General features: G+C 42.4%; 1 protein-coding gene across 4 annotated transcripts; it reads left to right on the top strand.

Annotated features, from left to right (window-relative positions):
- Positions 1-842: 842 nt before the first annotated feature.
- DSN1 (DSN1 component of MIS12 kinetochore complex) lies at positions 843-46,377 on the top strand. 4 transcript variants are annotated; one of them, XM_077470160.1, is made up of 10 exons: positions 843-910; positions 3,526-3,723; positions 5,781-5,854; positions 7,109-7,181; positions 10,074-10,161; positions 22,980-23,039; positions 30,565-30,636; positions 34,223-34,370; positions 40,214-40,301; positions 45,439-46,377. In XM_077470160.1, exons 2-10 carry the CDS (start codon positions 3,570-3,572, stop codon positions 45,504-45,506), a joined length of 825 nt encoding a protein of 274 aa, XP_077326286.1. In that variant the 5' UTR covers positions 843-910; positions 3,526-3,569; the 3' UTR covers positions 45,507-46,377. The 4 variants fall into 4 exon arrangements, with proteins under 4 accessions (XP_077326286.1, XP_077326284.1, XP_077326285.1 ...); XM_077470158.1 differs by having other exon boundaries at positions 859-978; XM_077470159.1 differs by lacking the exon at positions 843-910 and adding an exon at positions 1,000-1,124.
- The last annotated feature ends 25,712 nt before the right edge of the window (positions 46,378-72,089 follow it).

Raw genomic sequence — 72,089 nt, forward strand, 5'->3', positions numbered from 1 at the left:
GGCATGTTAGGGTCTCAAGAATTGAAATAGGCTGTCAGAACTTCAGGTGTGATCAATTTTCAGATATTGGCACCATAGCTTGTGGACTCTATAACTTTCACAAAGACCAAATAATATCCACCAATTTGTACTTATTTTTACCAAAGATATGTAGTGGTATAAATTTTGGCCAAAATTTATGAAGAAAAAATTACTGATCTGCTAAATTTTATAACAGAAATGAAGAAAAATTCATTTTTTTACAGAATTTTCTGTATTTTTTCTTTTATAGCACAAAAAATAAAAAACCCAGCAGTGATTAAATACCACCAAAAGAAAGCTCCATTTGTGTGAAAAAAAGGACAAAAATTTCATATAGGTCCAGTGTTGCATGACTGAGTAATTGTCATTCAAAATGTGAGAGCACCGAAAGCTGAAAATTGGTCTGGTTATTAAGGGTGTTTAAGTGCCCAGTGGTCAAGTGGTTAAACTTATTTATAACAGTAAAGTGAGTTTATATAGTGAAATTCAGTACTTAGAACTCCGTCTGACTGTTTAGATGTTGAATTTTAAAAGCAGCGGCAAGCCTGCTCATCTCATCGGTTTGCTAAGCTGACAGAAGTTTGCTGCTTTTACATTTCAACATCTAAACAACCATAGGGAGTTGTAAGTATTGTATTTCACTAGATAAATTCACTTTACTGTTAAAAATAAGTGTAACATGCAAAACCACGTTGGGTGTAATAAGATGTCCGCTTTTCCCCTTCTCAGTCTAAGGGGAGAGCAAGATGGCGGCGACGAAACGTCACTTCCGTTACACATTCCGGTCGCCTAATCTGACGAAACACCAGGCTTTTCCCAGCACACGCCCAGTCACGGCACAGTGCACCAATCACACTGCTTGTCTCTCCGGTTGTGGGCTGTAAAACAGGTACGCTGCTATTGGCTAATACTATTCAGCGAGCGGGTTGTCTGTATTGTGCTGGGCGCCTGGAGAGGGTAAGTGCTCAGCTGTGCATTGAGGAGGGAGTTCACTGTACTTGTATATGGTGTCTTCACTTGTGTTATAGAATGCAAAGCTCCCAGCTGTATACAGTCCACAGGGGCTGTTGTCCCTCTGGAATTGTCTGTCCTTCTAATATCAGGTATAGACCTTTTATAACAATTATGCGCTATTAGGCGTGGTTCATACCTGTGCACCTCGCTTGCACATGCATGGGGTTCCCTTGAATGGGGCAGTGCTGCAACCGCTTGTAATACACATAGTTGTGGTACAGGGTTTTTAGGCGTTTTAAACGGAGGTGGAGGGGGCGACATGACACCTCAGTCGCCTGTCAAATGCCCTTTGAAAAGCAATCTACCCTGAATTGCTTTTCACATGGTAATGCTCCTGCTTACACCAGCAAGCTGCACTGAGCACAAAGCCGTTGGTGTGCACTGTGTTCATGTACCAATCTTCGTGCCTAACGCCCCATACACAGGCGTCATCAAGCCGGTTCAATAGAAACGTTCGGCCCGTGTTTATGGCAGCCGGTCCAACAGAAGCCAACGTCCTTTTTCCTTTTATTTTTTTTTATTTATTTTTTTCGGTCTTGCCCCTTTTGACAAAAATAAAAATAAAAAATCCCAATTAGCTTATATTGATTTGCGCAAAAGTTGTAGTGTCTTCAAAATAGGGGATAGATTTGTCATTTTTATTTCTTTACTACTAATGGCGGCGATCTGTGATTTTTGACATTGCGGTGTATAGATTGGACACTTTTGCCACTATTTTGGGACCATTCACATTTATAAAGCGATCGGTGCTATATAAAAAAAAAAATGCAACGATTACTGTATAAATGTGACTGGCAGGGAAGGGGTTAACACTAGGGGGCGCTGCAGGGGTTAAATGTGTGTCCTAGGGAGTGATTCTAACTGTGGGGGGAGGGGACTGATGAGGGGAGGAGACCGATCGGTGTTCCTCTGTACAAGGAACACACGATCAGTTCTCCTCTCCCCTGACAGGACGTGGATCTGTGTGTTTACACACGCAGATCCATGTCCCGGCTCTGTTACCGCGCAGTCGTGGGTGCCCGGGGCGTGTCGCGGCCACTGGGCACGTGCATCAGGTTCCCAGCGATGTGGCGGGCGTGCGCTTTCCACATGGCCGGGAAGCGGAGGACGTCATATGACGCCCACCCGGAGGGAGGAATAGTTCCTGCCGCCCTCATCTTACAATACGGCGGTAGTGAACTGGTTGAAGGGGTTGTAAACCCTCTTGGTTTTTCCCCTCAATGGATATCATGCATTAAGGTGAAAAACCTCTTATAGTACACCAGAGCCGCCCTTTTACTTACCTGAACCCGGTCTTTCCAGCGTCTGGGATGAGCACGCCAGCTCCAGACGGTGTCTCAGGTCCTGATTGGATAGATTGATAGCAGCGCAGCCATTGGCTCCTGCTGCTGTCAATCAAATCCAATGATGTGGGAGTCGGAGGGGTGGAGCCAAGTCCTGCTGTCTGTCAATGGACGCAGCAGGACACAGAAACGTGCCTGCACGGGTGTCCCGAGGGAGAGGGCTTCTCCAACGGGGCACTCAAGAAGAGAAGCCAGGAGCACCGCTGAATGACCCCAGAAGAGAAGGATCAGGGCCAGTCTGTGCAAAACAACTGCACAGAGGATGTAAGTATGACATGGGTGTTTTTTTTTTTTTTTTTTTTTTAACAAACGTTTTACATATCCTTTTAAGGAGGGGCAGATGATTCAGGTAGCATTTACTTCCTGAAATCCATCTGCCCTTGACTCAAGCATGCAGGCAGGAGATTGTGCTTAGCGGAGAGAACCCCCTCTTGAAGACTTCTGGGATGTATGACCTCATTTGCCTAGGCATGGGAACCAGGAAATAATTTAAAGAGAGATTCCACCTACAAAAAAATATTAAAAGCCTACAGCTGCTGACTTTTAATAAATGGACACTCGCCTCACCCAGGGTCCAGCGATGTCGGCGACCAATCGATCTCTCAGAGAGGAATGAATCAAGAAGTGAAGCGTTGCGGCTTCACTTCCTGGTTCCCTACTGTGCATGCATGATTCGCACAGCACAATGGGAATGGTCCACACTGTCCCATGAGAGTTTATGCCTGGAAGTGGGTGCAAATACCTGTCTTAGACGGGTATCTGCACCTCCCTCCTCCGGAGGGGGGGGGGGGGGGGGGGGTTCTGATGAGCGGAAGTTCCACTTTAGGGTAGGGGTATAAGCTATATTATTATTTTAGTGCTTTCATCCCACCCAAATTTGCTTTTCCAGCTTTATCTCTAATTGTTTCCCTTCAAACATTATTGCAAGTGCCTTTTAATGTTCCCATAGCAAAAGCCACATTTTATAGTTTGGTAGCATTTATACACAAAAAGGTGGGACTTGGCATATAACCTTTTTAACATCCAATAAATACTTTGTAACTAAAAAGGAGGCGGCTGTTCAATATTACTTGCTACCTTTATTATATCATGGCTTTCGGTTGTACATTGCTTTATTATTATTTATTTATTTATTTTTTTTCTTTAGGTGCATTTCCACTTTCTTGGGTCCAAAAATCACAATTTCCCAAAATGACTTCTCCTGAAAAGAAACAAAAGAGCAGCCCAAACAACTTGTCTTTTCAAGACTCTTCCCCAAGTCCTCGTGCCAGAAGAAAATCATTACGAAGATCTGTTGGAAATAAACGCCGGAGGACACTACCACCTATTTATCATAATGCTACCAGTAAGTGATGGGTTGGAGATGAACATATCTCCCCAAACTCATTCCCTTAGGCCCTTTTCACACTGGGGCGGTGCGGGCGTCGGCGGTAAAGCGCCGCTATTTTTAGCGGCAGTCTGCGGGCGCTAGCGGGGTGGTTTTAACCCCCGCTAGCGGCCGAAAAAGGGTTAAAACCGTCCGCAAAGCGCCGCTGCAGCGGCGGTATTGCCGCGCTGTCCCATTGATTTCAATGGGTAGGAGCGGTGAATTCACCGCTCCAAAGATGCGGCTAGCAGGACTTTTTTCACTGTCCTGCCAGCGCACCGCTCCAGTGTGAAAGCCCTCCGGCTTTCACACTGGAGTGAAAGGGGCCGTTTTTTTTCAGGCGCTATTTTTAGCACTGTAACGCCTGAAAACTGCCCCAGTGTGAAAGGGGCCTTAGGGCTAGTTTACACCAGCTTCTGCATTACAGCGCATTAGCTGGTGTGCGGTCAGGTCGGGATCAGTGCAGTGGTGTGGTGTGGGGTTTTTATTTGTTTGTTTTTATTTTTTCTTCCCCCACCACACACCATCAGAGCCAGGCAGATAAGGGAGATGCGTAATTTTACCTTGTTATGCAGTGGGACTGTACAGGAATAGTCCCCCAACGCAATTCCACCGCATGTGGTGTGAATGGACCCTTAATGTTTTGTCCCACAATCAGAAAACGCTGACAGTGATTTGGAAGAAAAATAGGTTTATATGGGGTTGTAACAAATTCATCAGGGTGGATTTGATTTTAAATCAACTCTAATTAAATCATAATTTTTTAAAGAGCAACTATCGTCTGTCCCGCAGCCGCTCATCCTGACTCACTGTCGGTCCCGTTCACTTTAATGGGACGGCTGGTGATGCGGCAGTGACGCAACAAAGTGAGGGATATGGCGGCAGCACGGGAGCGGTTGGCCACTAGCTGCCGCTGCCATGATGGATCTGAAATTACAGGTGCTCTTTAAATGTAAAGACTCATTCTTGCTGGTAATTAGAATCTTTTAATATTTGCAAACAAAATGAAGGTTTTGATATTTAGAATAAGCTGTCAGGCTAGTAAAACAGCAATATCGGAACCGATTCAATCATACAGTTTGTAGTGTACATAGATTTGCAAAACAATGGGATAAAGGAATATTCCTGAACTTTGGTTTATCTTATGGATACTGTGAAATTGTGTAAATGCATCAATGCAGTGCATGTTATCTCAGCTTGAGGAGCTTGGCTTCATTGAATGAGTTTAACAAAAAATGTAAATATTGCAGAATACAGCATCATGCTACATAACTGAGCTAAATTTCATGCCTGATCACAGGCCCATTTTTGTACGGGGGGGGAGACATCTAGTGGATGGTGGGAGATGAGCAGTGAAAAGTGGACATATATGCTTGAGATATCAAGGCTCTTTATTAGTTGTGGTCTGGTGAGTGTACCCCCAAAGGGGAGTTTTTGCCGCAAGTGGTGAATTTTGGGTGGAAGCTTTGTACAAATCACAGTAAGAGACTCTTCTGATACTTGCCTCATCGTATTGCTTATGAGAAAGGATATCTGCATTTGAATGTGGATGAAAGCGCTCCTGCAATATTGTAAAAAGGACTCTAATTAGATTTTTGTAATGTTGCCTTTTTTTTTTTTTTTTTTTTTTTTTTTTTTTTTTAATGTATCTTAAGTAGAAAACGAACTTTTAGATAGGGGTGTTTTTTTTTTTTTTTTTTTATTAACCCTTTAATGTTCTGCTCCACCATTTTAAGTCACACTAACTCAGTGAAAAATGGGACTTTAAAGGGTTAAAATTTGCTAAAAATAGATTTTGAAATCCTAATAAAAAAAAATATATATAATTTTTTTTTTTTATCATCATATTTGTCTCCACCCTGGCTGTGATCCACTGAGGACAACAAATTTTCTGGACCCAATTTTTTTTTTTTTATTTAAAATTTTCCCCTTAACATAGAAGCAGGATCAGCGTATTCTAGCAAGTGTAAACCCAGCCTTGGACTCCTGCAGATGATTGGTTTGACTTATTTATTTGTCTGTATTGACTATTACAGGTCTTAGTGATGCCATCAGCTTGTCATTGCCAGAAAATGATCGCCTTATGGAGCTCATACATGCTTGCTTCCAGGTGCAGTAATAGAGTATGTGTGTGTGTGTGTGTGTGTGTGTGTGTGTGTGTGTGTGTGGTGTTTTTTTTTTTTTTTTTTTTTTTTTTTTTTTTTTAATGTTGGAAATGTATTATCAAAAACGAATGGGGGGGGGGGTTCCACCTTCATGCATTTAATGTAAAAAAAACTTGCACGGCCCAGCGCTGTACCCAGCTGTAGGTTATTTCTCCCCTCTTCTTGGACTTTCTTCTCGTAGCTCCCACTGCGATCAAATCTTTAAGGCGGGGCACTAAGCCCGGCTCAGAAATGAGCCCACACCACTGCCCCCATGGGCAGTGTATTGCTGTAGAGCAGGGATATGCAATTAGCGGACCTCCAGCTGTTGCAGAACTACAAGTCCCATGAGGCATAGCAAGACTCTGACAGCCACAAGCATGACACCCAGAGGGAGAGGCATGATGGAACTTGTAGTTTTGCAACAGCTGGAGGTCTGTTAATTGCATGTCCCTGCTGTAGAGGAACAAAGGGTGCTGGTGAAGGAGACCAGAAGAAGAGGTTCAAGGCCGCTCTGTGCAATTGCACAGAGCATGTAATGCATGCATGCATGCAATTTTGAACAGGACAGGAATCTTGCTGCATTCCTGTTCACATTGCATGCGATTTGATCCAATCTGTATGGCTTAAATCTTGTGTGTGTGTGTGTGTGTGTGTGTGTGTGTGTGTGTGTGGTTTTTTTTCTCCATAGAATTTTTTATTTTATTTTATTTTTTCTTAAAAAAATAAATAAAAAAAAAAATATATATATATATATATATATATATATATATATATATATATATATATATATATATATATATATATATATATATATATATATATATATATATATATATATATATATATATATATATATAATAAATAATATTGAACATTTATGACCAAAATCATCGGTTACCTTGATAGTGCTAAGATATTGCTGGTTTTGAGTCTACGTTAGGGGTCTTAGACTGGCAGCCCTCCAACTGTTGCAAAACTACAATTCCCATGAGGCATTACAAGGCTGACATTTACAAGCATAACTCCCACAGGCAGAGCCATGATGGGATTTGTAGTTTTGTGACAGCTGGAGGGCCACCAGTCTGAGACCCCTAGTCTATATAGAGATTGACTACGCCCAGGCATTGTTGATGGGCAGGCATTTTACCTTAATTTTGTTCTTGGTTACCATGTCCTTATTATTAATAATAATAATAATATTTTTTTTTTTCCATCAGTATTCAGTACGTAAGCTGGAGAACCCCTTGTCGCATACTGATGGCTTCGACTCAAGTTCTTTTAGTGCAACCGGTAAGTTTATTTATTATTATTATTATTTTTATTTTTTTTATAACCTTTTTTGGGGGGCACAAATTGGAGGGAAGAAATTCAAGGCGTGTGTGTGTGTGTGGCCTGGCCACCCATGGTATGTAAAAATCAACTGAGCCAGGTGGTATAATATTTGGTCCTGTAGCTGCCTGAATAGGAAATCTGGTGGTGGCAATTCTCTCATATATGTCAAAAATAAAGTGTGAGCGCCCAACTTATATATATGTGACTCTTAAAGTAATACAAACGTGTGTGTACACCTGTGTGAAAAAATATGTGTGAAGTGACCCCAAAAGAGATGGGGGGGGGGGGCAATACTGATATATGTATTGAAACAATTAATAAGAAAAAAAGTGATGACCTGTAAATATGTGCATGAAATCAATTGGGGATTGTATGAATACTTATCCCAGTGAAGAGGGAAACAAAGCAAAAACCAATCAATATAAACACATAAAAATATGATTAATGACAGTGGTAAAGTCCATAATAAGACATGCAAAATATAAAGTCCATATAAAGACGTGCAGAATGTCAGTCTCAACGTGTTACGATATCAACCGAGATCCTGTAGTGTTGTGACCAAGAAAGGTATTTCACCCTGTGACGATCCCACCACCTTATAGGGTGCAGGCTTACCGAATCAATATGACCCTAGCAGACGTACGCCTCAGGGGTCAACCAGAGCTTGTAATCTCGGCCAAAGTAGTCCCAAAATTGGATGTTCCAATCGTGCCACATACGGTTCACACAGACGACTAGGTGTGATCACTGTTTTTCATATACATGAACAACTCCGACAACAACTCAGGCATGGAAGATGAAGAAACAAAGCCAACATGGCATAATAACGTTTAAAAAAAGCCTTTTAATAAAAAAATGGTTCAAACTCACATTTCCAGAATGATCAATAAAGCATATCAGAGGAAAATAGGCAGTAGCGGAGTCCTCCCGACGCGTTTCGACCTACAGGTCATCATCTGGGGTGGGCTCCAACTACTGACATACTGCCTTATATAGGTACTTACACAATAAAGTGATGCCATTCCCTCATGTGTTGCAATCATGCCCACTTCCGGTGTATCCAAGATGGCAGGCGGGCGTGCGTTCCACGCCTCCATTTTTTGTGCGTTCCACCTATATGTCCAATGTATTTGGACATAAGAGGCATGATTGGGGATAATAGCGGCCCCACTTCCGGTTATAGTAAGATGGCGGCCTGGCGTGCGTTCCACGCCTCAATAACAATGCGTTCCACCCATTCCTACCAATGTAAAGAGGAAAGGGCAAAGGACTGCTGATGTAATAATACAATTACTGTAGAGGGGCCATCCGCCCTATATAAACTTTCGTTCGATAGACTTACCAGATGCATGTAAAAGCACGCCCGTCTCTCCATCAGGTCGCAACCCGAGACCGGAAGTGCGCATCTGCGATGGTACTGGAAGTGAACGAACGTCACTTCCAGTACGGAACAGGAATGAGAACGAGGCCTGGGCATAGGATAAACATATTGCCTCCTCTCCAGTACTACCAGAAAGGGTGCTGCAATGACACCTAGTGGCCACAAATAAGATAGTCTTAATAATAAGAGACAATGCATAAAATATATCATGTTATGGGTAATGTATATCACATAATTTAAAATTATTATTATTATATAATATAGATAAACTATCTTATTAAATAAAATAAAATAAAATTAGTATCAAAATGGTCATTAAGAACAAGCGTCTACCAGTGAAATAGACCTCATATATGCTGTTAGTCTGTGGACTGTACTAGAGAAAATCCATGGCGTGCATGTGCGTGTGGTGTAAAGGTTCTCTCTTCTTCCCCCCCCCCCCCTTTCCCTGCCTGCTCACCCACAGAATTGAACGCATACTTAAGTCTCGTTCATATTACAATTCTTGCCCAAGACCTCCTCTAACTCTAAACGTGTGACCTGCAAAAAAAAAAAAAACTTAACGTCACCTTTGTGAACTTCTGGTGCTGCAGGGGTTAAGAGCAGTGACCTGTGATTGAGGCATTGGCTTTGCTCTCATCTTCTTCTATTTCTTATCCATTAACATAAACTCTTATGTTTTCCCAGAATGCAAGGCACTTTGTGATTAAAAGAGGTATATCCTGTCATCCATCTGCTCTCCTCCATAAACAGACAAGGAAGGTGAGGGAGAGCAGCTGATGCTTTGTAGCTGCAGATCTTAAAGCTGAACTACACTGTATCTGAGCTGAACAAACCAAAAACCTTGTTTAGTTCCTCTCCTAATAATAATTATTATAAAATATATAATAGTATTAATAATACTATTTTTTTTTTTAATTTTTTTTTTTTACAAAGCAAAACTTGCCCATCCATGTCTCCGTGCTTTGTTTTTGCCACCCCCTCCTAGCGTTTCTGGCCATGGTCAGGGCAGATGATTCATGCAGCATTTACTTCCTGGTGTCCATTTGCCCTTGGCTTATACATGCACGCAGGAGGGTGTGCTTAGGCGAGAGCCCCTCTTCCCACTCCTCCTGGAATATGACCTCATTTGCCTAGGCCAACCAGGAGTTAATGGAAGAAATGTAAAAAAAAAAAAAAAAACAAATACTAAAGTAAATATGATAGGAAGGTATATCTATTTACTAATGCTAGCAGCATATGGTTTAAAAATAGTCAACATTAACTGAGAGTGAAGTTCTGCTTTTTAATTTAACATCTGTGTGGGAGTATCCTGGGGTTGGCGGAGTAAAGACTCCTACACTAAGCAGCAGCCAGCAGGACTTGAGACACTTTGTTAGAGGAAAATGACGTCCCTGGTGCTGTACCCACAACAAGATGAACTATGCTTCAACTTTAATAATATTTCTGATTTATAATCTTTTCCACAGTATCTGCTGTTAAGGAGAAAATATTGCGCTTTACAGAACGGTTATCTCGTGATGGAACGCTCAAAAGATGCACTGAAGGCTCCAAAAGGTGAACCGCTTTCTTTTAAGGGGGGCTTGAGACGTTAGAAACAAGAGGGATGCTATCGGGGTGTTGGTGAAGGTACAGGCTCTGGGGCTGTCCTGGCTTCTTTGCCGATTGCGTGACTGATGTGTGGAACAAGACAAACATTTTCTTGTGGTGGGGGTTTCTTCTTCTTTTTTTTTTTTTTTTTTAACCTTGCCTATCTTGCCTGTACCCCCTCTATCTCGCGCCAGGGATGAGCACACCTACAAAAGCCGGTGTCTGGGGTCCTGATTGGATGAATTGATAGCAGCACAGCAATTGGCCCCCGCTGCTGTCAATCAAATCCAATGACTTGGGGAGCTGGGCTTAGTCCTGATTTCTGTGTGAATGGACGCAGGAGCAGGACATTTGAGCGTGGGTGGCCTTGAAGGAGATCGCTTCTCCGACAGGTCACTTGAGAAGAGGAGGAGCCCGCAGAGGGACCCCAGAAGAGGAGGATTGGAGCCACTCTGTGCAAAACCAACTGCACAGCGAAGGTAAGTATGACATTTTTTGTTTAAAAAAAAAAAAAAATCAATAAAAACTTTACAACCCCTTTTTAAAGAAGAACTAAACCCATTGATTTTTAGTAACTTCAAAGAACCGTTTAAATTCCCAGCATGTGACCAGAATATAACTGTCACATTGGTTGGTTGACCTCTCAACCAAACTATCAAATGGCTGGTGACATAACTGATCACCTGTGCAGCACCATGGTAGTTAAAGACCAAACACAGGCCAAGATGGTAGCTTTGGCTTAAATAAATGATGAGCAGAATGTGAATGCCCTTTTATCTGTAGGGTTGTATTCTAGAAGTACCTGGGACCATTCAATTTCTCCTAACAGTCCACTGTCATAATGCAGGTATAGATTTCAGAATGCTCAAACATGGAGCAGAACTGAGTGCATTTCAGTAACCATTTTCAGGTACTCTTGCCTGTTTTAAGTGTGATTAATGCCATTTTCTTTTGCTGTCTCGTTTAACCATTCCTATACCTATAGTAAGTTATTTTATTATTATTTTTATTATCTCACACATGTGGCATCGCCGTACTCGGGAGTAATAGCAGAATGTGTTTTGAGGTGTAATTTGTGGTATGCATATGCTGTGTGTGTGTGTGTGTGTGTGTGTGTGTGTGTGTGTGTGTGTGTGTGTGTGTGTGTGTGAGAAATAAGCTGATAATATGACAATTTTGTGGGAAGAAAAAAAAAGGAAAAAAAATCTTGATATTGCAAAGAATTGTGGGAAAAAATTACAACTTCAAAAAACTCATCATGCCTCTTACTAAATACCTTTTGGAATGTCTTCTTTCCAAAAAGGGGTCATTTGGGGGGTATTTGTACTTTTATGGCATGTTAGGGTCTCAAGAATTGAAATAGGCCGTCAGTACTTCAGGTGTGATCAATTTTCAGATATTGGCACCATAGCTTGTGGACTCTAACTTTCACAAAGACCAAATAATCCACCAATTTGTACTTATTTTTACCAAAAATATGTAGTAGTATAAATTTTGGCCAAAATTTATGAAGAAAAATTACTAATCTGCAAAATTTTATCACAGAAACGAAGAAAAAAATATATATATATATATTTTTTTTTTTTTTTTTTTTTTTTTTTTTTTTTACAGAATTTTCGGTCTTTTCTTTTAATGGCCCAAAAAAAAAAAAAAAAAAAAAGAGAGGTGATTAAATACCACCAAAAGAAAGCTCTATTTGTGTGAAAAAAAAAAAGGACAAAAATTTCATATGGGTACAGTGTTGCATGACTGAGTAATTGTCATTCAAAATGTGAGAGCACCAAAAGCTGAAAATTTGTTTGGTTATTAAGGGTGTTTAAGTGCCCAGTGGTTAAACAAACGTTTCCGTGGATTTCTGTACAAAGGGCATTGGCCGTGAACTTGTTTAAACATACACACGATCAGACTTTTTCAGCCAACTTTCACCAAATCGCGTGGGTTTTCCTGCTCTTTACTGTCGCCTTTGGTCAACTTCTGTATTGTTGTCTGATCTTTTGCATTGGTTCTGAGCATGCGTGTCTGTAACGTCCGATGTTTTTCTGTGCACGTGATCGGACTAGGGTTGCAACTAACGATTATTTTCATAATCGATTAGTTGGCCGATTATTGTTTCGGTTAATAACCTTAAAAAAAAAAAAAGTGGGTCAAATTTGAAGTTCACTTTTAACCACAGTGCCAGGAAAATTTGGAAATGGAGAACTTCTCGGTCAAAGGAATTCAGACAGTGTGTATGTGTGGTGGGGTGTTTTTTTTTTTTTTTTTTTTTTTGTTCAGAAATGAAGTGAAAATTTCAAACAACATTCTTTCATGTTTCATCTGAATATTCACACCTGAAAATTGATCCGCGTGTCCAGCCTAAGGCTTGGTACACACCTATGCAGTTTTTGCTTTTGATCTGTTTCTGCAGTGCTTTTTGCTGTGCGTTTTGATTTTTGTGTGAGTGATTTTACTGTAATTTGCGTTTTTTTTAATCTGCCAAACAAAAAAAAAAAACAAATTGCTGCAAAAACGCATTACATTCTTTTCTGCAGCTTCTCCATTGAAGTATATTGAACCAAAAAAACGCAGTTTTGCATTAAAAGTCCCTGATCCTTTCCAAATATGCAGCGGCTGAAAAGCGCACAGATATGAACATATCCCATAGGAAACCATGTAAATGAGCTGTAGTGCGTTTCTGCAAAAAGCGCCAATATACATATAGATGTGAACCAGGCCTAAGACGTTTAATAACATAATGGGGTTAAAAAGACTAAAATTAGCCCTTTTATAGTACAAAAAAACAGATAATCGCACTGGAAGGGGTTTGTTTATCGTTAGTTGTTTCAGCCCTAGCCCGCGCTATAGCCCAAAGACGGCTACAGCGGGTGCGCATCGGGGAAGTTCTGTGTTGGCTGTGTCCCTTGGACACAGCCAATCACAGATCGTGCTAAATGGCCAATCACAGCTGCCATTTAGCACTCGATCGGCGTGTCAAATGAGAGGTGATATCGTATGTAAACCTATGAGATCGGCTCTCCCTCTTTACACAGAGACAGGGTGTGAGGAGGGAGAGATGAACGGCTGCAACGTCACCGAAAAGTACGTTTTCACACACACGCCCACCTGTCCCCAGTGCCACCTGTCAGTGCCATGTGTCCCCAGTGCCACGTATTAGTGCCATCTGTCATCAGTGCCACGTGTCATTGTCCTGGTACTCCAGGGCCTTCAAAAGTGTAATAGGTAGTCAACAAGTTAGATGTGTAATTTATGCTCCTAGAACGCGTGATGGCGCTCCCTGCATGTTGGGCCTCTCTAAGTGGCCAGGCTGTGAAAGTCCCACACATGTGGTATCGTAATACTCAGGAGTAGCAGAATGTATTTTGGGGCGTTATTTGTGGTATACACATGCCATGTCAGAGAAAAATAACCTATTACAATGACAATTTTGTGGGGGGGAAAAAAATCTTAATTTTGCAAAGAATTGTGGGAAAAAATGACAACGCCAAAAACCTCACCATGCCGCTTGCTAAATATTTTGGAATGTCTACTTTCCCAAAAAGGGGGACTTTGGGGGGTATTTGTACTTTCCTGGCTTGTTCGGGTCACAAGAAATGAGATGGGCCACCAGTATATCAGATGTGATCAATTTTTTAATAATAATAATAATATTATTATTATTATTATTATTATTATTATTATTATTATTTTTATTTTTTTTGAATTGCACCACAGCTTGTAGAATCTCTAACTTTCACAAAGACCAAATATCCACTAATTTGGGTTATTTGTACCAAAGATGTGTAGCAGTATAAACTGTGGCCAAAATTCATGAAAACAAATACAATTTTGCAAATTATTAATCACAGAAACAAAGGTGGTGTGTGGAATTTTTTTTTTTTTTTCTCCCATTTTCTAGCACAAATAAAAAATAAAAAAAAAACACCCCAAGGTGACCAAATACCACCAAGTGAAAGCTCTATTTGTATGAAAAAAGGACAAAACATTTATTTGGATAGTGTTACATAACTGAGTAATTGTCATTCAAAGTGTGAGGGCACCGAAAGCTGAAAATTGGTCTGGGCAGGAGGGGGTTTACCTGCCCAGTAGGGAAGGGGTTAAAACAGCTAATTTGCATGTTTGTTGTCAAAAAGTCAGATCGTGTGTACATGCCTTTACTCTTAACAACTCTTTAGCAATCTTTACTTTTTGCAGTTTTAAAAACTGGAAAAATTTACTTTTGAAGGTTTAGTTGGTTCTTGCTGTCTGTATAAGGGTATTGTGACACCCTTTCCTGACTGGCTGGTCAGTCGATAAGGGGGAAATAATTTGAAAAGCAAACTAAAGGGAATGTAAGTTGGAGTTTTACATGGAGATAGCTGTTGTGCAATCTAGTGATTTGCTATTGAGCAATGACATTAAAGCGGGGTGCCCATTAAAAATAAAAATTAAGTCAGCAGCTACAAATACTGCAGCGGCTGACTTTTAATAATTAGACCCTTACCTGACCCAGGGTCCATCAATGCAGGAGATGGAAGCCTTGCGCGTGTCCCAGATGATTGACAGGAGGGAGGGGGCAGAGCTGAGCCCTTCTTGGGCCAAGGGGCAGTGATGTCACCAGCCCAGGCACTGAAGGAGGCAGACTATGAGGGACCCCCTAGCAACAGCCATTTAGAGGCAAGTTTAAAAAAAAAAAAAAAAAATTTGTGTGCAACTCCGCTTGAGCTCCGTGGCCGTGGGACCAGCGGACCCGATCGGCGCTGGTATCCCGCGATTGGGTCACAGAGCTGAAGAACGAGGAGAGGTCTGTGTAAACAAACCTCTCCCTGTGCTTTCCTGTGTGGCTGTCACCGATCGTCTCTTCCCTTTTTTATAGGGAAGGACGATCGGCGACGCCATGTCCCCTACAATAAAAAAAAAACACATAACCACTAGGGGGCAGTTTAGGTGTTATGACGTTACCTCCTTCACTGCCAGTGTCATTTACACAGGAATCAGTGCATTTAAATAGCACTGATTGCTGTATAAATGACAATGGTTCCAAAAAATTTGTGAAAAATGTCCACCATAGTGTTGCAGTCACAATAAAAATCTCTGATCGCTGCCATTACTTATTGGGTTGGGTTTTTTTTTTTTTTTTTTTTTTTTTTTAAATGCTATCAAACTATCCTCTAGTTTGTAAACGCTATAACTTTTGCGCAAATCAATCTCTAATTGCGAATTTTATTTTTGGTAAAAAAATGTAGAATACAGATCGGCCTAAACTGAGGAAAAAAAATGTTTTATATTTTTTTGGGGGATATTTATTGTAGAAAATATTGTATAACATTTTTTATTTATTTTTTTTCTAAAAATTGTCACTCTATTTTGTGTATAGCTCAAAAAATAAAAACCGCGGAGGTGATCAAATACCACCAAAAAGCGCTATTTGTCAGTTAAAGCGAGGCAGTGCCGAATCGCAAAAAGGGCTTGGTCCTTTTTTGGCTGCAAATTGGTCTGGGGCTTAAGTGGTTAAAGAGGGAGCAACAAAGCATTTACAACTATGTTATGTATGTTGGGTTAGTAGAAGGAATAGTAATTATCTAATAAATTTTAATTGCCAAACAAGAAACGCATAAACTAGTCTAAACATTGACTTCTATACACTATCACCTTGCCCAATAAGGGTGAAGTGACACGATTTGTGTGGTGGGCCCTGCAAACCGTTGCTATCATCTTTCGAGCTCTCCCATACCCCTCCTAGCTCCCTTTTTAGCGGCTTCTAATACTTGTTGCTTCTACATATTGAGGAGCATGTGATCTGCTCTGTGAAAATGCTTTGGTCTAGCAGCCAATTGCCAGGCCCATTTACTGTTAGGCTGGCCATAAACAGTGGTTTTTCTTTCCTGCAACTAAGAGTGTTAATATGGGGGGGGGGAATCCCACCCGCAGAGCCATTGTAATGTCCCGGCAGGGGAAGACACTAACAATAATTGCAAATAAAATTCTAGCAGACTGGTTGTACTCATTAATCAACTTGAGTACTTTCAACCTTCCCATACATGGTTTGAATCTCAGCTGGTTCCTTCTGAACAGGCCAAAATTTGAAATGGCTATGGCTGGCTTTCCATGGCTGAAGGAGTAATGCCAGCACTGTAGTTAACCAGTTCCTGACAGCTCTATATTAATTTTACTGCTACAGGGTGGCCGCGCTACGCCAGATCGCGTCTGTGTATATCTATACATATCCTGCGCTTCTGGGTATCGGGCGTGAGTGTGCGCCACTGGCGGCCCGTTCCCACTGATTTTACACAGCGGGAGTCAATCAGCAAATCCCATGGATTCGCTGTCTGCCAGCACCCGCTGATAGTTCTGTACACAGGCAGACTGTTAACAAGGCAGATTTCCGTTCTGTTATTACAGAAGGCATGGATCCTGTGTATCTGCAAAGCAGGGACACCGATCCATGCCTTCCACTAGTAAAAGCACCTCATGCCCTAAAACTCTAGCTAGGCATGCAGTTGATCCTTTTATCGCCTCTGTTAACCCCTTCCCGGTTTCAATTAGTACAGTCACAGTGCATATTTTAGCAGTGATCACTGTATTAATGTCACTGGTTCCCAAAAAAGTGCCAGTGTTCGCTTCTTTATTTTTTTTTTTATTTCCTTGCTGGGAGCACTTATCAGGAGCCAATCGGCAGACCTTTTCTGGTCATGCTCCTTCAGAAGCTGGCCCGGCTGCTGTTCACATGGGCCAAAAGTTGGCCAGATTCTGTTGAACTGGCTGATGCTGCCCGACATTTGGCCCATGTGTACTAGGCTTAAGTGTCTGACGTCAGTCAACATTTGGGCTTTTATTTCTAGCTACATTGGAGATAAGATCAGTGGGGGAGCACGCTCAAGGTGAGTTTAGGGGCCAGGGTGGAATTTTCGCATGGTCACTTTGGCATGGGCAAGGTGACTTTAAATGGAAACGTCAAATGAGTTCACGTCCTCGCCCATTTGCAAAAAGAGAACATTGAGAACCTCTGCTGTGTTGTGGATGGGTGTGTGGTTTTTTTTTTTTTTTTTTTTTTCCCTCTCCTTCCAGGCTTATTCTTGCAATGAAATGATTCAAGTGAGAACAAAAGCTGTTACACCTTTGTAATCTGAAGTAAAGATCATTATCCCTGGTTTGGCTGAAGGGATTCTTTGTGCCTTACCTTTTTTTTATCCAGCACATCTGTTGTCTTTATAACTGACAAATGATGATCTCCTCTTCCAAGAATACAATCCAAAACTGAATATCAGAAGTAGGTTTTTCACAAAAGGACCATTTGCTGCAGCAGTTTACCTGTGTCTTTCATAATCTCGCAATACCTTTCTCATATGTTTTTAGTGTTTGGCAGAAACTACATAATGTTGTACAGAGGCCTACTTACACAGTCCATTAATACCATTGGGCCCTCACAGTGCAGTTGTTGGTCAGTTGTAAGATTATAATTTTAGTGAAACCCGGTACAATTGTACAGCCATTAGCCTGAAATGAAATTTTAACTTTTTTTTTTTTTTTTTTTATTTTTTTTTTTTATATTTTTTGTGTGGTGGGGTTTTTTTTTTATTTTTTTGCGTTCAAAGCTTTCTTTGCTGTGCTTGATTTTAATCCACCTGTTAGGACTGCTGTATCTTGGTTAGCAACATTGAATCCTTGCCAGTGTTTCCTGTTTATATTTGGCAGTTCTGTTTGCTACTTAATGACTTGCCGACACCCCCCCCCCCCCCCCCCCCCCACTGCAGATATACTGCGACAAGGAGGCTCGGTTGCACGAATTGACGTACCCGTATGTCGGTCCGTGCATGCGATCGCTGGTGGCGCACCCCACGGTGGACTCTGTGCATCGGCCACCTGAGATCACTCCTCAGAGGCAAAAGGAGAGGGAGATCTGCTGTTCTTAATGATCCGGAACAGATCTTCTCCCTCCACAGTAAGAAAGCACCTCTCTAGGGAACACTTAACCTCTTTATTGCCCCCTAGTGTTAAATCCTTCCCTACCAGTGTATTTATACAGTGATCAGTGCTTATTTTTGGTAATATAAATGTAGCAGAATATGTATTGACCTAACTGATACTTTTTGTTTGGGTACAGCTTTGCACGTCTGCAATTGTCAGTTAAGGCAACACGGTGCCCCTTTGACAAAAATGACCTGGTCATTAAGGGGGGTAAAGTATCCTGGCGCTGAAATGGTTAAAAATTTGTTTTAAAATAACACATTCTCCTAACAAAGTAAATTGAACAGTCTTCTGGGAGGTTATATGGAGTCCTTACTCTACTGCCTCCAGTGGCAATGGGTGATCCTCAATACTACAGAGCCCAGTGCTAACCTTATGACATCATCAGTGCCGTTTTCTGCAGTTTTGTACTTCGCATTGATAACATGGTGTTGCATATCCAGAGGGAGTGTTCAAGAAATCCCCAGGGTCAGAGGAAGCTAGTATCATTCAACCCAGAAGAGGATTGATGCTGGACTTTGGTGAGCAAGGGATAACTCTAAAAAGGTCAATATTGTAGCAAAAGCTGCTTGTCTTTCTCTCGCCTGAGGGACACAGGAAATGTAGTTGTAAACCCTTTACAACCACTTTAAACTACAGACAAGCCTATAACTAGGCTTTCCTGTAGCTGCACTGGATATCTCCTAAACCTGCATGGTTCAGGAGCTATCCCTGTATTTGCATGCGGCACATGCGCACTTAAGCAATATCCGTACGTGCCATTGCTTCAGTTGAACTGTGCCGTTCATGTGCAGGAGTGATGTCATTGCGGCGCCGGGCAATCACAGTGCCAGAGCCATGATACGCGGAAGCAAGCCCCGGGCGACATGTCGGCGGTCTGAGGGGGAGAAGAGGATGGCTGCGTGGGATTTGTTCTCGGGTAATTCATAATGAGCTAGTATGCTATGCATACTAGCTCATTATGCCTTTATCTTGCAGGGTGTGTTTTTATTTATTTGTGCAGGAGGGTTTACTTCCTCTTTAAACTTTCAGATTATACTGTTGCATATAGAGAAGCTGCCTTCTACCAATGTACTAAAATTTTCAAGAGTGTTCTACAGAGAATGAATTTTTTTTTTTTTTTTTTTTGCCCTGCTGACTTGGTACTTAACCTTTTTTAAGTACTTAATTCTTCCCCCCCCCCCCCCAGATCCATATCTACATAGTTGTAGGAAGTCTATTTGCTTCCTTTCAGCAACTCAATGGAGTTGTCCTCCGTTTTTGATGTTTGGTCTTATTCTTACAGCAGCAGCCATTATAGATAATGTGTTACACTTCTGGGTAGAAGGCAGAGCGTGGAACACAGTGTCTGTAAGGAACAGCGGATGGCTGGAGATGGTGATGGCACCCTCTATTGTATTTCTTTATCCTTGTTGATTGCATTTTAAATGTAAGCAGCTAGGATTAAGGGGGGTTTCTGCTGTATGAGTATGTTGCATTATAATAAACAGGATTACACTATGTACATCTATCCTTGTGTTTTATGATACAATCGGAGTACCTGTACCAGTGGACCTTCTGGATAAGTGGGGTGTCAGCACAGAGCAGTGTTTGTATACTGATGCTCTTTCTAGCGGTCTGGTGAGTTTGTACCCCAGAGGGGTGTGTGTGCTTCACGAGGTGTATAATTGCACTCTTACTCTGGTGGAAGGTGCACACTAAGAGAAAAGTGACTGAATTATCTGAACTGTCCACATATCCATCTGCTACATAAAGACTGTTGGCCGTGGTGTTTGCCATTGCCCTATGGTTTCATTACCATCAATTATTTTTTTATTTTTTTATCTTTTAATTTTTTTTTTTTTTTTTTTTTTTTGAGAAATGGGGGGAAGATTTAGTGAGACCTTTTTTATTATAAATATTTTCTTTTTTTCAGGGTTGCGGCAGTCACATGTGACAATTTATGGGACAAGTGCAGTGGGACATGTTGATCAGTGCTATAAAAATGCACTGATCAATGTAAAAATTACACTGGCAGTAAAGAAGTTAATACTAGAAGTGAGCAAGGGGCTAACTGTGTTCCCTGGGTGTGTTCTAACTGTAGGGGGGGGATGGGCCATGGGCGACATGACAGATCACTGGGAATAGTAGATCTGTCATGTCCTCTGTCAGAATGGGTATCCGCCTTGTTTACAAAGGCAGATCCCCATTCTGCCTCTGTACTAGGCGATCACGGGTCACCGGTGGACATTGTGGCGCTGACGTACAGCTTCAGCAATTCACACAGGAGAGCCAACCTGTGGCTGGTCGGCAAGCAGTTAATGAAATAAATTTTTATATTAATGAGATCTGTCTCCAGATTTGGGACAGGCTCACTTTGCAGTCACCCATGACATCCCCTTCCTGAGAAACCTCTAGAAGGTAAGAAAAAATAAACAAAAAAAAATCTTTAGAAATCTCTGAATTTCAACACATAACAAACGTATAGTAGAAGTTTTCTGAGATCGGTGACACTGTCACTAGGCAGAACGGGTAGATGCTTGTTTACATTACATCTTCCCCGTTCTTCCTCCCCATGAGGCAATCAAGGGTATCACCGTGGCAATTGAGTCCGCGGGACCTGAGATCGGACGTTCCGACCAGCGCGCACACAATGAGACGGCGGGAAATTTAAAGGGACGTACCTGTATGCCCATTTGCCTGTCCGTGCCATTCTGCCAACGTACATTTGCGTGCCCCGGTCGGCAAGCGGTTAAACCAAGTACAGCGTTATCGTATAACTGGTGTGGCAATGATCGGGACACTGAGTGGTAACAGTAATGTATAAAAATTTTTTTTTTTTTTTTTTTTTTTTTTTTTTTTTTTCTCTTCTTAACACGCTGACCAGAGCAATACAGTGTTTATCATAGTAACACTACTACTGTGGAAAAGTGATCAGGATTTTTTTATTTTTCACACAATGATTAGTATAAGCAACCATTTTTACTGAATGAAACTGGTTCATTCAGTGTCTTTTGTGATTGGCCAAAACAAATCAGATGGGCTGTGATTGGCCCTGGCTGTACCATGTGATCACTATGACAAATCACAGCTAGCAACACAACTGTATACAACAGATTGGAATTAAAGGAAGCCATCCATTGTTTACACTGATCACATTGTACTGGCAGCAGGCCAGTATAATGATCAGTCATTGGCTGTATCCAGTGGACACAGCTGGTGACAGATGGGGGAAGATGTGTGGGCTTGATCCCAAGCCAGACTGTGTGTGTCTATTGAGACAGTGCCAGTTAGCCCCGTCCTGTGGTCTCTGTTCACAGGATTTGACAGCAGCCAAAGGCTGTCTTATGTGAGGTAAGAACTGCTGCAGACGGGCACAGTACTGGATGGAGAAGGGACTTTTTATTTTTATTTTATTTTTCCCTCTCCTTAATGCACGGAAGGCATTAAAGTGGATGTAAACCCAACTCTTGACCTTTCTAAACTGCAATATTGGGTTATCTAGAAGGACATGCATGTATATTTCTCTGTCAAATGTCTCCCCTCTGTCTGCTATGAGACCCAAAAAACTGCAGATTTTGTGGGTGGGTCACGGCACAGTGGGTCTAGTCGTGATATCAGTGGACTCCCTGCCCACCTCTACACTTATCGGCATGCATTTTCTCCTATGTGTTTCTCACATTGAACTTCTGCTATGATCACTAACATCCAGTCAAAACCCGGAAAAGTCCCCACATGACTTCAGCATGCCAAATCATGCTGAGGTGTGGATCAGCCACTCCTTGCAGAGCTGCTGAAGAAAGGAGTGGGGGTGGGAATAAAAAAAAATAAAAATTAATAATAATGCTTGTCTTAGGCTAGTGCATGAGATGTAAATCACCTGTCACTCACAGCAAGGGGGAAGAACAGACAAAGATTTCAGTTTGTCCGTTCTCTTCTTTTTTTATTTTTTTTTTTTTCAGTAAAAAAAAAAAAAAAAAATTGCTCAGACCTGGAATAACTCTTCATGGCAAGACTGGGCACAGCTGATCTGAAATCCCATGCTCTATATATTGTGCCGGGCAAGAAAAAAAAACTTTGGGTTCACATCCACTTTAAGGTAAATTTCGAGCGTTTAGAACCACTTTAAAGCGCAATCCAGGAACATGCTCACTTTCCCCATGGATGTTTTAAAAGCTTTTTTTTATTATTTTTTTTTTTTTTTTTTTTTTTTAGGTTTCACAAATGGATTATTTAATTATTTTCTTTCGTGTGAAGTCATGCAGTTTATTGTATGGAGGTTTGGTGGGAAGATCAATGCGGGCGGCACATAACACTACTGACCTATTCATGAGCTACGTTTCCCATGATTCCACATGACTCCAGTTAACATCATAATTAGAAGTATAGGAATGTAATTCAAGGTTTACCTCTCTCTCACAGACTGCTACTATCTGTAGCTTTTAGGGACAGTGCTGTGATGATGGCAGTTCTAGGCATAGCTGCTAATCACAAGCTGTTGGTGGCTGGTGTTTCGTCTCTCCTTCTGGAAATTACACATGGGTGATGTGACCGGAAGCCATTTATTAAAGGTATGTATTTTCCATATAGAGAAAACGGGGATGCTTGGTTGCACACACTTGGAAGGTTGATAAATCTCGGGTAGAGGGGACCTGTTTTGAGAGGCACAGAAATGGGGTAAATCTGAAGAAAAGATGGAGTGTTTTGATTCAAGACAAGGACATGCCTTGCTGAAAAGATTGTGTTGTGTTTTTTTTTTTTTTTTTTTTTTTAAATCCAAATATTCTCTTGTGGTCTGTTTTCTATAGGTTGTTTTATTTAAAAAAAATATATATCAATGCTTTCTTTCTTGATCCAAACAGTTTATCGAATAATGAAGACGTGGAAACTCTTCAGGAAAAAGTTAGAAGTGACATTGCTGTGTAAGTCCTGTTTCATGTCTGGTATATAGTAATACAGAAACGAATTCTCCTTGCATTTTTACTTTAACCACTTCCCACCCGGCCAATGCACATATACGGCCGGGTGGGAGCCGTCTACTCCTGATAGGACGTTCAGGAACGTCCATCAGGAGGAGCGGGATCGCGCGTGCCCGCGCAGCGGCGCGATCCCGATGCGCCCGTGTCACCGGGACACGGCGCATCTCAGATCGGCAGGATGGCTCTGTGATTGACCCTCCTGATCACATGACGGCCGTGTCCAATCACGGCCGTCATGTGATGTAAACAAACAGCCGGTTGCTAGGCAATCGGCTCCTCCTCTCCTCACACAGAAGTCATCGCTGAGGAGAGCAGATTGCTGCAGCCGGCTGATGATCAGTGAGTATGAGCTGTTTTTACAGCTTTTTACTCACTGATCTTCAGTATAGTGTAAACACAAATCACCACACAGTGTAAACACAGTCCCCACATATGTCCCCAAAACATACATGTCCCTAATAATAAAAACATGTCCCACTAAAATCACTTGTCCCAATGATTATCTGCACACATATGTACGTGATCACCTGCACACATATGTACATGATCATTTGCGTACATATGTCCGTGATCACACAAACCAATTATTATACACTTAATGGAATTTTACCAAAAACATGTAGCAGAATACATTTTGGCTTAAATTAATGACAAAATTTGATTTTATTGGATTTCTTTTAAAATAGAAAAAAGAAAATATTGTTTTTTTTCCAAATTTCCGCTTTTTTGCGCTTATATCGCAAAAAATAAAAAACGGAGTCGTGAATAAATACCACCAAAATAAAGCTCTATTTGTGCGAACAAAATGATAAAAATTTCATTTGGGTACAGTGTAGCATGACCGCGCAATTGTCACTGAAAGCGCTAGAGCGATGAAAGCTGAAAATTGGGCTGGGAAGGAAGGGGGCGAAAGTGCCCTGTATTGTAGTGGTTAAGTGGATGTAAAGAACTGCACTGTTACATTTTTAGATTTGTTTTTAAGTAAGGACTTGACTTGATTTTAGATGTGATGCATTTTGAGCTGCAGGCAGAACAATTCTAAGGTATATATCCGGGTTTAGTTTCACTTTAAATAGTCTGGCCCAAACTAGGGCTGAAACAACAAATGGTTTATGAAATGAATCCAATTACTATTTTCATAATCTATTAATCGGCCAATAACCTAATGGGGGTAAAAAAAAACTAAAATGAGCCCTTTTGTAGTACAAAAAGAGCAAATCTCTACTGTAAATATTACTTTCACAGTTCTACAGCAAAAATTAACCCCTTACAGTAGTGATTATCTAATTAATTATTATTTTTTTTTGGTTCAATATACTTCAGTGGAGAAGCTGCAGAAAAGCATGTAATGTGTTTTGGCAGCTTTCCTTTCCTTCCCCCCCCCCCCCCCCCTTTTTTTTTTTTTTTTTTTTATTTATTTATTTTTTTCCCCCTTCCAAACCTTATGCTGCCAACACAGATCAGTTTTCAGATGAGAATATTCAGAAGAAAAATCTTTGTACAAAAAAATCTTTTGAATGAAAGAATGTTTTTGACATTTTCATTTGTGTTCAAAATGAATGTAATTTCTGAACGAAAAACCACATACTGTCGGAAAATTCCTTTTGACCAAGAAGTTTTCTATTTCCAAATTTTCCTGTCACTATAGTTGAAAATGAACGTTGATTTGACCCCACTAATGATTAGAAAATCGAACATTATTAAAATTGAAAAATAATTTGATCTGAGTCGATATTTACCAGATTCACCCTCTACGTGTGTGTGTGTATGTGTATGTACGTACATACATACATACATACATACATACATACATACATACATACATACATACATACATACATACATACATACATACACGCACAGTGTGTATTCACAGTGCCTTGCGAAAGTATTCGGCCCCCTTGAACTTTTCAACCTTTTGCCACATTTCAGGCTTCAAACATAAAGAAAGATATAAAATTTTTATTTTTTGTGAAGAATCACCAACAAGTGGGACACAATTGTGAAGTGGAACGAAATCTATTGGATTTTTGAAACTTTTTTTAACTAATTAAAAAAAATGAAAAGTGGGGCGTGCAAAATTATTCGGCCCCCTTGCGTTAATACTTTGTAGAGCCACCTTTTGCTGCGATTACAGCTGCAAGTTGCTTGGGGTATGTCTCTATCAGTTTTGCACATCGAGAAACTGAAATTCTTGCCCATTCTTCCTTGCAAAACAGCTCGAGCTCAGTGAGGTTGGATGGAGAGCGTTTGTGAACAGCAGTTTTCAGCTCTTTCCACAGATTCTCGATTGGATTCAGGTCTGGACTTTGACTTGGCCATTCTAACACCTGGATACGTTTATTTGTGAACCATTCCTTTGTAGATTTTGCTATATGTTTGGGATCATTGTCTTGTTGGAAGATAAATCTCCATCCCAGTTTCAGGTCTTTTGCAGACTCCAACAGGTTTTCATCCAGAATGGTCCTGTATTTGGCTGCATCCATCTTCCCCTCAATTTTAACCATCTTCCCTGTCCCTGCTGAAGAAAAGCAGGCCCAAACCATGATGCTGCCACCACCATGTTTGACAGTGGGGATGGTGTGTTGAGGGTGATGAGCTGTGTTGCTTTTACGCCAAACATATCGTTTTGCATTGTGGGCAAAAAGTTGGATTTTGGTTTCATCTGACCAGAGCACCTTCTTCCACATGTTTGGTGTGTCTCTCAGGTGGCTTGTGGCAAACTTTAGACGAGACTTTTTATGGATATCTTTGAGAAATGGCTTTCTTCTTGCCACTCTTCCATAAAGGCCAGATTTGTGCAGTGTACGACTGATTGTTGTCCTATGGACAGACTCTCCCACCTCAGCTGTAGTTCTCTGCAGTTCATCCAGAGTGATCATGGGCCTCTTGGCTGCATCTCTGATCAGTCTTCTCCTTGTCTGAGCTGAAAGTTTAGAGGGACGGCCAGGTCTTGGTAGATTTGCAGTGGTCTGATACTCCTTCCATTTCAAAATGATCGCTTGCACAGTGCTCCTTGGGATGTTTAAAGCTTGGGAAATCTTTTTGTATCCAAATCTGGCTTTAAACTTCTCCACAACAGTATTACAGACCTGCCTGGTGTGTTCCTTGGTCTTCATGATGCTCTCTGCGCTTTCAACAGAACCCTGAGACTATCACAGAGCAGGTGCATTTATACAGAGACTTGATTACACACAGGTGGATTCTATTTATCACCATCAGTCATTTAGGACAACATTGGATCATTCAGAGATCCTCGCTGAACTTCTGGAGTGAGTTTGCTGCACTGAAAGTAAAGGGGCCGAATAATTTTGCACGCACCACTTTTCAGTTTTTTATTTGCTAAAAAAGTTTAAAATATCCAATAGATTTCGTTCCACTTCACAATTGTGTCCCACTTGTTGGTGATTCTTCACAAAAAATAAATTTTTTATATCTTTGTTTTGAAGCCTGAAATGTGGCAAAAGGTTGAAAAGTTCAAGGGGGCCGAATACTTTCGCAAGGCACTATGTGTGTGTGTGTGTGTGTGTGTGTGTGTGTGTGTATATATGTATATTCTCCTCCTAATAGTATATACAGTATATCTCTTCTGTCTGTTCTCAGAATGGATTAGATATTTTGCTCCCAAACCATATAGTTGGTTATTTATATTTTACCACTGCATAGAGATTATTTAAGAATAAATTGCCTTTTTTAAAACGTTATATATTAACCAAATTATACACCACACTTTGTTTCGATTAATCACTTTAAAAAAAAAAAAAAAAATCGGCCAACTAATCGATTATGAAAATAATCGTTGGTTGCAGCCCTAGCCCAAACCAACTATTTCTAAAAGATGTGACCGCGCTGTGTGCAATTTACATGGTAGCATTATCTATTACAGTAAGCGGTGCTATGTTCTGCAGCAGTATGGAAGGTTTTTGTTGCAACACTAAAAAGGTTACTTTCTCAGAGCATCATTGCACTCATTCTGCAAATGTGGAACAGTTTGATGGCTTTTACTCCAACTTCTTTACGGTTCCAAAGGCTGTAATTCAGCCTATACTGGATCTCAATGGTTTCTTGCAAATGCAAAAAGTTTTATGTTTAAGTCCACCCAATTGGTGATTGCTTCGCTTTAGTTTGGAGCCTTCCTGGTATCTGTGAATGTCAAAGATATCTACCTGCACATCCTGTTTTTTAACCTTAAATGGTTTCTAAGGTTTGTTGTGGAGGATCACAACTACCAGTTTGTTGCACTGGAGTTTGGCTTGCCCACTGCTTCCAGAATGTTTACCAAGGTATTCCCCATGTGCAATACAACGACAACTTGCTTCTTCAAGAGCAATCGGCTTAGACCTTGATGTTCTTTCAGACCGTTTGTTATAGTGCCTCCATGTCCACTAGAACTTCTGCCAGGCTTTCGAGAACACCACCTGCTTTCAGAATCCCTGCCAGGACTTTGAGCACTCGTACTTGTAGAATCCCTGGCAGTTCTTCTAATAGCACATGCAGAATTCTTGTCAGCAAGATCCTATCCAGGGTAGAGCGGCATCTTCAAAGTGATTGTAAAACTCTCAGAGTGTGTGTGTGTGTGTGTGTGTGTGTGTGTGTGTGGTGTTTATTATTATTTCTTTTTTTTTCCCCTTAAATAACGAGTTGCACTTAGAGTGGATATAAAAAGTCTAAGCACCCCTGTTAAAATATCAGGTTTCTGTGATGTAAAGAAATGGGACAACCATAAATAATTTTTCAGAACTTTACACCTTTTAAATGTGATGTTTTAAACTGTACAGCTCAATAAAAAAAAAAAAAAAATATTTTTGGGGGGTGGTAAAAAAAAAATATTGCTTAAAGCGGAGGTCCACCCTAAAGTAGCCCTTCCACTCATTGGAACCCTCCCTCCTTCCTGCGCCACAATTGGCACCTTTCAGGGGGCAGGGGGGTGTAGGTACCTGTACAGTACAGGTATCTGCACCCACTTCCTGCGTAGATTCTGCAGAAGGTACGCCCCTTTCCGAAGGTCCCCCTGCTGCCTGCTGGGAAACACACGGATCCCAGAGACAGCGGGGACCATCCTTATTGCGCAGCGCGACTCGCGCATGCGCAGTAGGGAACCGGGAAATGAAGCCGAAAGGCTCCACTTCCTGATTCCCATACCCAAGATGGGGGCGGCAGCACCCCGAGAGACGATCGAGAGATCGACTTTGGGTGCCGACATCGCGGGCGCGCTGGGCGGGTAAGTCATTATTTTAAAAGTCAGCGGCTGCAGGATTTGTAGCTGCTGGCTTTTAACCACTACAATACAGGGCACTTTCACCCCCTTCCTTCCCAGCCCAATTTTCAGCTTTCATCGCTCTAGCGCTTTCAATAACAATTGCGCGGTCATGTTACACTGTACCCAAATGAAATGGTTATCATTTTGTTCGCATAAATAGAGCTTTTATTTTGGTGTTATTTATTCACGACTCCGTTTTTTTATTTTTTGCGATATAAGCGGAAATTTGGAAAAAAAACAATATTTTCTTTTTTCTATTTGAAAATAAATCCAATAAAATCAAATTTTGTCATAAATTTAAGCCAAAATGTATTCTGCTACATGTTTTTGGTAAAAAAAATTCCGTTAAGTGTATAATAATTGGTTTGTGTGATCACGGACATATGTACGCAAATGATCATGTACATATGTGTGCAGGTGATCACGTACATATGTGTGCAGATAATCATTGGGACATGTGATTTTAGTGGGACATATGTGGGGGACATGTTTTTATTATTTGGGGACATATGTGGGGACTGTGTTTGTACTGTGTGGTGTGTTGTGTGTTGACACTACACTGGTGATCAGTGAGTAAAAAGCTGTAAAAACAGCTCATACTCACTGATCATCAGCCGGCTGCAGCGTTCTGCTCTCCTCTCCTCAGCGATGACTTCCGTGTGAGGAGAGGAGAGCCGATTGCCTAGCAACCGGCTGTTTGTTTACATCACATGACGGCCGTGATTGGACACGGCCGTCATGTGATCAGGAGGGCCAATCACAGAGCCCTCCTGCCGATCTGAGATGTGCCGTGCACGCGATCCCACTACTTCTGAAGGACGTTCCTGAACGGCCTATCAGGAGTAGACGGCTCCCACCCGGCCGTATATATGCATTGGCCGGGTGGGAAGTGGTTAAAAAAAAAAAAAAAAAAAAAAAAACGGCGGACTCCCGCTTTAAGTGTGCACACCCTTAACCTAATTGTTAAAGCACCTTTTTTTTTTTTTTTTTTTTTTTTTTTTTTTTTGCGCCAAACATTTCTTTTGGAATTATGGCCAAAAAGTTCAACCTTGGTTTCATTGGACCACAACACCTTTCTCCACATGCTTTTGGGAGACCTCAGATGTGTTTTTGCAAAATTTAGCTGGGCTCGGATGGTTTTTCTTTGTAAGAAAAGGCTTCCGTTGTGCCACTCTCCCCCATAGCCCGGACATATGAAGGATATGGGAGATTGTTGTCACATGTACTTGCCAGATACTCCTGCAGCTCCTTTAATGTTGTTGTAGGCCTCTTGGCAGCCTCCCTGACCAGTTTTCTTATCTTTTCATCAATTTTGGAGGGACATCCAGTTCTTCATAATGTCACTGTGCCGTGTTGTGTTTTTTTTTTTTTTTTTTTTTTTTCCCTCCTGCCTTCCACTTGATTGATAGCTGTCTTCACTGTGTTCCATGGTATGTCTAATGCCTTGGAAATTCTTTTTGTACCCTACTTCTGACTGATACCTTTTTAACGAGATCCCTCTGATTTGGAAGCTCTCTGCGGACCATGGCTTTTGCTGTAGGATGCAACTAAGAAAATGTCAGGAAAGACCTACTAGAACAGCTTAACTTTATTTGGGGTTAATCAGAGGCACTTTAAATGACAGGTGTGTACTAACTCCTAGTTAACATGAATTTGACTGTGATTGTCTAATTCTGAACACGGCTACATCCCCAGTTATGAGGGTGTGCACACATATGCAACCACGTTTATTCATTTATTTTTTTAAAGATTTTCAGTTTGAAAATTCTAGGAGGAGAACATCAGAAGGATTTCTTGTGTTATTAATGGGTTCGTTCTCGGCAGAAAGTCATCTGAACTGTGCACCATTAAGAAACCCATGACTGCACCGGTGGCAGCAGCTTGTTTTTTAAAAGCGAATAAAAAGAGAAAAGTCTGTTAATTGGCAATCTTCTGGAGACCTTACAGCAAGGATGAGCAACCTTTGTGCACTTCTGTCACCATCACCGCAATGCTCACTAAGTCTGGGTGACTACAGTAGCTAACATGGCTTATTCCTGTTATATGGCTTATTTTATAAAGACAGATTATCAATAGATGAAAAATTGAGGAAGAGAAGTCTGTCTCTGTCTGTAGTCAGATCAAAACACGGCTACAAAGTCTCATTCCTAAGCATTTATTACAGGAACCTAACTTTTTTTTTTTTTTTTTTTTTTTTTTTTTTTTCAGTATGACCAGTGAGTGTCAGCAGTGGGAAGAGCATTTGGAAGATTACAAGAAGAAAGCAGAAGAAATATCCAGGTTTGTTTTAATATGATGTAGTCAAGCAACCCTATTTAAAAATCGTGCATAAAGCGGAGTTCCACTCTAAGCACTCCTTGCCACCTTACTTTATTTTGGGGGGAGGGGAGTGGGTACCTGGTTTTGACAGGTACTTTCTGTCTTCTCACCGCCTAGGCGGCCCCTCCCTCACTGCAGTCTTTTGGGGCACATCCCAGAAGATCAGAGGATTGCCTGGCCACTAGGAGCGAGGCTTCAGGCAACCACATCGCTGGACCATGGGACAGGGGAGTGTCTGTTATAAGTCAGCAGCTAGACTTTTTGTAGCTGACTTTTTTATTTTTATATAAACTGAAAGGCGAGTGGAACTCAGCTGTACACGTCACGAAGTCGTCGTTCCCCCCCCCCCCCCTTGCCTTCTGGGACCTGTGCGTCCCACACACAAGACGGTGCTGCGTGAAAGGTAACGGGATGTGAAGCTGCAAGACTTCCTGTTTCCCTTTTTAATAAGGATGCTTGCACCTAGAGCCGATGGACGTGTCATAGCTGCTGACTTCAAATTTTATTTTTTTTCACTTCATCTGGAACTCTGCTTTAATTAATGCCTACTTGTAGTTTTCTTTCTGTAATGTATTAATCCAGAGAACCATACATAATTGGGCTTATGCAAGAATCTGACTCTGTGGAATTTTAAGAGCAAGTCCAGTAAACTTCCACTTCATGCCAAAGTACATCCTATGACCATCTGGCCTTTGAGGATGTCATTCAGATATCCTCTTTTTCAGCCGGAAATTCCCTGCACTATAAGAACCAATCATACAGTTCAGTCGGTGCCAGAAGTTGAGTATAGAGATTTCCGGTGACCAGATGGTCGCTGTCACCTCTGACCTTTTTAACCACTTGCTTACTGGACACTTAAACCCCCCACAGTCCCAGACCAATTTTCAGCTTTCAGCGCTGATGCACTTTGAATGACAATTGCGCGAGCATACAACACTGTACCCAAATGAAATTTTTATCATTTTTTTTTTCCCACAAATAGAGCTTTCTTTTGGTGGTATTTAATTACAGCTGGGAGTTTTTTATTTTTTGCTAAACAAACAAAAAAAATGCAAAAAAAAAAAATCATGTTTAATAGTTATAAAATTTTGCAAACGGGTCATTTTTTCTCCTTCATTGAAGTGCGCTGATAGGCGGCACTGATAGGCTGCACTGGTGGGCAAAGATGGGCACAGATAAGATGGCACGGATGGGTGGCACTAAGGGGCACTGATAGGTACCACTGATCGATGGGACTGATGGGCGGCACTGCTGGGCACGGATATGTGGCACTGGGGTGCAGCACCTTTGTTGAGGCAGATTGTGGGCACTGCTGGGTGGCACTGACGGGGGGGACACATTTTTTATTAATGTGGCAAAGCAGGTGGGCACTGGCAGGGCTGGCCGTGATCGGGACTGATGTCCCGATCACGGCCGCCGGTGATCGGCTCTTTTTTTTCATTGGCTGACAGCACGGATCGGTGATCAGGCGAGTCTCGTAGACTCGCCGATCACAGAGCGCGCCGCGCGCGCCCCTCAGGGGGCGTGCAGGCCGCTCGTGCACCGGACTACGTCAATAGACGTAGTCCCGGCAAAGGAGATCCGCGCTGTAGCCGTCATTCGGCTATAGCGCGGGTCTCAAGTGGTTAAAGGTACGGGCCTTTAAAATTAGCACTTTTTTGATTTCTCCCATAGACTTTTGAAGGGTGTTCCACAGCTTTTGAATTTGCCGCGAATGTCAGGCTCATCCCTAATGTTGGTTATCTATTTACTCAGCATAACCTCAGCTTTCACATTATACAAAAAAATTGGGCTAACGTTTTTCGTGAATAAATAAAACGCATTAGAAAAATTGCTCCACAAATACAGTGTGACGTAAAAAGTTACAATGACCGCCATTTTATTCCCTAGGGTCTCTAAAAAAAAACATATAATGTTTGGGGGTTCTGAGTAAATATTCTAGCAAAAAAATTATGTTTTTTTTTTTTTTTTTTTTTTTTTTTTTACATGTAGGATATAGAGCTGCACTATTAATTGTTAAAGAATCCGATCGATTCTTTCCTTCTAGCGATCTTAACAAAACATTTTCTAGAGTCTATGCAGAGTTCTCTGCTCACAGCTGACGGCGATCTAAAACTAAGAAGGGAAAAAAAAAAACGGGCAGGCTGCCAAATTTATGACCACATCACTTAGGCTGGCCATACATGGGCGAATTTCAAAATACTTTTCTTTTAAAAAGCAGAAATTTTGTGTGTTTTTTTGTGATCCGATGGTGCCACCATTTATTTCGAAATTCAACCAACCAAGCCTTCAATTTCACCTCCTGTTGCTACAGAAAAATTTTTTTGTGGCTGGGAATCTTTTCTTTCTGGGCATTTTTTCTTTTCTTGCACATGTGCATTTCTTTTTTTATATTACATTTCCTGCACAATTCTCCCATCATCGATTGCGAAATCATTTTGTTTTTTGTTTTTTTTCAAAAGTTTCCAACATGCCAGATTATATTATAGTTTTTTTTTTTTTTTTTTTTTTTTTTTTTTTTTTTTGCAGAGACCCTAGAGAATAAAATGGCAGTTGTTGCACTATTTTATGCCACACTGTATTTGTGCAGCAGTCTTTTAACTGCACTTTAATGAATTAATAAAGTTAGCCCTAATTGTTTTTATTTAAGTGTCAGATGAGAACAGTGATCTTTATTCGAAGCACAAAACAAATTGAGTCTAATTTTTGCCTGAATCATGCAGCTCTAGTGGGAGAGGAGTGCCAGAATAGGCCCAGTATGGAAATGGTTAAGTGGGGGGTTAGAACCCCTGTTGGGTTTTCCCATATGATTTACCCTTTGTGCTCTGACAATGTTTTACCAGACAAGGATTGAGTGGAACACTCTAACAGAAACACAAAAATATATTTTTTTTTAATTTTTTTTTTTTTTGGGTAGAGTAAGGGTAGGCTAGGAAGTTTTTTTTGCATTTTTGATTTGGCTTTAAAAATTCTGTTTTTACACATTTTACGTCGGACTAAGCAGAAATCCAATTCAAACAAACTATTATGTAATGTGTACCCATTCTTGAAACCGCTTATGTAAAATTATTAAATGCACATCTTTTGCAGGGGGGGGGGGGGGGGGGATTTTACTAGGAGCCTGGAACACACACAGTGCAATGCAGGGCTCTTGCAGACTGCCAGTATAAGCTGTCTGCCTGTACATCATACGGACAGGCAGCGCCACAAAGACAGGATGCACCTGGAGCGCTCAACGGTGACCTTGTTTGCAAACTTCAAGCCGATTTGCCGCCCAGGCTGTCTGTACTTGTAGTTTTCACATTCACGGAGATGTTTGTATGAATGACGCAGCCAGGATTGTTTTTTATTTATTTAAATTGTGACGAGTGTGGGGAAAAGATCCGTTGTTTTGTTTGGAGTTTATCAACATTTTGTTTAGCATTTCCCAGGGTTATACACTGTGTAGCATTTACCATCTTTATTTTTTATGTAACTTGTACATTTGTAAATATTTTTATTTTTTCATGTGGTGTGTTTTTTTTTAATTTTTTTATTTTTTACATAGGCAGTTGGAGGACAATGAAATAATTAAAGTTCCGTTAGGAAGTGGTGCACACATGCCATCTTCCCAAAAAGGAATCCTCCAAAGCAAACCAGACTACAACGCAATCTTGTGTCAGCAGGGGGCAGTGTTTGACAGCATGGAAATTGTGGTAGGTGTGATAAAATGTATGTATTTTGCAGATATGTCAAACAATCCTATGATGCTTTTTATGCAGAAGAACCCAGACCACAGGTGACAAATGTAATCCTGTACCTGGCACTTTTAACAGTAAAAGGAATATGCTTATTTGTTGACATTACAAGTATAAAGCAGGGTGTATTTGATTTAAATCACTAGTAAAAATGCTTGATTTAAATCGACTGGCTTTAAATTGTAATGTTTAAAGAGCAACTGTCATCTCTGTCCCGCAGTGTCTCCTCTGTCCCATTCACTTTAATAGGACGGCTGGTGATGCGGCAGTGACACTACAAGGTGAGGGACGTGGCGGCAGCAAGTGAGTGGATGCCCGCTAACGGGTGATGCCATGATGGATCTGAAATGACAGGTGCTCTTTAAATGTAAGCACTTCTTTATGGTAGTTAGAATCTTGTAATTCTTCTAATACGTACAATATTTAAAAAAATAAAAATAAGACCGCTGCAAAAAAACTGTGACAAAGTGTTGCAACGGCCACTATTTTATTCTCTAGGGCAGTGGTCATCAACCCTGTCCTCGGGGCCCACTAACAGGCCAGGTTTGCAAGATAACTGAAATACACCACAGGTGATATCATTTGCTGCTCAGTGATTGCAGTATTCTAGTCTGCATCTCCCCAAGGTAATACATAAAACCTGGCCTGTTAGTGGGCCCTGAGGACAGGGTTGATGACCACTGCTCTAGGGTGTTCTACAAATTTTATACTTCCCTTTTTTTTTTTTTTTTTTTTTTTTTCCCACAAGTAATTTTCTAGCAAACTGTTTAACTTTTCAATAACAAATCTCAGAAAGCGGCTCGGTCCTTAAGTGGTTAATATAATTTTGAACATTTTATGCAAGGGAGCTGATTAACGTAACACATATACACCATATATAGAAAAATGTGATGGCTAGGACGTGGTGTACCTCCTCCATATAATTAAAAAGGTTAGGACAAATTTGAGTGGACTTTACCGGTACCAGAAAAAGGCCAACATTACAGATTAATGCTAATTTTATTACAAAAATAATTTAACATAGAAATTCATTGAATTTATTAATGAATGTCTATGTAAAAATCTTTTTATAATTAGTATTTAATGTTGGTCCTTTTTCTGCTACCGCTCATTTTTATATATAATTATGAACCCCTTCATTTTAAACCAGTCAAACCCACTTATGTAACCCTTCTAAACATCCACATTTCTTTGAGATTCTATTGAGACTGTCTCTTTGCTTGCTCCATAACCAGCTCCTTTGGAGCAAGATGACCCATAGGGGTTTATTTACTAAAGCTGGAGAGGGCAAAATCAGGCTCACTTCTGCATAGAAGCCAATCCACTTCCAGATTGTATTGCCTGAGGTTGGAAGCTGATTGGTTTCTATGCAGAAGTGACCCTGATTTTTGCATTCTCCATCTTGAGTAAATAAGCCCTATAGTATCCCAGAGCCTGTTTTTTATTCCCACAGAACAAACCATACCGTTCACACATTCTCATTTTAACTTGCTACAAGTTTGGAACATATGAGGGAAACAGGACCATAACCACCAGGCCCTGTAGCTTAGTTGTTCTAAAGGCAGAAGGTTTCTATCTTAATGCATTGTATGCATTAAGATAACCTGTGTGCAGCACCCTCCCTAAAAAATTATCTGAACCCATCTCGATCCAGCAATGTTGCACGATTTACTCTGTTGTCGGACTCTCCCTCATTGGCTGAGACAGCAGTGAAGTGCCCTTGGCTCCCGCTGCATGCAGGGATACAGCTTGTAACTTCAGCTTGTTCAATTTAAGCTTTGACAAAACCTTGAAGATTAGTTACTATGCAGACCTGCACCAGATTTGGCACTCCACAGTTTTAGCACATCAACCCACAGTATTGTTAGAAACTATATATTTTTTATAATTTTATTTTAATAATTTGAAGCTTTGTCTAGCTGCTGCTATAGTAAACTGATATTCTGTTTTTTTTATTTTATTTTTTAGCTATATTGTTGGGTGAATTTTGTCAAGAGAACTGTTTTGTAGACTAGATTGAGAGAATATAGTAATGGCTCCTTCCTTTTTTTTTTTTTATTTTTTTTTTCCTCCCCCCCCCCCCCCCCCCCTTAATTTCTCGCTTCTTTTGCCAAGTAAACAGAAGTAGGAAAATAAGCATGTTATCTTGATCATAAAGTTCAGGACACAAGAATTTTGTTTTTTAGATCATATGTTCTATGCAGGCTTCCTTCAGGTGAATTGTTAGGGCCATCCCTAGAGGACACTCTTATAAAGCCACCTACTCGATGAGGCACCACTTTATTGCTTGACCTGTTCTCTGGAGAAGTATGTCTTTATACCCATTCCATTTTCTCTTTCTTAATGCTTCTATCAAGATCTTGACTGTCTACTACCCTGGGTTATCCAGTATTTTCCTGATCTGTTATCTTCAGTGTCTACTTTGGGATTGTATACAGACTTTACTGTGTTGGGTGAGCCTGTAACGCTTGCTTCGGGCAATGGATCTTGCATTGGGTACTAATTTTGATGTGTAGTGCAGTTAACCCAAAGGGTGTTATACAGAACTGGGGACATGGTCCTTTTCTACGGTTCCCAGACCCTGAAGTTTTGACTGGCCACTGTGGCAGTCAAAACCTGGACCTCTAGTAGGCCCAGCATCATGGATAAGATGACATGGGTTTTCCTGAGTATTTACACCAATTCCTGGCTTTTAATCCACAATATCCGGTTCTACAGGCTGAGAAATGTTGTATTGTTATACTTGCTGTGGTGTATGTTGTTGCCCCCCCCCCCCCCCCAAGACTTAAGCTGGCCATTTACTAATCACACTTTATGTAGTGTGTGTGGCTGTCTCTGCTCAGCAAAATGTGGTCATTGGGAATCTTTCATTCACCTGGATTGTGTGGATGGAGGAATCTGTTTATATTTTTCATTCAGCCAGGATCTCTGCCTAGTTAAGACTCAGGAGGATGAGGTAACTCCTGAATTGCCACCTGCCTTTTCTCCAGATGCTGCCATCCTCTTTGGAGAGACAGCCGCAGGAACAAAGTCAGTGCTTGGGTTATAACTGCACTATCTCTTGATATGCACAACCCCTTCACGTTGCCCTAAAAGAAACAAGTCTGATTTACTCTTCTGGGTTGAAACTCCAAATTCCAGCTTTCTTGGCCACCCATATTCCTGAAGAGGACACCTGTGAAGTGGACTTTCTAAGCCATTCATTTCTAGACCCAGGAGAGTGGGCTCTGCACCCAGGAATCCTTTGCAATCTGTCAAAGGTAGGGAAAACCAAATGTTAACATCTTAGCCTTCAGCTTCAACAACAAGTAGAACAAACTTGACTAGCCTAAACCCAGGGATTCTCTAGCCGCCTCAATTAGCTGTTTGTGTGTGGTGTCCCCTCCCCCCCCCCCCCCCCCCCCCCCAACCTGGTTTATGCCCTCCCTCCGGTGAAGATCCTTCCTTGATTGCTGTGCATGATGGAGCAAAAGGTCATGGTGAGTCTCATTGCACCAAATTGGCCCAGAGGATCATGGTACACAGACATGCTCAGACTTCTGGCAGACAAGTTTTGACCTCTTACAAACAGGCCAGACTTGCTGACCCACAGCCCCCATTCCATCATGCTTTTCCAATTGTTGACTGTAACGGGCACAATTTTCGTACTTTTGGCTCTGTATGCCACCAGTATATAATTAAAATCAAACCATCCAAATTAATTTGAAGTGCAGACTTTCAGCTTTAATTCAAGGGGTTGAACATAAATATCAAGTACAAATTTTAATAACTGCCACCATTTTTTTTATGCACAGTCCCCCCCCATATTTTCAGGGGCCCCAATGTAATTGTAAAAAATGAATATAATAAACTGGCAATGACTGCCTGAAGTCTGGAACCCATGGACATTGCTAGAGACTGGTTTCCTCCTTTTTTTTATTTTTTTTATTTTTTTTTTTGTGGGTCTTTTTTGCCCTTTTTAGTTTTGTCTTTTTTTTTCTTTGCAGGTGAAATGCATGCTCATTTGGGTTGAGATCAGGTGATTGACTCGGCCAGTGCAGAATATTCCACTTTTCTTTCACAAGCTCCTGGGTTGCATTTGCAGTTTGTTTTGGATCATTGTTCATCTGTACAGTGAAGCTCTGACCAATCAACTTTGCTGCATTTAGCTGAATATGGGCTGGCAGTTTATCTCTAAACACTGCGGAATTCATCCGGCAGCTTCTGTCTGATCAATAAATGCCAGTGCCACTGAAAGCCATGCATGCCCATGCCTTCACGCTGCCTCCACCACGTTTTACAGATTTGGATCATGAGCTGTTCCAGCCTTCTCCTCCTTTTTTTTTTTTTTTTTTATTTCTTTATTTTTTTTATTTTTTTTGTTTTCCAGAATGTTCTGTCTTTTTGTAAAAAAACAAAAAAAGTCTAATCTGGCTTTTCTATTCTTTAGGCTTATGAATGGTTTGCACCTTGTGGTGAACCCTCTGTATTTGCTCTCGTAAAGGCTTCTCTTGATTCTAAACTCTGTCGATGATACGCCCACCTCCTGGAGAGTGTACATCACTTTTCTGGATGTTGTGAATGGGTTTTTCTTTACCATAGAGGATCCTGCAATCATCCACCACTGTTTTCCGTCGATGCTAAGCAGGGCAATAACTTCTCCGCAAGATGTGTTAACCTTGCAAGAAGATCTGAACAAATTATTGGGGTGGGCAACTACATAGCAAATGAGGTTTATTGTAGAAAAATGTAAAATAATGCATTTAGGTGCCAAAAATATGAATGCAATCTACTCACTAGGGGGAGAACCTCCTGAGGGAATCTAGGATGGAAAAGGACCTGGGGGTCCTAGTAGATAGGCTCAGCAATGGCATGCAATGCCAAGCTGCTGCAAGAAAAGTAAACAGAATATTGGCATGCATTACAAAGGGGATTCACTTCAGAGGAAAACAAATGATAAACGATAATTCTCCCACTCTACAAGACTCTGGTCCGGCTACACCTGGAGTATGCTGTCCAGTTCTGTGTACCAGTCCTCAGGAAGGATGCACTGGAACTGGAGAGTCCAGAGAAGGGCAACAAAACAAATAACTAGACTGGAGGACCTTCGTTATGAGGCTAGGTTACGAGCACTGAACTTGTTCTTTCTGGAGAAGAGACGCTTGAGAGGGAGGGGATATGATTTCAATGTACAAATACCGTACTGGTGACCCCACAATAGGGCTAAAACGTTTCTGCGAAAGGGAATTTAATAATCTATGCAGCCATTGACTAAAAACTAGAGGAAAATCGGTTTAACCTTTAAAATGCTTAGAGGGTTCTTTACTGTAAGAGCGGTAAGGATGTGGAATTCTCTTCCACAGGCACTGGTCTCAGTGGGGAGCATCGATTTAATTAAAACTATTAGATACGACCACAACATACAGGGATATACAATGTAATACTGACATAATCACACACATAGGTTGGATGTGTGGGTTTTTTTTTTCTTTCTTTTTTCCAACCTCACCTACTATGTAACTGTATGGCACACTGCTAGCCCTTACATTCGCTATGATCTGGCTGCATTGCCTAGAGAAACCCCGAGACCTAGTAATGTGAATGGTCTAAAATAAGGTGTGTAATGAAAACCAGTTTTATTTAAAAATATATTTAGTGTGAGGAGAAGGGAGAAACCACAGAAGGCTAAATCTATAAACAGATTCGGCTTTTAACATGCATATTAATGTATAGCTGGTATTTTGTATTATCATTTAACATAAAATTGATTTTTGGCTTATGTTGATACATTTAAACTGCTATGTTTGTCTTTTCTGTTACAGTTGGATGAAGTTCAGCAGTCTGTCCAATTATTAGATTCCTTCTCCAGGGAAACCTCTTCACACTTGCAGCAACTATCAACGCAACTTAGTAAGTTTCTGTTCATTTGTGTTGAAAATCAGCCTGTGGTTTATCCAGAAACCTGTATGCTACACACCCCTTATTGATGTGCACTCAACTGAACAATCTACACTTTCCTCTGTAAGGAGAATATTTTGGAATTCTTGTTCCTATTTTGAAGCTATATATATATATATATATATATATATATATATATATATATATATATATATATATATATATATATATATATATATATATATATATATATATAATATAGAAAAAAAAAAAGGCTTCATTATTCCAGCTTCTGCTGATGTATGTTGTCCTCTACTGGGGCTTAATTGAACAATAAGGGGGGGGCAAAAATTGTGTAACTTTCGACATGATGTAGTAATGTTTTGTAATTGTTCTTTCTCTTATATTCACCGACCGACACAGCTCCTCTCTGTAACTAAATGGGTTTGTTGGCCTACTAGGAGAACTAGGCAAAATTGTAACGCAATACGCAGAATTGTCAGTACTGCCCAAGGGGAGGACCCTGTGCTAACAACCCTCCCTGCCTAGACTGTCTCCTCCTGAGAGCATCTTCCCCCTCAGAATTAGAGGAGGATGTGGTGATCACCATGCAGACCCTGCGAGAATTTTGGTGACTGTTGAACCTAAGGAAGTCGGTGATTGTACCGACCCAGCGTCTGGAATACCTAGGTTTACTATTGGACTCCAGGGAAGAGAGAGTCTTTCTCCCTTCAGACAAATTGCAGACTCTCAGATCTGCGGTCAAACTACTGGTGAACCGCAAGTGGTCATCGCTCTGCTTTTGCATGCAAGTACTGGGACTCATGGTGGCCTCCTTCGAGACAGTACCTTATGCCCAGTTCCACACCAGAGTCCTGCAGAAGGAAATTTTGACAAAATGGGACAAATCTCCATTGTCCTTGGATCGGCAGATCCAGGTGAGCCAGCCAGTCGGGGACTCTGATCTGGTGGCTTTGGTCCCCAGTGATTCAGTCCGGAAAATCATTCCTTCCTCTGAAATGGACAGTGATCGCTACAGACGCCAGTCTTAACCGGCTGGGTTGGAGTGATGGGGATTCAGTCGGCACAGGGCCTCTGGTCGACGGAAGAATCCGAGTTGCCGATCAGTCTGCTAGAATTGAGAGCGATCAGGCTGTGTCTTCACACATGGTCGATGTGTCTTCAAGGGCGTCCGATCAGGATACAGTCAGACAACACCACGGCTGTGGCGTACATAAATCACCAAGGGGGAACAAGAAGCTCAGCCGCTGCTCAGGGGGTTGCTCACATACTTTGGTGGGTAGAGCGACACGTTCTGGCCCTGTCGGCCATTTACATCCTGGGGGTGGAAAATTGGCAGGCAGACTATGAGTCGCCAGATGCTGGACCCAGGAGAATGGGCATTGCATCCGGAGATATTCAGGCTGCTGTGCTTGAAATGGGGCACACCAGATGTGGATCTATTGGCCTCCCGTCTCAATCGGAAGGTGCCGAGATTCGTCTCACTGGCGCCTTTCCTCCGCTAAAACTGTTACCATGCCTGCTGCGCAGAGTGGAAGCCGAAGGGGATTCCTGTAATCCTGGTGGCCGCAGATTGGCCTCGGCAACCCTGGTACGCAGACCTGGTGCATCTTGTGGCAGACGCTCCCTGGCGACTGCTGCTGTGGGAGGACCTCCTGTCTCAAGGTCCAATCTTTCACCCTGCTTTACTATCGCTGGCTTTAACGGCATGGCTAATGAGAGCCAGGTGCTGAGGAACCGGGGTTTGTCGGACTCTGTGATTCCAACTATGTTGGCGTGGAAATCTTCTTCACGGAAGATATACCATCGTACCTAGAAGGCCTACATCTCCATGTGTGAGGAGAAAGGATGGCATCCGCATTCCATTTCTATATCCAGGATCCTGCTGTTTCTTCAGCAAGGTGTAGACCAGAAGTTGGCGTTGAGCACCATTAAGGGGCAAATTTCAGCCCTGGCTGTCTTTTTTATTTATTTTTTCCCGGGACCACTGGCGTCTCATTAGTGAGTACCTTTTTGTTCAGGGGGTACGACATGTAGTCTATCCGGTCTGTCCACCGTTGCCTCCATGGTATTTGAACCTGGTGTTGTCGGTGCTTCAAAAGCCACCGTTTTGAGAATATCAGGGAGATTCCCTTGTTGACCCTTTCACAGAAAGTGGTCTTTCTAGTGGCCATCACATCGGCCAGGAGAGTTTTGGAATTGGCGGCCTTGTCCTGCAAGTCTCCTTATCTGGTCATCCACAGGGATAAGGTGGTGTTGCGTCCGCAACCGTCCTTTCTACCGAAGGTGGTCTCGGCTTTTCATATCAATGAGGACATTGTATTACCCTCGTTGTGTCCTAAGCCGAAGCACCCCAAGGAGGTGGCCCTTCACGCTCTCGATGTGGTTAGGGTAAAGTGTATTTGTCTGCCACAGCTCCCTTTCGGAAGTCAGACTCGCTGTTTCGGTGGCTGGTCCAAAGAAGGGTATGGCGGTCTCGTCTGCCACCACTTCTAGGTGGATCAGGCAGATTGTAGTCCGAGCCTATGCCTTGAAGGGGCAGGTGCCCCCCTTTGCAGTCACGGCCCACTCTACAAGAGCAGTCGGAACGTCCTGGGCCTTCCAACACCAAGCGTCGGTCGCTCAGGTGTGTAAGGCGGCGACCTGGTCGTCTGTCCATACATTTACCAAGTTCTACAAGGTGGACATCAGTGCATCGGCTGATGCCTGTTTTGGCCGCAAAGTTTTTGCAGGCGGCCATGTAGTTGCAATTGAGATTTTTATATTATTTTTTTCCTGGTTTTTCAATTAAAAATGCAGTGCTGTTTGTTAATGCACTGTTGCATTACTTCCGCACAAAGGTTGCAGTGTTGATCTCTCCTGTTGAGAATATCCGGTTATATGGCGGTGTGTTTTTCCGTACACTGCTGGGTTTAGTTTCACTAGTTTCCACTTGCCATGGTGGATGAAGTTGTAATGCTGTGTGGTTTTATTTTTTTTTCACCCCTCGTTTGGCACTGCTTGGGGACGTCCCATTTAGTTACAGAGAGGAGCTGTGTTGGTCGGTGAATATAAGAGAAAATAGGATTTTTGTACTCGCCGTAAAATCCTTTTCTCTGTAATTCACCAACCGACACAGCACCCACCCTTCCTTTCTCTACGTTATACTGCTTGTTGACGTACTGAAGCTGCTGGGGCAGCAGGGAGGGATGTTAGCAAAGGGTCTGCCCCCTGGGCGGTACTGACAATTCTGTGTGTTGTTAGCCTACCACTAGGAGAACTAGGCAAACACATTTAGTTAGAGAGGAGCTGTGTCGTTCGGTGAATTACAGAGAAAGGGATTTTACGGTGAATACAAAAATCCTATTTTTTTTTTTTTTTTTTTTTTTTGTGGGGGGTATATGCATAAGGCTTCATGTACAGTGGACTTTTGAAAACCCTTTCTGAACAATGTATCTTGACAGCTAGTAGCTGATATAAAAAAAAAAAAACGTTTCGCCACTTTTAGGGGCGATAATGAGCATTTTAGTTTAGCACCGTTTTTTTTTTTTCTATGGGGAATCATTCCAGACCATTTGCAATGAGTAGACTTTCCAGAGCCCTTGTATATTGTGGGCTGCAAGAGTTGGGCTCTCGCTCTCATTCAGACATGGAGCATTGCCTCCTCTCTCCCGGATTGTCTGACTGACAGTTGCGGGAGCCAATGGTGCCGCTGCTGTGTCTCAGCCAATAGGGAGTGTCCCAGACGGCTTAGACATTTGTGAAGAGATGGGGCTCAGGTAAGTAATGGGGGGGGGGGGGGTGCTGGGGTGGCTACTGTACAAACGTGTGGTTTTTTTTTTTTTTTTTTTTTTTTATGCATAGAATGCATTAAGATTAAAAAAATAAAAATAAAAAAATAAAAAAAACCTTCTGCCTTTACAGCCCCTTTAAGTAGGCCATAGATAGTTTGAATCTTGGCCAGTTCAGTAGTGACTGGCTGAGATTCAATCCATGTATGGCCAGGCTGAATGTACCCAAGTCAATCCATCGATTGACTTGAGTACAACCAGCATGTCAGATTTCTAGCATGCAACTATTGCCAGTGCTTTAGCAGTTGGCTATATTCTGTGTTCTGCCAGCAGGGGCGGCACCCTAACCCCTCTTTTGCCGTGAGAACACAATACCCACAATTCTGCAGGAGGAATTCCCCCATCAACACTGCGTAATCGTTTTAATTGGGGTTATATGCATAAGGTACAGGAAAGAAACTTGCATCACCTAAGGCCTGCAATAGACTGTCTGTCTGAATCTCGGACGGTTTCTGCTAAACTGTCGTGATTTGAACCATATATGGGCAGGTCGAATCAACAAAGTTGATCAACTTGTGTAAAAACACATATAGCCGTTGGCAATAATCGATGTCTTTCCTCTCAGTGGGAGATTAGTGACTCGGCAAGAGGGATTCACTATCTGTGAAAAGGGAATCAAGCAAATTTCTTTCCTGCAAGCCATGTGTTGCACAGTGTATGGCCTGCCTAAAGCCTAGTACACACAAGACTAATGTCGGGCAGCATTGGCTGGTTTAATAGAAACCAGCCCACATTCGGCCCGTGTTTATGGCACCCGACCAAACAAAATCTGGCCGTTCCTGTCGAAGGGTCATGACCGAAAAAGATCTGCTGACCAGAGTATTCTCTCAGGGGGGCCATCATCCTGTCGGCACAAAATAGCACAGCAGGGGAGATCTCTATATTAACATTAGTTTGTTAGTACAGCGCTCTGACGTAAGCTGTCAGTGTTGGTTTTCTTTTTTTCCCCAGTTCAGGCTGCTGGGTTGGACAAAAAAAAGCTAGTAGTGTTTTACGAGGCTTTAGAGTGGTACTAAAGCTTCAAAGTGAGACATGGGGCAGAGTTCCGATCTCCTGCTGATACGGGGGTTTGGGGCCTCTGTTATCTGAAGCTTTCACATGTTGGCTATATTTGCATTTTGCTGGTCTAGGCTTTACAGCTCTCTGGCAAAGAGGAAATGCTGTTCTGTTCTGGGGGTATATGCTTTTTGTTTTCACTTAAAATCATACCAGTTTGCTTTTTTACTTGCTTTTTTACATTGCATGTTAATTTACTGTAAACTTTTTATTTTATTTATTTTTCTCTCCTCCATTTACAGAAACCAAATCTTTTAAGCCAATGGAAGATTCTCCAGTCCGAATGTTTCTAAAAGTTTCTCAAAAATAGGAGACTTTAACAACAGCATGTGACATTTTGAGTTTACAGTGTGCAGAACCAGTTTCTCCTTTTTGTGGGTTGTGCTGCACATTTGAAATGCAGTGGTTTTCCTAGTCTGGGCTGCCTTGTCGTCAAAGGCAACAAGTGGTGGTAATATACCTCCTTGTCGTCAGCTGGCCAGCAGTGTTTGAGACATGAGACCCCTGCCAATTCAAGGTTCTTTTTAAAAGTGTAAAATCTCATTTAAAAGTTGATGCACCCTGGCTTCTGGAGAACAAGTGAGCCTTGCCTGTCAGATTGGTTGTCACTTAAACTGCATTTGAGATTCACAGAATCATACAAGCAGCCCCCCCACATTGTAATCCAGTAGATGACTTGCTGATAGAGAATACTGAGGAGCTTGGGAACATCACCCATTCACATACTTTCTCTGACTTCAGAAAAGCAGACAGTTACTGGTTTTCACTTGAGTGAACCCTACCAACTGGTGGATGGTCATCTAAAATCCTGTTTAAGCTCCCATGAGCATAGCCAGGAGTGTGCATGATTCAGACAGTCTCAGAGCCTAAGTAGACCTAGTGTGATTGGAATATAATCCAAATGTTCTGTTCCATGTAACAAAATGGTATTTATACTTCAGAACTTGTATTGTTAAGAGTTACGTTGTAGCAAATGAATGCAGCTAAAGCATTGAAAACATGTAAAATGCTTCTATTTTTTTTTTCCAGTATGTATATTCATTGTGTTTGTGTAAAAGTATGTATGCATACAAGATGGTGACCTTAGCCTGTAAGGGTAGGGACTGATGCAAATGTGCAGTACATATTATCAGCACCACATGAATGCCTGAAATAAAGTTATTAAACTGTTTTATAGGTAAGTGGTTGTATTCTTATGGTTTATCAGCTTTTCTTTGCAGGCTTTAACATTAAAGCCGTATTAAACCCCAAAACAAATGATTAAATCACAGCTTACCAATTCTTGCATGTAGTGGCTGCATTCATTTTAGGCTTATTTTTTTTTTTTTTTTTTTTTTTCACCTAGCGATCCTGCCAGTAACTGTGTGTGGTGGTGGTAGTGGTTTTATTTTTATTTTTTTATATTTAAACGCCCTTTAACCACTTACGGACCACCTGCTGTCGTTTTTTACAGTGCCACTTTTGAAGAGAAATATCTTTGTTATGGCAGCGGGCGGTCCGCTTTCAGATAAATTTGGTCTCTTCAGCGGATTCGCCGTGAGATCACTTTTATCGGCGGTGGGAGAGAGCCCCCTCCCGCTGCGCTCCGGTGCCCTCCGCCAATTACCGGAGGCGACCAGGCCCTTTCTCCTCTGTGGGCGTAAGCAAAGTCAAAACATCACTTCTGTTCATAGTTCTTTAAAGGCACTTTTCTTAAAAAAAAAAAAAAAAATTCTTAACGTGCCAAGCTCACATCCATACGTGAGTAGTGCCCGCATATGAAAACTGTGTTTAAACCACACGTGAGGTATCGCTGTGATCTTTAGAGCGAGAGCAATAATTCTAGCTCTAGACCTCCTGTCACTCAAAATGTGCAACCTGTACAGTTTATTTTATTTTTTTTTTTTTTTTGTGTTTAAACCTTGTCTTTGGAGATTTTTAATAATTTTACGCCAATCCATGAGCGGCGCAATTTTGAAGCGTGACATGTTGGGTATTTAATCTGCGTAACATTATCTTTCACAATATAAACAAACTGGACTGACTTCACAGTTTATTTAAAAAAGTGTTTTTTTTTTTTTTTTTTTTTCCAAAAGTGTATTGTAACGACCGCCATTTTATTCTCTAGCGTGTTAGAAAAAATTATAGATTTGTTTTTCTAGCAAAAAAAACGTAACTTTTTAAACACCAAATCTCCAGAGGTTTGGTCCTTAAGTGGTTAACAGACCAAGCTGTCCAGACAATGTAGCACTTATGACAAACCATTTACCATTGATGGTGCTTGTAATGGTCCGTTTTTTTTATTTTTATTTTTTTTTATTTATGTAAACCTTTATCCTCAAAGGGGAAAAAAAAAAAACTACTGTAACTGCTTTAAATGTTAGCTGGAGTTTCAATTTGTTAGTGAAGTCCATCTATATCCTGCTAGTCTACCTAACGCTACCATCCCTCCAGACTGCCAAATCTCCTGTCCAAGGTGTCTGCTTTGATACTTTATTCAGAATGCAGACACCTAAGACGGGAAGTGTTACTAGCTGGAACAGATGACATAAAGGGGGGGAGGGGAGCCTATTTAAAACAAAAACAAAATACTTTTTGCATCCACCACATCTAAGCAATTGGTAAGTTGCAATATTTAAATTTTTGGTTTTAATACTGCTTTTAAGCTGATGGTGAGAAAATGTAAAGGGGGAAACGGGGTTGATTATCAAACCCTTCACACCCCATTGCCCTTTAGAATGTAATTTTTATAATTCGTGCTTTAATTTAATTTAACTTTTTTTTTTTTTTTTTGTCATGAAGGGTGAAAAATTGCAAATAAAAGCAACAATGGCTAAAAAAAAAAAAAAAAAAAAAAAAAGACTTTTTTTTTTTTTTTTTTTACTTGGACCATGTACTGTAACTTGCCTCAATTGCTGCCATTTATATTGGAACTTGATCCAAAAATGGGCATAACTATGTGGCTTTCCATACTTGATAATCAGATCATATATCTGTAGCTGAGTGTATCTCAACTGCTGAACTTCTATTATCACTTCTGAAATCCATTTCTCCCAAAGTCATGACGTTTGGGTCCTGGTGGAAAATCTTTCTATGCACCCTCGTTTACAAAAGGTTATTTATGCCAATTGGCCTCATCCAGAGGAGGTGTGGTTGCCACCAAAACGAATCGTAGTACCCCGTTGAGAAGTTCTCAAATAGCTGGGTCTACCACCAGAAAACCCACTTATTTCCTATCTGAATAAGACTGACGGTCCCAATGGATGGGGTCCTGGTCTTCAAAAGACACTACAAATAAAAAAAATAAAATAAAGTCTCAAATTTCTTAAGTCATCTTTCTCTCTAGTGGGGGAAGCGCTGCAGCCAGCAGGTTAGTAGTCTGCCATCCGCTCAAAATATATGCTTCTTTACAGGGAATCTGATTGATTCACAGGAGACGTACCTGTCCCTACATTCTCAGGTAGAGTCCCTGAAGTCTACGTAGTCCCTTGGTTCATTTCTGCATGAGGGAGTTGGGGAAGACGATGGCTTCATTCAATTTGGTTTTGTTTTCCCAGTTCCACTCCTCTAGGGAGTTACAACTCCATATTCTGTCAAGTGCAAAACAATCTCGCCAGAACTTTAAAGTAAATAAGCCTTGTAGCACTATTGGGTTTATTTCAACCAGCAGCATAAATGGAAACGATGACTCTAAACCACAACGTGTCTCTTTGGCAATATTTAAATATTATTACTATTCACAAATCTATCTAAATCTGTGTTAGTGAGCACGTCTCCTTTGCCGAGATAATCCAGCCACCTCACAGGTGTGGCATATCAAGATGCTAATTTGACAGCATGATTATTGCACAGGTATGCCATAGGCTGGGCGAAATCAAAGGCCACTGGCATTTTTTATTTATTTTTTACTAGTAATGGCGGAGATCTATGGGATTGCGGTGGACAGATCACTTTATTTTTTCTGCTGCTGTGGTGGGCAAAACTTTTTTTTTAATTTTATTTTTTTTTTTTTTTTTTGTCTGTCTTTTTGACTTTCTTTCCTACTCTGTCCAAAAACAAAACAAAAGCTTGGGCTTTGTGCACACTTTAATGTATCAAATATAAAGACACATTGATGCAGCTTTTGTATCTGCCTGGAGTTCAGCTTTAATAGATGCAAGGTAGGGTGGTACCTGAAGCGGAATGTTTTTCTTATTCTGCAGCTTTCCCCCAGGTACCAAAAGAAATATGGAGTAGCAGAGTGAAGATCTTGTTCCTGCTGCCAAGGTTGTTAAAACAACAAATCTTTAAGTCATGTAGAATACCAAGTAATGTTGCTCATGAAAGTATAATTCAGGTAGAGCTTGGGTCCGTGATATTTTTATTTATGAATATTATTGAACTGTGTGTGTGTCCCTGGAGAGAGCTCCAGTCCTGGAGTGCCAATAAGTGGACTATATTATCGTATGTGCTTTCAATAAGAATCCTATTTATTTGAATTTTTTTATTTTTTTCTTATATATGGAGCTTTTTACACAAAACTGATTTGAAGGTTTATTGTATTATGTTTATCACTTTGAAATATAGGTTACATAAACCAGTGAGGCTTAATGAGGAAAAAAAAATAGCTGTGTTGTCTTAAGTCACCTGTAAAATGTTATTTTATAATGGGCATTTGCTATGGGTGGCTTTTTGTTCTAGATTGTATCTGTGTACCCCAATATTCTATGCTATTGGCCTGACTAAAATGTAAGTTTTGAAAGCCAGCTTTGCTCAAATTTTGTTTTTAGTTCTGGATGGATGCCAGTAGGTTAACCACTTGACCCTCAGGTCTTTTGTGGTGCTTTGTTTACATGTAAAGTCTCAAATGCTAGTGTGTGTGTGTGTGTGTGTGTGTGTGTGTGTCCGTCCGTCCTTCTTCTTCCCTTTTTATTTTTTTTTTTTTATTTTTTCCCTCCTTCTGGTAGGGCTGAACAAAAAACGACCGTACAGCTGCACCAACTATCTCACAATAGGACAGCTATTTTCGTCTTGCTGTCATATTTTATGTTCTGACAGGAAGAGGCCCCCTGCCTGAGACTAAGTGTGCTGATTGGGAGCCGATTGCCAGACCTTTTTTGGACCGACTCCAGTACACATGGGCCGAATGTCAACAGTTTTTATATTGAACTGGCTGATGCCATCTGCCATTTAGCCTGTGTACTAGGCTTTACAATCAGTATTTTTATTTCTTTATATATACATTTTTTTTTATTTTTTCTCTCTGAGGCCCTATAGCAGGGATATGCGATTAGCGGATCTCCAGCTGTTGCAAAACTACAAGCCTCATCATGCCTCTGGGTGTCATGCTTGTGGCTGTCAGTCTTGCTATGCCTCATGGGATTTGTAGTTCTGCAACAGCTGGAGGTCCGCTAATTGCATATCCCTGTCCTATAGCATAAATTGGGTTTTGCTAATTTTTTTTTCATGTGACTTGGGATTTCTGCAGTGGCTTTTCAAACGCAATGTATTTTTTTAAAAATACTATTTTGGATTTTAATGCATAACCCAATATTTTTGTAAAATATAAACAATGATGTTACGCTAAGTAGATACCAAACACGCCATGCTTTAAAATTGCACTCGCTCAATGGCAACAAGCAATGTCAATTCTACTATTCATAGGTGATGCTATAAAAGCCTTTGCTGGTTACCACTTTATATTTACATAGGATGTCTTATTGATGTGTGCATTAGCCTTTGTATGGTGGAGGGAGGGACACTCTAAGAAAAAATAGTTATCAATTTTATTGCCTGTCAAAAGAATGCAAACCTCCCATATGACAGGTAGTCTATATGGAGACAGATGCAGACCCCAGCTCCCTCCTCTACCCTTAAAAGCGTGTGATCAAATGCTTTTCATTTTTAAAAATATTTTACATCCAGGTAAAGTGGAAGTGATGTCAGGTCATTGCTTACGATAATCATAGCCAAAAAAAAAAGGAGATCTAGTCTTTATTCGGCTCTATGATCACTCCTGCTTGTAAAAACAATCCAGTGGATAGTTAGCTACTAGGATTGGTTTTACAAGAGAGCTGGCGGTCGCCTCTAGAAAACAGTGGAAAGAACAGAATAATGTAGATATTGTAGCTATTTTGATCAGGTGTTTCCAGAGAAGATTACTGCTCATGCTACAACGATCAATAATATTTTAAGACAATTGTGCACTTCTAACCTGGTAACAGCCTGAGGAAGGTTCATGTGCAAAAAGATGTGACTTGATGAGTTTGGTAAGGAAGATCTCGAGTGGTTTGTTATGAGAGCCCTGAGCGCCATTGGGATAAAATTAAACACGCCTGCAAGCCTGATCTTCAACATCATTACGTGAGTGCACTGATGATCTTTTGAATAAATGGGCATAAATTCCCACAGATAACGCCTCGTGTTGAAAATTTACCCAGATGAGTGGAATCTGTTAAAGCTGGAGAGGGGCAACTCTATATTAATGGTTTTGAAAACTTGTACCCTGTTTCCCCGATAGTAAGACACCCCCGATTGTAAGACGTATCGGGAGTTTCAGAGGGGTCGGCTAATATAAGCCGTACCCCGAAAGTAAGACATATGTCTTACTTTCGGGGAAACACGGGGGTATTGCCGCCTCCCTCTCATCTAGCTGCGCGCCGCCTCCTGCCCACGTCCGCACCGCCCCCCTCTCCATACGTCGCCACGTCTGCCATTTCCCTCTGATCTTAATGAGCGCCGCCTCCTACCCACGCCTGAGCCGTCCCCCTCTCCATACGTCACTGCGCCGTCCCCTGCACTTGTCACTGCCGCCTCCTGCTTAAAATACGGTAATGCACACAGTATTAATCATACATCAGTAAAACATACACACTGGCATACTGGGGTATCATCTGCTGTATGTAACCCAGTGGGTATCAGCAGGTGTCACACTGGATTAAATACAGCAGGTGGTACTGTATCACACATAAATCTGTTTTATCTTCCAGTATTCCACTGTTCGTTCTTACCATTTTTCATTGTTTTACATGTTATGCAATGTTGTAACAAGACATTCTTGGCACTTCCTTTTATAAAACTGTTTTGTGGTGAATACAATACTGTTCAGGTTGTTAATAAATGTTAATTTTATGGTTAAAACAAAAAATTAGACAATTTTTTTCCAATATAAGACATACCCCGAAAGTAAGACATAGTGGGGCTTTTGGGGATAAAAAGAAAGTAAGACACTGTCTTACTTTCGGGGAAACACGGTATGTGAAGGTTATTTGACCACAAGCCTTTTGCCATATAGTGTGCATCTCTACAATCCACTGGTGAGATTTGTCTACAACCCCTTTTGTAAGACCATTACACAACTACTGTACATAATTATCTGTAGCTTTTGAGCTGGGTTCTCCAGTTATTTATGCTACATGCATTGACCTTGAAAAAAATGGATGGAATTGGTAATTCACAAGCCCCATAATCAGATTTTCTATTTATTTTTTTTCTTGAGCTTTACCAAAACCATATAATATGAGGTCAAACCTTAGGAGTTTCAATCTGTATGCAATCAGGCAGGTCCTTGCACAACGCGGTTACATGGTTTTGGTAAATCTGAAGACAAAAATCAGCAGAAAATCTGATAGTGTGTATGGGGCTTTAGGGAGGGTGGAGCACCTTATTTATGAAGTTCCTAAGATGTATGGAAAAAAAAAAAAGTCCTATGAAGAGAACTAGAATTGTTGAAATTGTGCCCAAAAAAGAGAAGCAATAGGACCATGGCTAGGCACCTGTTGAGAGGTAGAGATCTACCTGAACACTGTGAAAGGTCAAAGATCACCAAGGTTTATTGCCTTCACTTTTTTTTTAAACTAGCAAGGCGTAAGGAAAACTTAGAAAAATATAATCAAACAAATGTCACTGTAAAAATATAAACTGGACAGTGTCAGTAGAGCGGTGAATGGTAGCTGTAGTTTTAAATTTTTTTTTTTTTTTTTTAAAGCAGCCCTTTAGGGGGGCTTTGGTAATGTATAGCAAGGGTCTAAACAAGTCGCTTATGATGAAATATCAAGGGGCTAAAGTCCCTAATGGGGAAATATCAAGAGTCGAAACAAGACCCTGATGTCTCACTTTTGAGACAGAGAAAGGAGATTGAGGACTTTGTCCTCCAATCTCCACAGCCTCAGCTGTACGGAATTAATGTACAGTAAGAGCTCTGCGCTGTCTCCCATGTTTCTGAACAAACTGAACCATAGTAATACTGATTCCTATGCTTCGGTTATGAATGAACACATTGGTATCACTGCCAGCAGCCTATCAAAATTAAGGAGAGACAAAAATTCACTTTGACTTCGGTGGTACTCCTGTATGAGAATGTATGCTCCAAATGCAGAAAGTCCACATTCACCCCCTTTGTTATGAAGCCCATAAAAAGCTCTGGTGCAACCAATTACCTTCAGAAGTCCCATAATTTTGTGAAATGATGTCCACCTGTGTGCAATTTAAGTGTCACATGCTCTGTCATTATATATACACACCTTTTTGAAAGGCCCCAGAGGCTGCAACACCTAAGCAAGAGGCACCACTAACCAAACACTGCCATGAAGACCAAGGAACTATCCAAACAAGTAAGGGACAATGTTGTTAAGGACAAGTAAGGGTTGGGTTGTAAAAAAATATCCAAATCTTTGATGAACCCCAAGGGCACCATCAAATATAACCAAAGGGAAAGAACATGGCACAACAGCAAGCCTGCCAAGAGACGGCTGCACACCAAAACTCACAGACCAGGCAAGGAGGGCATTAATCAGAGAGACAGCACAGAGACCTAAGGTGACCCTGGAGGAGCTGCAGAGTTCCACAACAGAGACTGGAGTATCTGTACATAGGACGACAATAAGCCGTACATTCCATAGGGTTGGGCTTTATGGCAGAGTGGCCAGAAGAAAGACATTTCTTTCAGCAAAAAACAAATGGCACGTTTTGAGTTTGTGAAAAGGCATGTGGGAGACTCCCAAAATGTATGGAGGAAGGTGCTCTGGTCTGATGAGGCAAAAATTGAACTTTTTGGCCATCAAAGAAAACTCTATGTCTGGCGCAAATCCAACACATCACATGACCCAAAGAACACCATCCACAGTGAAACATGGTGGTGGCAGCATCGTGCTGTGGGGATGTTTTTCAGCAGTCGGGACTGGGAAACTGGTCAGAGTTGAGGGAAAGATGGATGGTGCTAAATACAGGGATATTCCTGAGCAAAACCTCTACCACTCTGTGTGTGAATTGAGGCTAGGACGGAGGTTCACCTTACAGCAGGGCAATGACCCCAAATACACTGCTAAAGAAACACTTGAGTGGTTTAAGGGGAAACATGTAAATGTATTGGAATGGCCTAGTCAAAGCCCAGACCTCAATCCAATAGAAAATCTGTGGTCAGACTTAAATATTGCTGTTCACAAGTGCAAACCATCCAACTTGCAAGGAGGAATGGGCAGAAATCCCAGCGGTAAGATGTGGCAAACTCATAGAGACTTATCCAAAGCGGGGCTGAATAGTTATGCACATTGACTTTTTCTGTTATTTTGTTCTATTTGTTGTTTGCTTCACAATAAAAAAAAAATCTTCAAAGTTGTGGGCATGTTCTGTAAATTTAAATGATGCAAATCCTCAAATTTTAATTCCAGGTTGTAAGGCAACAAAACACAAAAAATGCCAAGGGGGGGGGGGTGAATACTTTTGCAAGGCACTGTATAGCATATGTGGTGTCAGCATCCAGATGCTCCATCCTACTTGTTTCATCACTGTAAGATGTCCTCAGAAAACCTAAAGATGCCCTGTTGTGAAATGCGTAGGTAGGAGTTTCCAGATGCTGACATCATACAGACACCAGTGGAAATACAACCCTGCAATAGGGGTCAATTAAAGGAGTTGTAAAGGCAGAAGATTGTTTGTTTATCTTAATGCATTCTATGCATTAAGATAAAAAGCCTTCTGTGTGTAGCAGCCTCCTCAGTACCCCCTAATACTTACCTGAGCCCCCTCTCTGACCAGTGATGTCCACAATTCCCTCAGCTGTCTGGCACGCTCCTTCTAATTGGTTGAGATACAGCAGCAGCGCCATTGGCTCCTGCTGCTGTCAATTAAGGTCAGTTAGCCCATCAGGAAAGAGAGGGGGCGGGGCCGAATGGCAGCTCCATGTCTAAATGGACACATGGAGCTGCAGCTTGGCTCGGGTGCCCCATAGCAAGCTGCTTGCTGTGGAGGGCACTTAATAGGAGTGAGGGGCCAGGAGCAGAAAAGAGGAACACAAGAAGAGGATCGGGGCTGCTTTATACAAAACCAACTGCACAGAGCAGGTAAGTATACCATGTTTGTTATATTTAACCAAAAAAATGGGAGGTCAGTATTACTTTAAGGTATGAAACCTTCTGCATGCAGCCAATGGCTCCCACTGCTGTCAATTACAGCCAGTGAGGGAGCAGGGGACGGGGTCAAGCTGTGCTCTGTGTGTCAATAGAGCGGCGTTCAGGTGCGAGCACTCAGATACAAGTGCCCCCATATCATACAGCTTGCTATGAGGTCCCTCAGCAGAGGGGAGAGGCCACTAGTGCTGGCAAGGGACCCTAAAGGAGGAGGATCGGGGGCTTCTCTGTGCAAAATGATCGCACAGAATAGGTATAAAATGTTTATGTTTATTTTTTGAAAAATTACTTTAGTATCACTTTAAAATGAATTTACAGTAAAAGCTGAGCTAACTAGCATCTTGTGTATTTACTGCAGTGCTAGTAGTAATACTCCTTGAATCACTCCACCAACAGAAAGTTGAACCTTAAAGCGGAGGTCCGCCCACCACTGCAAAAATGAAAAGCCAGCAGCTGCACAACTGCTGACTATTAATAATAGGACACTTACCTGTCCTGGAGTCCAGCGATGTCGGCACTGTAGCTGATTTTTCCATCAGCTGTCTGGTGCTGCCGCCTCCATTGCGAATAAGGGAACATGCAACATATGTGATTTTAAAAAGGTATATTTTAGGTGTATTATACTTTACAACGTGCAGCTCCTCACTGTAAATAATTTGATTATTCAGATTTGTTTATTTCTTTATTTCATGTGCGGGAGTCTGGGGCCTCTGTTGGTTCCTTTACCTTTCTAAAATCACAGATTTAGATTGTACTATACTCATGCTTACACTGACTTCTATGCTTTTAAGGTTCAACTTTCTGTTGGTGAAGTGAAGAAGCTACATGTTTAAAACTTTTATTTAAGTTACAGTAGCGGAAGATATATAATTGTATTCAAGGAGCAGCACTGCAGTATTTAAATACATAAGATGCTAGTGCAGTTACCACCATTTTATCCCAGCAACTGGAGAGGTTCACAATCTCCTCTCCCTACCAGACATGGCACACATTTTTTTACTGTAAATCCATTTTAAAGGGATACTAAAGTCATTAAAAAACAAACATGTCACATACCCTGTTTCCTCAAAAATAAGACCTAGTGTGATTGTCGGTGATGGCTGCAATATAAGCCCTACCCCTCAAATAAGCCCTAGTTAAAGTCCTTGTAGGTCTTATTTTCAGGGAAGGGCTTATTTGGGGGGTAGGGCTTATATTGCAGCCATCACCGACAATCACACTAGGTCTTATTTTCAGGGAAACTGTATATTCTGTGCATTGATTTTGCACAGAGAAGCCCCGATCCTCCTCTTGGGTCCCCTGCCAGCACTAGTGGCCTCTCCCCCCTGCTGAGTGCCATCATAGCAAGATGCGGGCTCACACCTGAACCCTGCTCCATTGACACACAGAGCACAGCTTGACCCCACCCCCTGCACCCTCACTGGCTGTAATTGACAGCAGTGGGAGCCAATGGCTCCCACTGCTGTCTTTAAGCCAATGAGGAGTGAGAGAGAGAGAGCCTGTGCTCTCGTGCACATCACTGGATCGAGATTGGGCTCAGGTAAGTATGGGGAGGGGGGGGGGGCAAGGGGTGAATCTGCATGCAGAAGGTTTCATACCTTACTTAAAGTAATACTGAACTCTCTTTTTTTTTTTTTGGTTAAAAATAACAAACGTTATACTTACCTGCTCTGTGCAGTAGTATTGCACAGAGCAGCCTGGATCCTCCTCTTCTCGGATAATTTTGCCCTCCTGCTGAGTGCCCTTACAGCAAGCAGCTTGCTCGGGGGCACCCAAGCTGTTGCTCTGTGTGTCCATTCAGACAAAACCATGGCTCGGCCCCACCCACTATCCCACCTCATTGGCTCACTGGCAGCACCGGGAGCCAATAGCACCGCCCCCCCCCCCTCCCCCGCTGTCTCAGCCAATGAAGAGGGAGAGTCCCGAACAGCAGAGTCCCTCGTGCAGCATCGCTGGATCGAGACGGGGCTCAGGTAAGTATGAGGGGGGGCTGCTGCACACAGAAGGTTTTTTATCTTAATGCATAGAATGCATTATGGTAAAAAAAAAAAAATCTTCTACCTTGAGATGCACTTTAAAGGATAAGTTCGTCTTTACAAAAAGAATAATAAATGCAAAAAAAATATGCATGTAAAAAAAATATGTATTTAATATTTCTTTTGTAATGGACCTATAAAGCATTGCACCCAGGATCAGCAGATTGTGGGTGTAATGCCATGGTCGTGCAGACCGTCTGTGTATCTGTTTGTCCGTACCTTCGATAGAGCCATGCAGTTACACTGTGACAGTAATGCCCTGTACACACGCTCGGACTTTCCGACGGAAAATGTGCGATCGGATTGTGTTGTCGGGAAAATCCGATTGTGTGTGGGCTCCATCGGACTTTTTCCGTCAGAATTTCCGACACAACGTTTGAGAGCAGGATCTAAAATTTTCCGACAACACAATCCGATCGTTTAAATTCCGATCGTGTGTAGACAATTCTGATGGACAAAGTGCCACGCATGCTCAGAATAAATTACGAGACAAAAGCTATTGGTTACTGGCCCGTTTATAGTCCCGTTGTACGTGTTGTATGTCACCGCGTTCAGATCGAATTTTCCGACAACTTTGTGGGACCGTGTGTATGTAAAACAAGTTTGGGCCAAAATACAGGGAGAATCCCTGCTACCTGTCAGAACAGGGGAGTGGGGGCAAGGTTATTTGTAACATGTTGCATGTTACGCCCTGAATATGGGTGTAACATGTTACAAAAGATGAACTTATCCTTTCATTTCATGAATGGGCACACTTGAAAACTATAGGAAGAATTTGGATATATTTGTACTGCATCAACACCTACCTGTACTTTTGTACTGAAAGCATGCTTTACGCAGCTTTTTGAAAGTCTTTTCAGTTCCTTTCAGATCCAGTTCAAGGATGTTAAACAGATTGTAATGAGAGTTACTGCTGTCATTTTAAACAAGCTGTTACCAGGCTATCACTTCAGCACTATGTGAAGCTTGTTGAAAGCCTGCTAGTAGCTTATTTAAAGTGACAGTCAGAAGTCCCATTAAGAACTGTGTTTATAGGAACTGTGATGTGAAATTAATGGAGGCTTCCATTACTGCCCTCCTTATTTGAGAATGCTAGTTCCTTGGCTGTCATTGTGATGCTTTGACTGCTAACTGAATTGCTGATGTAGCAAAAGTATAGAGATAGTAAAAAAAGGTAGTTCTGACGCTTTTCTGGCACTCATTGAAAACATAGCAAAGTCATAGACAGCCAGGAATCTAGCATTTTCAGAAGTTACGCAATAACAGCCCTCATATGTCTCTTATGACAGAGTCACTTTAACATCTCCAAATGAGAGCTGAAAGGTGCTTAACCACATAAGAACCGCCTCACGCTGATATACGTCAGCGGCGCACTCGTGACTCGGTCCTGAGCTCCGTGACCGTGGGACCCAATCGCCGTCGGTGTCCCGCGATCGGGTCACAGAGCTGAAGAACGGGGAGAGGTAAGTGTAAACAAACCTCCCCGTGCTTTCTAGTGAGCCTGTCACTGATCGTCTGTTCCCTGCCATAGGGAACGACGATCAGTGATGTCACATGCCAAGCCACGCCCCCTACAATAAAAAAAACACACATTAGGTCACACTTAACCCCTACAGTGCCCCCTAGTGTTAACCCCTTCACTGCCAGCAAAATGTTTACAGTAAGTGCATTTTTAATCGCACTGTTCTCTGCATTAATGCCAATGGTCTCAAAAATGTGTCAAAATTGTCCAACATGTCCGCCATAATGTCGCAGTCACAATAAAAAATCGCTGATCACCGCCATTACTAGTAAAAAAAATTATTAATAAAAATGCCATAAAACTATCCCCTATTTTGTAGACGCTATAACTTTTGCGCAAACCAATCAATAAACGCTTATTGCGATTTTTTTTTTTTCTACCAAAAATATGTAGAAGAATACGTATCGGCCTAAACTGAGGAAATTTTTTTTTATATATATATATATATATATATATATATATTTTATTTTTTTTGGGGGATATTTATTATAGCAAAAAGTGATAAATATTGAATTTTTTTCAAAATTATCGCTCTATTTTTGTTTATAGCGCAAGAAATAAAAACCACAGAGGTGATCAAACACCACCAAAAGAAAGCTCTATTTGTGGGGAAAAAAAGGACACCAATTTTGTTTGGGAGCCACGTCGCACGACCGCGCAATTGTCAGTTAAAGCGACGCAGTGCCGAATCGCAAAAAGGGGCTTGGTCCTTTAGCTGGAAAATGGTCCAGGGCTTAAGTGGTTAAACCCTTTCTTGTAATGGGAGGTCATTGGTGCCTGGATGACCAGATTTAGCAGTGTTAGTGTTGATTAGTCAGTTATTATCAAGTTACTTTTATGTGGTTTTAGAAATAAATACAGAAACAAAATTAGAAGCATACAATAATGCACACAAAATAAGCAGGGGGACCCTAATTTCGTTTTTGTCTTGAAACATTTCATTAGGTTATAGAAATAAATAAAGAAAAACACGAGGAATGCAATAACGTAGACAAAATTACCAAGGAAAATATGTCTACCTAAACAATTTTACCTTAATGTGCCTACCTAAATATTTTTTTAGATTTCATAAAAGACATATAGGGCTTCTATTTGGTATACTGTTATAGTAAGTAATAGTCCACTTTAATTTGTTAATAGACTGAAAAAAAGCACAATCTATTTTTATGCTGTAATTGTGTCTTATCATTACAGTATTAAACAGAGGCTTTATCTGACCTCAACAAGCTGCCAGGTTTGTATGTAAACAACTCAAAACAAACAAAATGACCTTATTTTATATTTGCCTCTAAAATAGTCTTCAGTGCGAATATAAAGAAATTCCTTATTTTCTTTTTTCCAAAATAAACCACTTTATACCGCTCCTCCAAATTTTGGGGGATAGCACTATAGCCTATTCACAAACATATAAAAAAAAGAGGATTTTTTTCCACCTCAGGGTACGCCTAAGAGAAGGGGCAACCCAAGGTGGCAAAGGTGGCTACTTTAGTATTAATGGGCAAATAAAGAGTTGGAAACTAAATAAATCCAAAAAGTTTATTAAGTTACTAAAATTTATACATGTAATATTGGCTTAGCCCAATGGCTTACTAAAAGTACTCTTATCCTGCTCTACCTATACATTTCATAAATACCCCACAATACTAATCCTACTACGCTACTTCCTATATACACCAACATCAAACAATAGACATACATACAACAAATAATGGACGAGGCGCCTCTATCGCTGCGCATGTGCCGATAGCCACTAATGCACAAATCTTTATGCTAAATAGTCAAAAATGATAATACTTATCAATAATAGGGCTAAGCCACAGCACATGCGCAGCCCCTAGGGTTGTGGAATCTATGGTTGGATCAAGATTTCCTGCTAAACCGGTCACCTTGCTCTATAACTTTAGCAATTGGAACTCTGCACTCATTCTGGGGTTGCGTTCAAAAAAGTTCATATATTTTTTTCTGCGAAAGTTTATGAATCCGTGTTTTTTCTATTATCATGTATCATTTGAATATTCTTTCCCGGCAGACAATATTCACGGTAAGTGTACTCCAATTTGTTATTCTCTCATCAATCAAGATTAGCTGTCAGTGGAGTAAAGTCATCTACCATCGGTATCCCATCAATAATAATCAAACTAAAGTCCTTATTAAACGCAATGGTGTTATCCAAACATCAAATAAACACCATGTAATAGAGTAATTGTCACCGTCCTCTTCATATGATGCTTTCCATACCGCTGCAGTACATCACTTTATTTCTACCTACCAGGCAGGTGTGTGTTGTTAGTCCATGGTTTACATTACCCTTCCTTTTATGTCTCCGGACCAAGGTATGTTAATTGTGGTTGATTCCGCATCAGAAGGGACTCGTGATCCGATGGTACCAATAGTTTTGTATTCCGTTAACTTGTCCGATGGTATGTTATGAATCATTCGGTTAAGGTTGTAGTGTCTACACCTTTGCTTTGTGCAGTCCATTTGGCGCTTCACCCTCTGTAAGCCGCTTGCCGCTGTTAGGTTGTAATCCGCTCATCCAATTGGAAGTGACCCATTAGAGGCGCAACGTCCGTGCTTACGTCGACGCGTTTCGTAACGTTACGTTGCTTCGACTGGACGTGGAGGACACGGATTACCGTCACTTCCTTATAGTACAACGTGACGTCATCGCTCCTCCTCTAACAACATGTTTTTTTTGTATGTATTTAAAAAAAAAGGAAAGGAGCATAATAAGCAACATAATAGTTCGAGTTGAAGTCTCTCTTATGTGAGTTGCAAACATAGGAGTAGTTGTATATCTTTGCCCTTGTACACACGGTCGGAGATTCCGACAACCCAATCCGTCTGATTTTGTCCGACGGATTTTGTCCGACGGATTTTGTCCTAAACTGTTGTATACACACGGTCGGACAAAGTTGTTGGAAAATTCGACATGATGACGTTATTTCGTTACGACGGGACTACGTTCAGGCTAGTAGCCAATAGCTTTGGTGTAGGAATTTGATCTGAGCACGCGTGGCACTTTGTCCGATCGGAATTCTCTACACATGAGCATTTTGTTGTAAAATATTTCCGGCAAGTTGGAAAAGTTGGTCCGACGGATATTCCGACGGAAACGGTCCGATGCAGACCACACACAGTCGGAATATCCGACAAAACATTCCGATCGGACACATTCCGACGAAATCTCCGACCGTGTGTACAAGGGCTTTATATATATTTTCACATCCACTGATACGTTTACTTAATAATTGGACAAAAACGTAGACAAAACATGCATAGTAAACAAACCTGACAGCTTGCTTGGTTTCAAGCTGTAGTAATGATCGCATGATCGGGAACCATGCTGATTGCCAACAGCCAACCCCATAGACCGGAAGTGGTCAAAAGAGACTGGAGGGGATCAGCAATACTAAATGTAAAAATGGACCCTCGCGCCACTAAGTGCTAAAAGTGAAAATATATCTAAATACGTGTAAAAAATAGAGAATATACCAATAAAAAAATATATAAAATAAACAGTGAAGTGATACAAAAGTGCAAGTGCTACTAAATAATACAAAATTGCAGCGGGACAAAATAGTAAACACAAACTATCACATCAAATAAATAAAGTAAAGAGTCCTGCGCAAATCGTGCCACTGAAAAAATTGATAATGAATATAAAAATATAGAAACAGTCAATGAAAAAGTCAAAATTCACACACCGATGAGTGAGGATATATAGTGAAAAAAACGAGAGAAAGAACGGGACCAAATGTTCCAAAATTCACAAATCCAGGCTCTCAGAACTCTCACCTCAAGATGAAATAGGCAAGCAAATGAAAATAACCCCAGAAACTTCTCCTTTGCTTCTCTGTATAAAGCTACCAAGGAATTGCGGATAAAGCATGTAATATATACTTCTGCCACTAGAGGGCCATTTCCAGCTCTTAGATGTTGTACTGCAGATAAAAGCTTCTATTTCTCTAGTCGTCTGTCCAGGACAGCACTAGAGAGAGATAGGCTCCACCTCCAGAGGCAGGAAACACAAACCAGATCTTTAAAGGGTGGTCTCCGTCCCTTCCCCTTCAGTCTTTGTGTTTCCTCCACCGGAGGAGGAGGCTGGATCAGGAGCTCCCCTTCCCCTGACGGTGGGATAGCCCATAAGAGACGGGGAAGGAGTTCGGATTACCTGTTGGTAAGCGGACGTTTTTGAAGTCCTCCGGTCGGGTTGACTGCAGCTTCGAACCGGCGTTCTCCTTCTGAAGCCCGGGGAGGGCGTTCGTTTCCCCGCCTGACAATAGGTTCTAAATTGGGTGCGAAGTCAGGCGGGGGGCGGGCACAGGCTTCGAGTTCCGGCCTGTGCATCACAGGAGGAGGATAGAGGACTTCCGGCAATCCACTACCGGTTCCGGGTCGCGCGGCGAGCGTGGACGTTCGGGACCTTGGCGGCTATTATAAAAAGCCACAGCCACGAGGCGTTCGCGCTGCATCGCTTTATCGCCATTACGAAGGGAAGCCTCCAGGCGGTTAAGCGCGTGCTTCAAGCGTTCGTGCTGCATCGCTTTATCGCCATTACGAGGGGAAGCCTCCAGGCGTGTTCTGAACGAAATGGATGCAGTGGAGAGTGGCAGTGGAGCCGAACCAGCTCAGGTAGGCAAACACAGAGGTGTCTTGTACCTACAGGGCTGGGAGAGAGGGGGGGGGAGTAATGGACTAATCAATGCATAGGCATTTTGAAATGGTCCAGGTGTATTTTTCCTCCCTCCCTCTCTCTCAAACAGGATCCGGACTAAAGAGTCTTGCGAATCCTGTTAGCGGTTGGTGGGGTGCACATAGGTGTTTGGTGAAGGCGTCCTATTTTGCTAAAGGTTTCGCTGACGTTGGCTTGTCTGTTTTTTCCCTTCCTTCTTCTCTCCTTCTCTTGCCTTAGGCTCTGCCCAAAGAACCAGAGAGGTCAGGGGGGAAGAAGAGATGTCCTTCATGTATGACTAAATTAAAAGAAGGATGGTCTAAGCCCCTTTGTAAACCATGCATAGACAAATTGGTCTATAAGGAAGCTACGGGAGCTTGTAAGGATTTGATTTCTGGAGTACAGAAAGAAATGGAGTCCATCAAAGCAATGTTAGCGAACCTTGAAACCCCAAAACCAGCCGCAGTTCCCTCTGCTTCCACCCCAGTTGTAGGTGACGAATCAGAGGAGGAGGAACTTGATTCTCTGGATGGCCTGAGTGAGGCGGCATCATCCAGAGATGTTCCTGTTCAAGGGTCAAGCTCTCCCAGATACAGGCTCTCACTCGAGGAGGTTGATGCCTTACTGGGGGTAATTTATGAGACGCTCGAAATCAGAGAGGAGCCAGTCTCCCTGTCCTTGCATGACCGGATGTATCAGACCCTTAAAACTGATTCAGTTAGGGTCTTTCCGGTTCATAGCACACTGATAGACTCAATCAAAAAAGAGTGGGAGGAACCAGAGAAAAAGTTATTTTTTCCTAAAAGCATGAAGCGGAGATTCCCCTTCAGCGAGGACCCCTCTTGTGTTTGGAATAAAGTGCCCAAGGTAGACGCAGCTTTTTCCCAGTGTGCAAAGTCAACAGATCTCGCCTTTGAGGACATGGGTGTTCTAAAGGAACCCATGGATAAAAGGATGGAGGTACTGTTAAAGAGGTCATGGGAAGTAACCATGAATAACTTAAAACCTGCAATGGCCACGACAATAGTGGCTCGCAACTTGGAGGTCTGGCTGGAACAATTACAAGGCCACTTGGAAGGGGGGACCTCCAGAAAGGAAATTCTGGATTCCCTTCCTATGCTACATAAAGCAGCAGGCTATATAGCAGATGCCTCTGCGGAGTCTGTTAAATTGTCAGCCAGGACCGCTGCCCTCGTAAATTCATCACGTAGGGCACTTTGGCTGAAGTCTTGGTCGGGAGACTCAGCCTCAAAAGTGAGGTTATGTGGCATCCCCTTTGAGGGAGACCTTCTGTTCGGACAGGATCTTGAGAAAGTCCTGGACCGTACTGCAGACAAGAAAAAGGCTTTTCCTGTCAAACCTAAGAAGACTACAGGCAAACGCTTTTTTCGTCCTCAAAGGCAGGGACAGTCACAAGGACAGACCTCTAAGGAGTCAACCCCTAAGAAACAGTGGATGGGAGGAAAACAGAAAAGCAATCTCTTTTCCTCTTCTAAAAAAACCACTAAATCCCAGTGACGCGGTTCCTGTGGGGGGGAGACTGGGGCAGTTCCTCCCACAGTGGGAATACGCTACTCCAAGTCCTTTTATCCGGAGGATCATCAGGGAGGGTTACAAAATACAGTTCACACACGTCCCACCTGCAAGGATGTGTCTGACCAAACCTCCCAAAGACCCCCAGAAAGCGTCAGCTTTGCTGTCGCAAATTGGCGATTTAATAGATCAGAGGGTTCTAGTGCCAGTTCCGCCACAGGAAATAAATCAGGGTTTCTATTCACACGTGTTTGTAGTAAGGAAACCGTCAGGCAAATTCCAGTTGATCTTGAATCTGAAGTTACTGAACAAGTGGGTAACTTACAGGAAATTCCGGATGGAAACAATTTTTACAGTGAGATCAGTACTCCCTCCAAATTGTTTCATGGCCTCTCTCGACCTAAGGGACGCGTATCTTCACATCCCGATTCGAGAAGACTCTCAAAAGTATTTGAGGATAGCGATTCTTTGGGGAAGTCAGATTCGATACCTCCAATTCAGGGCTCTGCCTTTCGGTCTGTCTTCTTCCCCCAGGATTTTCACCAAGGTCCTGGCAGAAGCATTGGCTCCCCTAAGACTGAAAGGGATCGCTGTCATACCGTACTTGGACGACCTTTTATTCTTTTCCCCCTCAAAGCTCCAACTGCAGGGAGATCTGAGGGTAGCTATCTCTTGCCTAAAAAGGCTGGGGTGGTTGATAAACCAAGAGAAGTCACACCTGATACCAACACAGGCCTTACAGTATCTAGGTTTTCTGGTGGATTCAGTGTCACAGAAAGTCTTCCTGCAGTCCAATCAGACAATTTCAATCAGGTCAGCTATGGCAGGGTTGGGCCTATTGGTGGCAACAATCCCTGCAGTTCCTTGGGCAAGAGCTCATTTCAGGTGTCTCCAGGCCAATATTCTGGGCAGTTGGGACGGGACACAAGAGTCCCTGGACGGGACTATCCATCTATCCTCAAAGACCAAAAGGTCTCTTTGGTGGTGGAAGAGAGAAGAAAACCTAGTACGGGGTCTTTGGTGGTCTCCTCCAGTGTCTGTTCGCATCACCACGGATGCCAGTGCTTGGGGCTGGGGGGCCCACTTGGGGTCGAAGGTAGCCCAAGGATGCTGGGGGAAGACACAGTCCCAGAGGTCAGCCAATTGGAGGGAGTTGCAGGCAGTCTGGGAAGCCTTAAGGGTGTTCGCCAGGGATCTGAAGGACCACCATGTACAGGTCCTCTCGGACAGTATAGTGACAGTTTCCTACCTAAACAAGCAGGGAGGAACAAGATGCCCGTCCTTGATCAAGCTAACAAGTACGATCATGCATTGGGCAGAAGAAAACCTAAAATCGGTTTCAGCGGTCCATCTAAAAGGGGTGGACAACCACCTGGCGGACTTTCTGAGTCGACACCGGGTGTACGAATCAGAATGGTCACTAAACAGGGAGATTTTCCAGATGTTAGTGCGCAAATGGGGTCTTCCGGAAGTGGACTTGTTCGCCAGGAAAGCGAACACCCAGGTCCCAGTATACTTCTCCCTAGAGAGGGAGGCAGGGGCAAAAGGGATAGACGCTTTGGCACAAAGCTGGGCTTTTCACATTTGCTACGCCTTCCCCCCATTCAAGCTAATTCCTCTAGTCCTGAGGAAATTTTTGCAGGAACAGACCACATTGATACTAGTGGTTCCGTACTGGCCGAAGAGACCATGGTTCTCGGTGCTGCTGGGCCTGACAGACGAACCTCCCCTCATACTGCCCGAGAGGGAGGATCTGCTGTCTCAGGGTCCAGTTCTGCTACAAGAACTACAGACCCTAAAGTTATCGGCCTGGCGTCTGAAGAGAGTCTCTTGAAGTCTAAGGCCGCGTACACACGGGCGGACTGTTCGCCCAACCTTGTCCGCTGAACAGTGTTTGGGCGGACAGTCCGCCCGTGTGTGGGCTTTCAGCGGACAGTTTCAGCGGACAGTTGGACGGACAAAGTCTTTCGGAAATTCCGAAAAACTGTCCGCTGAAACTGTGTTTGAGCGAACAGTCCGCCCGTGTGTAGGCTACTTTCAAAATGAGCAAACTGTTCCCGCTCGGAAAGTCCGCCCATTTCGAGCGCGTGTACAGGTAGGCGGGGCCCGCGAGGGAGACGTCGCGGGCTCCGCCGCCTGGAATGGGCTTAAAGGGGAACCCCAACGCCGAAAAAAATCGGCGTGGGGGTTCCCCCAAAGTCCACACCAGACCCTTGTCCGAGCACGCTACCCGGCCGGCCAGGAAAGGGGGGCGAGCGAGCGCGCCCCCCCTCCTGAGCCGTACCAGGCCGCGTGCCCTGAACATGGGGGGGTGCCTTGGGGAAGGGGGGGCCGCGCGGCCCCCCCACCCCAAAGCACCTTGTCCCCATGTTGATGAGGACAAGGGCCTCTTCCCGACAACCCTGGCCGTTGGTTGTCGGGGTCTGCGGGCGGGGGGCTTATCGGAATCCGGGAGCCCCCTTTAATAAGGGGGCCCCCGGATACCGGCCCCCCACCCTATGTGAATGAGTATGGGGTACAATGTACCCCTACCCATTCACCTGTAAAATAAAAGTACCCAAAAAAAAAACACAACACACGAGATAAAATATTTTATTGCACAGCTCCGGGGGTCTTCTCGCCGGACTCCTCCGCTATCTGTGTGTAGCTCTTTTACTAGCGGAGGAGTCCGGCTTTCTTCCTCCCCGCCGCCGGCCTCTTCTCCCGACTTCGGGGGTCTTGTCCCCCTCTTCGGTTCTTCTGCCGGGCCACCGCGCCTTCTTGTAGCTCTTTTGCAGGCGGTGGCCCGGTCTTCTGTCGCCGCTGCCTTCCGTTCTTCTGTCGCCGCCTTCGGTTCTTCTGCCGGGCCACCGCGCCTTCTTGTAGCTCTTTTACAGGCGGTGGCCCGGTCTTCTGTCGCCGCTGTCGTCGCCGCCGCCGCCTTCCGTTCTTGTTCTTCTTCTTCTTCTTCTTCTTCTTCTTCTTCTTCTTCTCCTGGAGATGTTGACTCGACGAGCTCTCCGGCCGGAATGGCAGAGCCGCGCTGTGCGGTCACTTATATAGTGACAATGGGGCGGTGTCACATGGTATATGTCACATGGGTTGGTCACATGGGTTGATGTCACATGGGGACTATGACATCGTAAGGGGGCGGGGTCACCATGTGACCAACCCATGTGACATATACCATGTGACACCGCCCCATTGTCACTATATAAGTGGCAGCGGAGCGTGTCCCTGGCATTCCGGCCGGAGAGCTCGTCGAGTCAACATCTCCAGGAGAAGAAGAAGAAGAACAAGAAGAAGAACAAGAACGGAAGGCGGCGGCGGCGACGACAGCGGCGACAGAAGACCAGGCCACCGCCTGTAAAAGAGCTACAAGAAGGCGCGGTGGCCCGGCAGAAGAACCGAAGGCGGCGACAGAAGAACGGAAGGCAGCGGCGACAGAAGACCGGGCCACCGCCTGCAAAAGAGCTACAAGAAGGCGTGGTGGCCCGGCAGAAGAACCGAAGAGGGGGACAAGACTCCCGAAGTCGGGAGAAGAGGCCGGCGGCGGGGAGGAAGAAAGCCGGACTCCTCCGCTAGTAAAAGAGCTACACACAGATAGCGGAGGAGTCCGGCGAGAAGACCCCCGAAGACGGAAGACCCCCGGAGCTGTGCAATAAAATATTTTTTCCCTGTGTTGTTTTTTTTTGTACTTTATTTCACAGGTGAATGGGTAGGGGTACATTGTACCCCATACTCATTCACATAGGGTGGGGGGGCCGGTATCCGGGGGCCCCCTTATTAAAGGGGGCTCCCGGATTCCGATAAGCCCCCCGCCCGCAGACCCCGACAACCAACGGCCAGGGTTGTCGGGAAGAGGCCCTTGTCCTCATCAACAAGGCACCCCCCATGTTGAGGGCACGCGGCCTGGTACGGCTCAGGAGGGGGGGGCGCTCGCTCGCCCCCCTTTCCTGGCCGGCCGGGTAGGGTCTGGGTCTGGTGTGGACTTTGGGGGAACCCCCACGCCGATTTTTTTTCGGCGTTGGGGTTCCCCTTTAAGCCCATTCCAGGCGGCGGAGCCCGCGACGTCTCCTTCGCGGGCCCCGCCTACCTGTACACGCGCTCGAAATGGGCGGATTTGCCTCCGCCTTACGTGGGCGAGTCCGTTCATTTCAAAAGTTGAGCGGACTGTTTGGCAAACAGTTCGTTGAAACAGTCCGCTCGTGTGTGGGCAAGTCCGCTCATGCAAATTTTGAGCGGACTGTTTGCCGAAACTGTTTGCCGAACAAGGTTGGGCGAACAGTCCGCGCGTGTGTACGCGGCCTAAGGGACTCTCAGATAGGGTAATTAAAACACTTCTTTCTAGTAGGAAGAAGGTAACCCAAGCAATTTATGTTAAATACTGGAAAGTTTTTTGTTCATGGTTGGACACTAAAAAGGTGTCTATAAGTATCCCGACAGTCTTGGAATTTTTACAAGACGGTGTGGATAAGGGGCTGGCCATTAGTACCTTAAAGGTACAAATTACGGCCCTGTCTGTTTTTTTGGTGATAGACCCGCTAGTTAGCAGGTTCTTTAAGGGGTTGACCAGGATTAAACCTGTTCCTTTCAAAATTTTACCTGTCAATTGTGTTACAGGGATGGGTAAAAAAAGTCTCTGGAAGAAGAACCTTCCTTGAGATGGATCACGCTTAAAACGGTGTTCCTAGTGGCTATTTCCACAGCCAGACGCATTAGCGAGCTTCAGGCACTTTCGGTGAAAGAGCCGTTTTTACAAATTTTTGAGGATAGGCTGGTGTTGCGCACGGACCCTGGGTTTTTACCCAAAGTAGTGACAAAATTCCACAGAACACAGGAAATTGTTTTGCCTTCGTTCTGTGGGTCTCCCACTAATCCTAAGGAGGTTGAGTTCAGCCAACTGGATGTGAGAGCCTGTGTCTTACAATATCTGGAGATGTCAAAAAACATTAGAAAATCAGATGCATTATTTGTTTTACATGCGGGTAAAAAATTGGGGTCACAAGCTTCAAAAAATACAATTGCAAGGTGGATCAAACAAGCTATTGTAGAAGCCTACAAAGGAATGAAAATGGAATGTCCTTTTTCCCCCCATGGCTCACTCCACACGGGCGCTATCGACCTCATGGGCAGAGCGACGTTTATGAAGCATTACAGATTGGACCTTATCTCAGCGCAAGACCAGGCGTTTGGGAGAAAGGTCCTTCAAGCGGTAGTCCCCCCCTAATCTGGTAAGTTCTCGTTGATCCTCTCTAGTGCTGTCCTGGACAGACGACTAGAGAAAACGAGAGTTAGACTTACCGGTAACTCTGTTTCTAGGAGTCGTCCAGGACAGCATGGATTCCCTCCCTATATGCTGTTATAATGCTGGACAAGTGTTTTTGTCGTTACAGAAGCCGTTTCCAAGGAAGTTCTCGTTTACAAGACTGAAGGGGAAGGGACGGAGACCGCCCTTTAAAGATCTGGTTTGTGTTTCCTGCCTCTGGAGGTGGAGCCTATCTCTCTCTAGTGCTGTCCTGGACGACTCCTAGAAACAGAGTTACCGGTAAGTCTAACTCTCGTTTTCCGTAGTATGAGCTTAAAAAGAACACGGAGAGGGGGAAGGGGAGAGAGAGAGGGGACTCCAATCGTGTAGTGGTTCAAATAAAGTAGATAAAATTTATTAAGCAATAACCTAGACTCTCACATTTCAAAGTTAAAAATAACACAGATAGAGGAAGATGGAGATCTGGCGTCTTCCGCCAGTCTTACGCTACTTCTGGTTTGTCCTACGGCCACTCCCTACGCGTTACGTCATACCACGTGACTTCTTCATGGGGATAACGATAGGCCGTTCAAGATATCTATATATATTGAAAAAAACGGAACCGGAAGTGTCCGAACGGCCATTTTGGAAGAGGTAAGCAGGATGTAAACAAGTAAAGACCGGATATGGTAACTCGGCCATCTTGCTCCTCATAGATGGTAAAGCGGAAGTGTACATAGCTGCCATTATTTGACCGGAAATAGTCCCTCGGCCATCTTGCTCCTCATAAATAATACAGAGGAAGTACACATTCTCCCATCTTAAAAACAAACACTGGACCCGAACGGAATATAAAAATAATATTAAAATAAAAATGCTGATACTGTAAAAACAGCGCATAAGGGTAGGTTACTTAAATGAAAAAAGAGCTAAATGAATCTGGCATATTTTACATATACTAAAATAAACGAAAAAATGATAGAGAACGCCAGTGTATAAATGACATAATGAATACTAAAGGTATAATGGCAATATAGATGGAGACTATAAATAGTAGCATATCTACTTAATGTGCCTAGTCACTATAATAAAAAATATAAAATATATATAGCGACAATACCAACCCACACAATATTAAAACTATTAAATGTAAAAAAATATATTTAAAGTATGGCAGATATAATAGAATTTAATAATAGGTAAAAATATTCACCAAAGTGGGTAAATAAAATGACATACCGGAAATAGAGCAGGACTTTACATTAGATATGTCCTATCACAGTAATTCCCACAAAGGGATCAAATATAAAAGCATAATAAATAACATGGCCCATAATATAAATAGATAAATATAAAAAATTATTTAAAAAACAGTTAGGATCAAAATCGACATTTAAACCATCAGGATAAAAAGATCTCATAGTAAAAATCCATCTAGATTCCTTCTGACTAATGCTTCTAATTTTGTGGCTACTCCTCCATGAAGGATTAAATCTTTCGATACCCAAAAATTCTAAATGGGAGGGGTCCCTATTG

This window comes from Lithobates pipiens, unplaced genomic scaffold (assembly GCF_037356315.1).
Source record: "Lithobates pipiens isolate NorthernLeopardFrog02 unplaced genomic scaffold, aLitPip1_a1.2 Scaffold_8, whole genome shotgun sequence".
In the NCBI taxonomy this organism is placed as follows: Eukaryota; Metazoa; Chordata; class Amphibia; order Anura; family Ranidae; genus Lithobates; species Lithobates pipiens.

Coding starts and splice junctions, on each gene's coding strand:
- DSN1 (XM_077470157.1), top strand. CDS start 2,486: ATGGACGCAGCAGGACACAGAAACGTGCCTGCACGGGTGTCCCGAGGG. Junction 3,724..5,780: donor TATTTATCATAATGCTACCA/GTAAGTGATGGG, acceptor TGACTATTACAG/GTCTTAGTGATGCCATCAGC. Junction 40,302..45,438: donor GCAACTATCAACGCAACTTA/GTAAGTTTCTGT, acceptor CTCCATTTACAG/AAACCAAATCTTTTAAGCCA.